Source organism: Mya arenaria, chromosome 17 (assembly GCF_026914265.1).
Source record: "Mya arenaria isolate MELC-2E11 chromosome 17, ASM2691426v1".
Classification (NCBI taxonomy): Eukaryota; Metazoa; Mollusca; class Bivalvia; order Myida; family Myidae; genus Mya; species Mya arenaria.
The window spans coordinates 17,532,639-17,593,586 of record NC_069138.1 but is presented as its reverse complement, the minus strand read 5'-3'; the positions used below and the strand labels follow the sequence as shown (position 1 = coordinate 17,593,586).

At 34.9% G+C, this 60,948-nt stretch overlaps 3 protein-coding genes across 7 annotated transcripts; 2 read left to right on the top strand and 1 right to left on the bottom strand.

Annotated features, from left to right (window-relative positions):
- Positions 1 to 383: 383 nt before the first annotated feature.
- LOC128224388 (divergent protein kinase domain 1A-like) lies at positions 384 to 15,800 on the bottom strand. 3 transcript variants are annotated; one of them, XM_052934211.1, is made up of 7 exons: positions 15,647 to 15,800; positions 9,996 to 10,097; positions 6,526 to 6,657; positions 5,761 to 5,868; positions 4,877 to 5,086; positions 3,008 to 3,207; positions 384 to 2,478 (listed from the first exon to the last, which is right to left on the bottom strand). In XM_052934211.1, exons 2-7 carry the CDS (start codon positions 10,095 to 10,097, stop codon positions 1,902 to 1,904), a joined length of 1,329 nt encoding a protein of 442 aa, XP_052790171.1. In that variant the 5' UTR covers positions 15,647 to 15,800; the 3' UTR covers positions 384 to 1,901. The 3 variants fall into 3 exon arrangements, with proteins under 3 accessions (XP_052790171.1, XP_052790169.1, XP_052790170.1); XM_052934209.1 differs by lacking the exon at positions 15,647 to 15,800 and adding an exon at positions 15,125 to 15,188; XM_052934210.1 differs by lacking the exon at positions 15,647 to 15,800 and adding an exon at positions 13,639 to 13,782.
- Positions 15,801 to 18,153: 2,353 nt separating this feature from the next.
- Positions 18,154 to 30,014, top strand: LOC128222731 (RAB6-interacting golgin-like). 2 transcript variants are annotated; one of them, XM_052931830.1, is made up of 8 exons: positions 18,154 to 18,203; positions 18,512 to 18,603; positions 19,336 to 19,437; positions 19,644 to 19,720; positions 21,355 to 21,456; positions 23,150 to 23,290; positions 24,970 to 25,192; positions 25,920 to 30,014. In XM_052931830.1, the coding sequence occupies exons 2-8, from the start codon at positions 18,595 to 18,597 to the stop codon at positions 26,556 to 26,558; spliced, it is 1,293 nt and encodes a 430-aa protein (XP_052787790.1). In that variant the 5' UTR covers positions 18,154 to 18,203; positions 18,512 to 18,594; the 3' UTR covers positions 26,559 to 30,014. The 2 variants fall into 2 exon arrangements, with proteins under 2 accessions (XP_052787790.1, XP_052787789.1); XM_052931829.1 differs by having other exon boundaries at positions 18,171 to 18,255.
- A 1,554-nt stretch (positions 30,015 to 31,568) lies between these two features.
- Positions 31,569 to 41,887, top strand: LOC128222714 (acyl-CoA-binding domain-containing protein 6-like). 2 transcript variants are annotated; one of them, XM_052931807.1, is made up of 7 exons: positions 31,569 to 31,699; positions 35,194 to 35,258; positions 35,784 to 35,880; positions 37,148 to 37,357; positions 38,038 to 38,127; positions 39,108 to 39,138; positions 40,159 to 41,887. In XM_052931807.1, exons 1-7 carry the CDS (start codon positions 31,583 to 31,585, stop codon positions 40,311 to 40,313), a joined length of 765 nt encoding a protein of 254 aa, XP_052787767.1. In that variant the 5' UTR covers positions 31,569 to 31,582; the 3' UTR covers positions 40,314 to 41,887. The 2 variants fall into 2 exon arrangements, with proteins under 2 accessions (XP_052787767.1, XP_052787768.1); XM_052931808.1 differs by having other exon boundaries at positions 39,108 to 39,142; positions 40,159 to 40,315.
- The last annotated feature ends 19,061 nt before the right edge of the window (positions 41,888 to 60,948 follow it).

Here is a 60,948-nt window from a genome sequence, read left to right as displayed (position 1 = left end):
TTGTAGAGTTAAATATAATGTGAAAACAGCAGATTGTCTGTCAACTTGCAATGCAATAGATTTATTGTAATTATTATTTACAAGCCAGTTTTGACCAAGAGCATTTTTTTAAATAAAATATTAAAAACAATGGAATGATAAATCTACTATCAAATCTGAACCCTTATATGGCTATGGAAATTGCTTTAAAATCTCAAAGACCATTGCATTAGAATCATTTTAACAACTGGAAAGAAATAATCTATAAAACATGTAACAGTTTAATAGGATAAACAATTATAAAGTATTAAAACATGTTAACAAGTGGGAAACAAATTTAAATGCCCCCCCTCTGCCCTTCTAACCCTCACTAACCCCCTTCACCCTCCCCCTCCCCCCTCTAACACTAAAAAAAAAATCCTCTCATCCTTCAAAGCTTTGTAAAGGAAGAAATTCTGACCAGCATTGTGACCATGTATTTAACAAAGAGTAGCACAAGTGAACGTTAACACCAATGAGTTATCGGTTGTTTCACTCAACTAAAGTAGAATTACGTAAGACAGATCTTTTCCCAGGTGATTACATAACATTACATAATATTTGATGTAACAGTCATTCACCATGACCTTGACCTTTAATCTATTGACTCCATAATTGATAGGTCATCTTTGACAATGACCAGTGAGCATACCAAGTTCAAAGAATCTTCTAGTTGTTTAAAAGTTTTTGATCGGATAAGATAGTGTGATACTGACGGACACAGTGATCTTTGCTTTGCAGACAAAACAAAGAGGGGCGTAACTCAATAGTTGAAGCTAGAAAAAAGATAATTAAAAATTTCTATCAAGCCTTGATAATATAATAATATATGACACAAAACAATTATTTAAAATGACTCCTAGAAAATAGTAAAATTGCATTTCATCTAATATTGCAAGTCAACAATATTGCATCAAAATTTGTAGTAAATATTAGTGTATATATATATACATGGCAAGTATTTTCATTAATGTAAATTTTGGAATTTCTTTACATCCGTTTCTTAAATTTAACAACTAATAGTTAACTACTTGATGAAAATATGCTATCAAATGTTTAAAAGAAGCCATAAGCAAAATAACAAAAAGTGAAAAACACATTAGGATAATATTTTGAAGATAATTGCACACAAAAAAAATAAGTACCGTATATTTGCAAACACCTGCAAATTCAAAAGCATTCTGGCCAGACCAATTTTTCCCTCCAAAAATGGAAACTTATAATGCTGCTCAAGAAGGCATTATTTTACATGTTTATGTACAGCAAGCCCTTGTCATTAAGATTCCTATAAGCAATTGCATACCTTTGTGATAGTCCAACAGTGCGCAGTGTTTTTTTCAACTTTTAATGGTGGCCCTTTGATAGTGGGAAAATAGTGTTGTTTTGGCAAAAAGGGGGAAAATACTAACATGATTCTTAAAATGTTCAATTTGTTGACAGACCTTTTAATCAACAAACATATGAACAGCTTCATGAATGGCACTAAATTGCTACATCTGCTACATGTTTAGAGGTCAAGGCTCCTAAAAATTTGAAAAATAAAAAATATACATATTTTTTTTTACCTGGGTAGGGGATTTTTTTATAGCAGGAAATGGGGCTGAAAAAAACAATTGTTTGGTACTACTGTTGACAATAAACCGTAGCTACGCGACTGTTTCTAGGATTCTTAATGAAACCGCCCCAAGAATTTGACCAACACGGGCTAGGGTGACTGCGTTTCAATGTGAAGACAATTACATGCCACTTTGTAAAAAAAATAAATGAAGAGGTAAAATACTGGTATTTGGAAAATATTCCTCTTAAAAAAAACATGGTTTCCCCTAATCTAGGGACTTGTCTGACACAATCGTTGCTAGTTTCACCTAATCTAAGGACTTGTCTCACACAATCAGTGCTGGTTTTTTCGTTGTCTTGTCCATCCATTTATTTTCTGAGAATTTTAATTCATCCCACAAAACCTGATTAAGACGGTCTAGAGCCATATTTTCCTCAACCGCAGTACGATATGGATTCATTGCCACAGCTTTCTTGCCAATGCGTATACAGTCCGCTACAAGATGACTTAAAACATACTTAATCTTGGTGGGCATATTGAAGAGTAAATAGTCTTGTAGAATGTTACAAACTTTTACAATATCTGGAATGTAATTCTCAGGCAAGCTTCGACACTTTTGCGTCAGCTTATCACAAGACGTCCGACAAACCGTGCCGTACACGCAATCGATATCACTATCACAATATTTGCTTTCAAATGTTTTATTTAACATCGCTTCAGAAATCAACCCCCCAACATTTGAGACTTTCATTTCGTAAAATCTTGAGTAACCAAAGTTACTCGGACTAAAGTCACACATGTAGAAACGGGCATTATCTTGTTCCCGTATGGAAAATGTATACTCCAGAATACCAAGTCCAATATACGCTCGTTGAAGAAAAGCTGGAGCACCCCAACGGTACCTGTAGAAATAAACACAAACCATTTCCATTAAATAAGTTATCATTGAAATACATTTGCTTGCAACCATAATATATTTTCTACAGTAAATATGATAAATGAAGTATTTATACTGAAATATCATTAATTAGATGTGTGGCCTATTGGGAGCAACCATAATTGTTCTAGTAAAGGTCATAATGACCATGACCTTTGACCTATTAAACTTAAAATCATTAAGATAATCTACTAATTATGACCAATGTGCATTTCAAGTCAGAAGACTCTAACCCCAGTTGTTCAGAAGAAATTGATCAGAAATGTATGCACCAAAAAAATGATTTTAGGAAAGTTCAACATGACCTTCATCTTTGACCTCAAATCAATCAAGGGGTTAGGGGTCAACCTACCATAAATAATATGCATACAAAGTTTGAAGATTACTTAGTACTGTTTCAAAACAAACTTCGCAGAAATATTTGGCCCAGGCCTATAATGAAACTATTTCTAACTATTTCTCATTATTTCTTTGATCTCATAACAATAGCTGACCTGTTAGGAAAGATTTTATCCACATATGATGACTTATTTCTTCGATACAAGTAATGGTGGAATGTATCCTCCACGAAATACAGGGAACCGCAGGTCCCATTTATTGAAGGAAAGACTGGATTATCACGAAATATGAAGAGTGTCTGGAATTCTTGGATCTGTAATAGGTGCCACATTGATCGTATTTCTCCAAAATTGACCTGAAATTAGTAAAATTAAGGTTATAAAATAAAGAGGATCTTTTTTTATTTAAACTTTCACCAAAACTTTAAATGTTAATGATCTTAAAAGATGGGGGGTGGGGGGGTGTAAAAACTCCCCGGAATTCTGCTCATCAAAAAGGTCAAAATCCCCTGGAATGGTCTCCAGAAATATGGCTTATATCACATACACACCCCAACTTTAAAATTTAATTTAGAATATATGACATATTAATTTGAAGTGTTATTTTAAGTACCTGGTACACACACTACAGTGTACATGACGGTGAATAAAAGTCTGCTTAAAGATGTTAAAATTATTTATGACATATGTAAATCTCAATAAGTGCTTGTAATTGCAAGTTGAAAGCAACACTTAAACCTAGAAGATTTATTACTTAATGAATCCAGCATGTCTTCATTAAACATAGCCTGATTATATTATACAGCTTGGAATCTTAACAAGGCTCTATATCAATGTCTTAACAACACAATTCATCTTTAAGACTGTGTGTGATACAGTAATTAACGTTTGTATTACTTTAAATTGCTATAAAAAAATGACAAGTTAAATTACTTTATACATTAAAATGTTATAACTGTTGTCATTTTCAACTTTAGAACTGAGACTGTTTTGATAAACTTCTTTTTTATCTGTTGTGGTTTAGAGAAAAAAACATTATTTATGTAACATTATAATTGACATTAAAATGCAATAACACAGAAAAGCCTTGTTTAATAAGTTTAATGACATTTAAATTTGGTACAGAAACATGCAAATACAGACAAAGAAAGTTTTTCTTATATGATTTACACATGAGTGTCTTGACTTCATTTTATAGAAATGCACCAAACATGCAAATCATAGATACTCCAACCTCTATAACACTTTCCCTATGACTCTTAACTTCAATATACTTTTTTTCTTCTCTCCATGAATTATAATACCCGTAGTATATATATCTAGCCAGAGTTATGGGACTTGCTCCACCACAATCAAGTGTGTATTGTTACAGTGAAAATATGTATTGTTTTTGAAATCAGGATAGGCTTAAAGGGAATGGACACCAGATGGTCCAAAAATCGGCGGTATTTCCTCAAAACAAGTCTAGAATTGCCAGTGCGAGCTAATAGGACGCCGAAGAAGAAACGTATGTAAAATAGAATGAGTACTGTGTATTATGCAAAATACTATCTTGAAAAATAGACCTATCAATATTTTCTTTGAGCAATCAGCAATTTTGATGCATATATGAGAATTTGCATGCATAATCTAGAGCACCATTCTCTGAGCCCAGAACTTGTTGATCAAACAGTTTAATATTTCAAAGAGTTAAAACAAAGGGATTAACCCATGTAGGGTGTTAACCGGGGCTGTGCATATTATGTTCCAAATACATATGATGAACAGTTTTTGAGTATTACTCATTGTAGAATTAAATACCGTATATTATACCCTTTCAATGTTATAATTTACAAAGAAATTCACAATTTTGCCAAAAAAATGCAAAAATTCCCAAAGCTTTGGGTAAAGGTCATATCCCAAAATATTAAAAAACAGCACCTGAATTGGTGAACAAATACTGTTCCATTTTAGGTTGACAAAAAACATGAGATTACCTCTGATTTTTCTATAACAAACAGACCACTATAAAAACATTCCACCTACTTGTTTATCCTTATTAAAGTCAGCGTAATCCACTACATCCTCGATAAGCCTGGAGTGATCTCCCCTGCCTAGTATGTTACCAAAGAATGAATCAAGTACTGCCTCAAGGTCAGCCATGGTCATTCCCTCCCAGATGTACTGGTCAAGGTCATTGACCACCTTGTGGTCACCTCTCCGAGCCTTTAGTAGCAAGTCGTCCCATCGGAATATCTGAAGTAATGAAATTAACATGTTGGAGATATAAATCTTAAACTTTTAACAACAGGAAATTTGCATTAGGGCCCTTTAACCAGTTATTGGCAAGACACCCTTGCTCTTTTTGTGGGAAAAAAGTGCTTTTAGTTTTGAAGAAAAATTCTCATAGTACTTTTTCAAACATTATGGGAACATATTGTGTAAAATATCAATAAAGCAGTAAATAAATCACTCAAAAACATCTCTTAATGGATCATGAGATTTTCATAATAAAAACAACAACATTCTTTTATTTGGAAAATGAGAAATTTCAGAGACTAATTTAAGGAAAAAAAGGTCTGGCCCTTGGGAAAGAAGCCTGGTAAAGAAGGATAAAATGGACCTGTGCATGTATTGAAAGAAATTGACAATGACCAATGCCTACAATACGAAAATACACATTTTCCCCAATGATCGTTTATATAAACCCACTTATAGACAGAAGTATTTTGCACAGCCCCATGATGAAGATGATCACAAGGCTATTACAATACCTAGACAACATTTTTTTTCCCAAAACATGCAAACTTAAATTGAATGAAACAATTTCTCCCACATTTACTGTAATTTCTTCATACATACAAATAAATGTTGAAATACGAGGAACTGATAAGCCCCAAGCTTGTTTAATTTCGTGATAAATATCTTACTGAAAGATCATCATGTTGTTCCACACAGTGTGAGAGGTAGCCAACTTGTTCTACACAAATGTCAAAACACAACGCTCCTGCTATCAAACCATTGTGGTAATCTTCACACTGAAAGGTAAATAATATAATCTTATTAAGTATACCATCATTTAGAAGTGAAGTGTCGTTCTGTATATTAAAGTTCGTTCATTAAGTTTCCACACTGTGAGAGGTGATTTAAAATAAAGCTGATTTGTCCCAAACAGATGTAAATATACAGTGCTCCAGCATATAAACCATTACAATAATGCAATCTTCTGAAATCTGTAATTGTCATCCTGCTACAGAAATTTCTGTTGGTCCGGTCTGGCCAGTCTTTTATACCCATACATGACATTCATTGAGTTTCTTTATTCTAAAAACTTCAAAATTGTGAAAAATTGTCACCTATTTTTTTTATTTTGTTCATATTATCTTGAAAATTATTTTTAATTTTGTGTCCCATGTTGAAATAGCGATAACTTTTTTCCAAAGGAATTGTTACCCTTTTTACTTTAGGAATACAACTCAGTTTAAAAATTATGTTTAGAAATAATGAATATTCTCCAAATAGTTAATATGACAGTAACTGTTGTTAAACATAGTGTATACAAACGCAGAATAAATTTCTTAGTCTAAAGGCTAGTAAACAATAATGTATTGAATATTAATATACTTAATTCAATACATTACAATATATTAAAGATACCCAAAATATAGTGTAACCATCTGAGAGTAAACTCTTACCATCTGTGTGCGTATCTCCCACTGGAAGCAGGGATCCCGGTAGATGAGCCATCCTACCAACAACACCATCAGTGTGCAGAAAGCTGCGATCACAAGATACACACGCGTCCATTCTGACTCCCATGCTTGGCTCTGTAAAAAATAACAAAGCTCTGATCACAAGATACCCACGCGTCCATTCTGACTCCCATGCTTGGCTCTGTAAAAAAATAACAAAGCTCTGATCACAAGATACCCATGCGTCCATTCTGACTCCCATGCTTGGCTCTGTAAAAAATAACAAAGCTCTGATCACAAGATACCCCCGCGTCCATTCTGACTCCCATGCTTGGCTCTGTAAAAAATAACAAAGCTCTGATCACAAGATACCCACGCGTCCATTCTGACCCACATGCCTAGCTCCATAAACAGTAAAAGAAAGCTCTGATATTTTGCTTGTCTTTGTTAAAAAAGATTTTGACAGAAATCATTGTAATGAAATCTTAATTATAATAAATTGTTTTCCGAGAATGTAGGACAAAAAAAAAACTAGAAATGTGTCCATAGGACACGGATGCCCCCACTTCGATTTTTTGTCACAGAAAATAAGCCATAATGATTATTCAGGATAATCTGAGGGCCCTAACTCCTAAATGATTAAAGCGATTTCCATGGCTATCGAACTTGATCAAGATATTATGGTCACAAACATGTGTTAAAAGTTTGGTGAGGATTGGACAAACAGTTTTCAAGAATTAGATCGGAAACAATCTTCGGGACGTATTTTTCAAGTCTTTTTTTGCAAATAAAGGGCCGTAACTCCTAAATGACAAAAGCGATTTCCATGGCTATCGAACTTGATCAAGATATTATGGTCACAATCATGTATGTAAAGTTTGGTGAGGATTGGACACATACTTTTCAAGAATTAGATTGGAAACATATATTTTTGAAGTATTTTTGGCAAAAAAGGGCCGTAACTCCTAAATGACTAAAGCGATTTCCATGACTATCGAACTTGATCAAGATATTATGGTCACAAACATGTGTTTAAAGTTTGGTGAGGATTGGACAAACGGTTTTCAAGAATTAGATCGGAAACAATCTTCGTGAATTTTTGGCAAAAAAGGGCCGTAACTCCTAAATGACTAAAGCGATTTCCATGACTATCGAACTTGATCAAGATATTATGGTCACAAACATGTGTTTAAAGTTTGGTGAGGATTGGACAAACGGTTTTCAAGAATTAGATCGGAAACAATCTTCGGGACGTACGTACGTACGTACGTACGTACGTACGTAGGGACAAGGGCAACCCTATATGCCGCCACTTTGTGGGGGCATAAACACGGAAAAAAACAACATCCCATGCATTTTTTGCTAGGTGGACAAAACATCCCACATCATTTTGACATGGTGGACAAAACATCCCACATCATTTTGACATGGTGGACAAAACATCCCACTTCATTTTGACATGGTGGACAAAACATCCCACATCATTTTGACATGGTGGACAAAACATCCCACATCATTTTGACATGGTGGACAAAACATACCACATCATTTTGACATGGTGGACAAAACATACCACATTATTTTGACATGGTGGACAAAACATCCCACATAATTTTGACATAGTGGAAAAAACATCCCACATCATTTTGACATTGTGGACAAAACACCTAACATCATTTTAACATGGTGGACAAAACATACCACATCATTTTGACAAGGTGGTCAAAACACCCACATCATTTTGACATGGTGGACAGAACACCCACATCATTTTGACACAGTAGACAAAACACCCCACATCATTTTGACAGGGTGGACGAAACATCCCATACAAGTTTACCACCCTGCTGTGAAACCTTTTTTCTTTCGATGTAATTTTTGTGGATGCAATTTGTTTCATCACTTCTTACTTATAAACACAGTTACACATTCCTTAAAAGGTTCATAGAATCGATAATGTTAACCTTTAAATGTAAATGGCAAAAGTAATCCTTGATAAGAATCATAAGTCTATAAACTTTGAAGTAATGTTTCAATGACTCCTTTTTTATGTTTGATTCAAGAGTATTATACTCTTTAATCATATAAGGCACAACTTGTAAAAATCTGAACTCTAGGCTGAATTTACGGGAAACTCTAAACTGATAAAAACTTAATTAATGGGAAACTCTAAATTATATAAATTGAAACTCCAAACTGAAATAATGGGAAAAACTAAACATGATTTATTGGAAACTCTAATCTTTATAAATGGGAAACTCTAAATTGAATTAATTGGAAACTCTAAACTGAATAGATGGGAAACACTAAATGAATAAATGGGAAATTCTTAACTTAATTAACAGGAAACTCTAAACTGAATTAACTGGAAACTCAAAATGAATAAATGGGAAACACTTAATTGAATGTATGGGACACACTTAACTTAATTGATGGGAAACTCTAAACTGAATTAATGGGAAACACTAATCTGAATTAATGGGAAACTCTAAACTGAATTAATGGGAAACACTTAACTGAATTGAAGGGAAACACTAAACTTAATTAATGGGAAACACTTAGCTGCCAATATGGAAAACTCTAAACTAAACTTTATGGAAAACTCTAGACTGAATTATTTGGAAAATCAAAACTGAAATTAATAGAAACTCGAAACTGAGTTTATGTGAAACTCTAAACTGAAATCAGATGTATGGTCTTAACTTGATCTGCCTTTTCTACTGGATCAAAGGTGAAGTCAACGATTTTGCAACATTAAGCTTTCAATAGGAATCATACACTGGAATGCTTTCAGGAGTAAGAGAAAACATGAAACATGATATTTGCCAATAGTTATAATTTGTGCCAGAGGAAAAGAGTTACATGTAATAGCAGATATATTCTATTTTGTTTATAACTAAACTTATTTCCAAATAATTAACTGTTTTCAACAGCAGATTTTTTAATGTAAAGTTGTTCTTGATCTCAATGGCAAACATTTAATCATTACTGGTAATCTATCATTGGCAAAAAATCATTAACCAAAACTGAAATGCTACAAAATGTATTGTTCATGTTTCTCATCATCGTCAGATACACCCCATACACTACTACACTATGCTTCTTATGTACCGAGGAACTTTTTGACGAAGAAAATAGTTTCATTGGTTCCACAAGGTAACAGAACCTTCCCTGTAGAAACATATTCTGGCAAAAGCTGGAACTAAACTGGAACCACCTTTGCAGTACAAATTTTTTAGACAGCAGTTAAGAACACTCGGCCATCGAGGCAACTGACAGTAATTAGAGGATACTAAATTGTAACACACAAATTCATTGGAAGGAGAATCGTCTCCCCTGCCTCATGCATATTCATTAAAATAATATTGTGTCAGTCAATTGTCTGAATAAACAGAATTACAGTATTTATGAGCTATAATTGAATCAAGTACCATGGTTGCTGACGATGGTATAACATTATAAATTGAACTAACCAAGCACCTAATACACAGCTTGCACGCCTGTCTCGGGGTGTTAAGTAGCTTCATTCGCACAACACGTATACACCATGACACTGAACGACAGGCTGAGCTCATCTGAAAACATATTGAATATAATGTTATTACATTAAGCCAGAAATGCTTTTTTTTACATTTTTTTTTACCTTTTTATTTCCAGGTCACAAGCTCATTTATATGGTTTGATATGTTACATGTATGTATGTTTGTTATTCATGTTGGGAAAAAATGCATATAATGAAGTTTTAGTTGTTTCACTATGTTGCGGGTGCTGTCAACATTTACTACTGTTTGCAAATGAAATAAACATTTGCAAATGAAATAAGCATTTGCAGGTTTTGAAGTATTACCGTAAATAGTTGTGATTTTTATTTGCCTTTGTCTGCAAAACCCCTCAATTTTGGAAGCTTTTTTGCCAAAATAATTTACATGTAAGACTGTTTACTTCTTAAAAAGAGACATATTTCCTAACACAGTGAAAAATGGCATTTGGAATAAGGCTAAATATTGATCCATTACTGGTCAAAATGTATTTAACATTGGGAACATAATTTTTACAAATCGCAATATTATCCCAAATTATCAATGGTTATTTATTACGCCTAATGTAAGTCCCATCAACTACAATAGAAACAAACACCTCTGAGAGTTTAACCTTTTTATACATGTATTGAAATGTGTCGGCTGCAGATCAAACGGTACACTGTGTGACATCAAAGCACAAGGGGTGTACGTAGAGATTAAAAGTGTGCGGTAACATATTGCAATGCGCTAAATAAAGTAACACGTAATAGATGTGTGGTTTGTCCGATGAAAATTTAATTTGCAAAAAACTTAAATCAATAATTGATTGGCATAAGGCATAAAGAGAGTCATTAATTTGATATCAAAAAGCTGCTAAAACAACAACCTGTTCTTGAAAACTATGTCATACCAATGTCTGGCTAATTGGTGAAGAAAATGCAAGCGTCCTGGGCATCTGTTCATTATGCACCAGTCAATTGTAACCATGCTGCCCCCCAGGTCCAGGGGTATACCGGGGATAGCCTGGGAAATGGGCCATGTTTTTACCTTTCAGGTGGCCCCGCAGTGCCAGGTGAATGTGGTGCTTTTGTTTTCGTGCAAAATATAGCCGGGAACGGGCCTTTCCCAGAGTCCTTGGGCTGCGGGGCATTTGGCGGGGATTTTATGATCCGTTCGTCTCGGTAGGACAGGGATTTTACCTGGGGTTCGCTGGACCGAAAGTCAAAGTCCCCGCTATTCTCCAGACCTGTGTGTGTGTGTGTGGGGGGGGGCTTTGGTAACAATTGACTGGTGCATTAACAGACCTATTTTTCGTTATCGGAAAATTTCATATACGAAAATGCAAGCACTAGCAGTAAGATTTTCAAGGGCCCCGGAGATACTGATTTTTGATACAGACGTCTTCGTCCCAGGGCATTAAAATGGCCTGCTGAAGGCCCTTGTTGCCCTGTGGCTACCATAGAACCTTAGTCTAAAATAAGAGACGTGTTATACGGGATTCTTTCAATCCCTAACGTCTAAACAGGTTTGTGCAAAAACTGGGTGGGTTTGAAAAATATTTAAATTGTATTTAGTGAAGTATTTTATGTTTGAAATGGATAATAAAGGTTTATATTCATATTTTACCATGTAAGTACAAAGCTATTTTGCATAAAACAAGCATGAAATGCATTAAAACACATGATCTACCTTTCCACTTTTTTGTGTGTGTGTGGTTTTTTTTTTTTTGGGGGGGGGGGGGGGGGTCTCCCCCTAGAATTGGTTTTGTTTACATACTCAATTTAAATCATTTTCCATGATTTTCAGACTTATACAAAATGGTGTTGTTTTTTTCTCTAAAATTAGAAGGGTTTGTTTTAATATCAAAATTAAAATGTCTTTTTGTCTGTGGTAGTATGATTGTACTTGTTTGGTATCTTCTTTAGTGCAATGTCACATATTTCTCCTAAAAATTATGTAAAATGAAGAAAAAAACAAACACAGTTAAACATTTGAAGCAATCAAATAAATAGATACACAAAAAAAAAAAATATGTAGGGGACGAATCTTAGTTTGGTACTATTGGGATTGGGTACGAATGTTACATTCAGCCTGGCTGTTATTTAATTGTCTTTGGTAAAATAATGTTTAAAATATGCTGATGTTTGTGAATAAAATGACAATAAAAATCACTTCCCTGGTTTAAAAAATCACTTCTAAAACATAGAGCATTGATAAAATAACTCCGAAAATCGTTCTGACAAAATGGCGGTTTCGGCGAATTTTGACAAGATCGTGGACATGATAGATAAATGCTACATAAAACATCAACATATTTTTGTGGGTAACAAAGAAATTTTCATCACGAATATTTTACAAATAAACTTTCAAAACTTTTATTGAAAAGGTGATGTATTTGATTGTGTCAGCGCCACCTTTCTTATGTTTACAAATCGGCAGTGACCGTCTGCTTCAAATCAACAATTTTTAATTAAAATGGCGAGTATCGTCAGTACAATACAATTAACAATTATTTTTTTGTGCTTGACAACTTTTTTCACCATCACTTCACATTTTCTATCGCATTTTACGAACTTTCATGATTGAATGAACAAGTTCTCAATGTATATTCTGATTGGCTGACATTCAATAGCCCCGCCTCCTGCCGATGTTTCCGTATTTGGCTCTTCCTAATTATTGGATTAGAAGATGACCGATTATGAATACACAGGTCGTCTGCTCACTACACAAATACACACTTAGCTGTCATATGACTTGGACAAGGCACATGGGAAGATGAAAGGGCAGTACGGCATATTTTTAGCAGACAATGGGGGCATGGTAACACCTAGCGGGAACACTAGTATTACGTAATTTGTCTAAATTATGACAGCGGATTAAGGGCTGCTGCTCTTTCATGATGATTTCAATAGTAAAAAGGGTACCAACGGAATAATTGGCCCTAATAGAGTATTTGTGAAAAGGGCACTACTCAAAAAGGGGGCAGGTCGGTAAGAAAAGGGGCACGGGCGCTGCGCCATTGAAAAACGGGCTAGCTGGAGCACTGACCTCCGACAAGCTTCGTGATAGACCTCGTTAATACAATCTTAACAATGATTGTTGTAAAACTGTGAACTGCAGCCTTGCGTTATGTTTTGACAGAATAAAAATGAAGAAAACCCCATTAAACTCATAATTATTCGTTAGATATTTATTTTTAGTGTACGGAACTAATATGAAATAACATTATCTAGTAATATTTTTTGTTTTTATGATATTTTATGGACGCAATATGCTTTAACTCGGAATCCCGATCGGAACAATTACCCACTTTTCGTACAATACACTTTGTACATGAAGGATTTGCCATATCAATAATCGTAAAAAAATTCTGTCAACGTACAATTATTTGGACTACATTATAGATCCTCTGCGGCCGCCACACAATTCACTACATTTTATAATAACATGTTTCCTTTCCATTCACTGAACTTTGTAAACGTTATCAAAATATAAAACCAGTTGACTTAATTGTAATTGTGTCCTTCAAGTACTATACATTGTATTTGAAATTTGAAATAGACAATAGATCAATGGAAATTTAGATAAAACTTACCTATGCATACATTTACATAATTCGCGTGGTTTGATTAAATTGATTGGTAAATTAAACATCATTCATTTGTATGAATGCATTCGTAATATATCAAGAATTAAATGGAAATGTGTCTTTCTGACAAGCTTATCCCATTTGTCGATTATTGACGTTTACAGCTAATTTTACAATAAGGGGCGTAACTCTGCTTATTTTTAAAGGTTACAGAACACTAATTTGACATAAAATCCCGACCGCAGGTGCCATGGGGATTTAGACATCCTGAACAGTTTCTTTCTTAACTCAAACCCTTTTACATTTATTCAAAGGTAAATCACAATAAAAAGCGTTCAAAATCATCATAAATAATATACAACTATAAACTATATTGCACAGCCTACATACCGGTTGTTTCTCCCATGGTTACGCCAAATTTAATTCTCGACTGTCGGAAATCATCCCCTATTGTCCACCATTTTCCCTCGCCGAGGTATGATGCAGTTAATTGCTCGTATTAACGTTATTATTATTATTATTATTATTATTATTATTATTATTATTATTATTATTATTATTATTATTATCATTATTATCATTATCATTATTATTATTATCATTATTATTATTACTATTATTATTATCATTATTATTATTATTATTATTATTATTATTATTATTATTATCAATATTATTATCATGAAGAGGGGGTCCAGGAATTGACGAGAGAGGGGGGCACTTAAGTCGGTCCGTATCATGCCCTAACCCACCCTTTACCGCAGGAACCGAAAACAAATTGTTTCAAAAGTTTAGAATACTCCCCTCCCCACAACATTTTGCTTATATGAGTCTTAAGTTTTTCATACTGTTGTAATTTATGATCAATAGTTCACCCTTTTGGAATGAAAGGTTCACTTTGGCAAATTTAACTCTCGACTGGTCCTCATAGGTGACGTCAAAATTCCAACGGGCGGTAACCGTATCTTTCAATACTACTTTATTGCATGCAAACAAGCATCACAATGACACAATGAATGAATACTTTCACACAAGTGGGGTTAGGGCGTACGGCCCTTTCTGCAGAAACCGACTTCGTTTTTGTTTCAAACGAATTAAGGAGTTTCATTGGGACATCTCATCACTAGATTTTGTTTCCCTGGGGGAGCATGGCAACTAATTCCTTTCCGTCCAACTACCGCTATTTAAAGATTACACAAGAAAAACAATATTTATAGAATAATTAGCCATAGCCATCGAAGTTTAACTTACGGGTACTTACATGGACAAATATCATGCAAAATATCGACTGTGCACGTTTAATAGAACATGTGGATTCAAGTTTTCGTCTGCGCATAGGCTGCTGTAGTGCTTTTCTCAGAAAAGAAAAAAGGCCAGTAACATTACATTGGTATTTGATATAAACACACCGATTGTTATAACAATATAGGTATTAATATAAGATGGATAGATGTGTTATGTTGATTAAAACCATTCTTATAAAATATCTCACCTTCCTTTGCGTATTCGTCCTCATAATTAATTATACACGTACGAACGCTAACGGTACACTAAACATGTATAATAGTTCCCATTCAATATGTCCCGTTTATTGAAGTCATAGATTCAAGTACATACTATATTTTAAAATGTCCTCGTTTGGTCATGAGAGAGGACCACTCAAGCAGATTGGCTTTATTTATTATTCATGGCACACTGTCTCATTAGGCCATACCAAACTGTTTCAATTCATATAGCGCCAGGCTCCAATTTCAAGGCAGAATAAATACAATAAAAATCGTTTTATATTCGTTTTAAAAGATATGGCATTGATAGCCGATTTAACAAGGATGTAACCAGTATTGTTTATCAAATACATTTGTGAACTCCATGCGATTTGAAAAATAAACAGTTCACAGTTTAAAATTGCTCATTGTTATTTTATTAATCATAATGAAGATCTAGGAAATTATATTTCTATGCTAAATATAGATTTTAGTGAGGAGAAAGATTATTTTGAAAGCTGAAAACCTACCCGACACAGAATCAAGTTGGCATTGCCTTGGGCCGAACCGATGCTATTGTATTTGTAAATCAATGTGGGGATCTAGCACAAGCAGGAAACAAAATACACAAAAAGATCCTTGTACAAATTCAAAATCAAATGTTTATATAAATTCCGGATACAAATGAAACAGTACGATCACTTCAACTCAATGTAGTGAATTCAACATCACATATGTTTATATAATGGTTGGGTTAAAATGAAACAATACGCTCTCTTCAGCTCAACGCAGTGAATTCAACATCAAATGTTTAAATATTTAATACAACAGTACGCGCTCTTGCACATATCTGTATAGTGAGTTCATGAAAAAATGCCTTCAAATAGCAATTTATTATATACTAGCATTCTGCAATTCCGTAACATCTCGTATAACACCTTGAATTACGTGTACAAAAAAACGCCATCGATTTTAAGATAAAAAAAAAAACATTAATGAAGTTTTCCCTTTAAAACTAAGTGTTCTGTTTATTAGTAATTAAGGAACATTTATAGCCTTGATAACGCTCTCAATACAGTACTTGAAATTGATATTTTATGGGAGACAGTCGGATAAAGCTAGATGCATTTTTTTGCGATTAGATGTTGAAAAAAAAACACACTATTAAAATGAAAATTTGATGAAAGCTCATCATTATATGCTCAAATGTTTACTAGAGGAGAGGAGAGAGGTATAAATATTAGCTCCTCAATCCATAATTATCATATATGTATTAGCTTAATGTACTTATAAAGAATAAATATTGTTTAAACCAAATGTTTACTAATGCAACGTTCATAACGAGTATGACATGAATACCCAATCGTAACAACTCGGCCATCTCCGGCAAGCTTCGAGATATCTTGATACTAGCCGAGGAGTTCCGATTGATGAATACCTTAAGAATGAGTAAAGCTTTTTTTAAACTTTCATTAATCCCAAAGGCAACGTATGAAACCTAGACTAGGTAGGCAAGAGCCCCAAATTTCGCAAAATACGTTCGTCCTATTTTTTGGTGATAAATTAGTCAAATTTAGAAAGCAGACACTGTAAATACAGTTTTTGGTAATTCAAGAGTCATAACTCTGGAGTGACTGAGGCGACATGGCTGGTTATCGAACCTGATCGAGATATTCTGCATACACATTTTGGCCAAATTTGGTGACAACTAGAGCAAGACTTCTTAAGTTAAAGAAAGGACAAGACCGAAGTCTAAAAATAAACGGCGACAAGTCTCGAGTGACTCGAGCGATATATGGCCGGTTATATCGAACTTGTCCGAGATATAGTATGCACATACACATTCTGAACAGATTTGGTTCTGGAATTATTGATCGGGCAAAATACTGGACGCTACCCTCCCACCCATTCGCCGCAGGTGAAACTAAAATAATATACCGTTCTATGAACAGGCGTACGAAAAGGATAAGATACTTCGGAGCACGAGTACAGGCCACTTCCCTTGAATTCTATTGTTGTTTTACATATTATGCGTTTACTTCAGCTGTTAACTTGTTTTGTGTGGATGCATTTTTTTATGTGAATTTGGATTGTGTTTGTATAAATAATAACAGATTATATTTAGTATTGTAATTTATAAATGAGGAAGTTAAATAATGTTTACATATATTTAATATGATTTGTTAAGGTTTGCTCGGGAAGGCAACGTAAAGGTACACTTCAGGTGTGGACTGTGAATGTTCATCAACATATTACTAGTACCATTTTCATCATCCTTGTAATATCTGCTCCCAGTGGTGGCTCCGAGTTTTGGCGTAAGAGGGGAGTAGTTTTTGACCGCATCTAAGAAAGTACGCCCCCTTTCCAAACATTACAAAGGAATCACGATTTAATGAGTTAAATATGGCTTGAGGTTGTTCCCAATGAAAGATTTAGTCATTTAAGTCTGAAATGGTGCATTTAAGAGTGCAGGATTTCATATTGTTTCTCGGGTATTGACATAAAAAGTATACTTGAACAATGCTAAAGTAGTGGCTCTGTGGGTATTTTTTCAGGTTCGATTGGATTAGTGTCGTGCTAAAATGTCCAGAGTCACATAGGTCTTGCCACACAATAATACATAGTAAGCATTTTGTCTTTAACGTTCCTGGGTCCAGCCGTGTACTGAATTGTAAGTAGCTAGGGCGTTGGAAAATGGATGGAACCAAACTAACACATATAGCAATACGTTCATGCTGCATATGTAAAAGTGAGTATTTATTCGGGTGTGTTAGTGGTCTATGGGTAAGATGCACACCTCTCACTGAGGAAACAAACCCATCGTGTCCTGCCGTTGTTACATTATTAAGGCTGCTAAAACTGTGACGAACAAATGTACTTGATTTTACCTTGGAATCTAAATGGAAAATTATTTATAGCAGCTTTACCTGGATTGCGAAGATAAATGTAAGTAAATATAACATGTATACATATATATGACAACGTTGTTTTTTTCCATTGCGTGCTTTAAATGTATAATTCCGTTACGTTTTTTTGTTACCCAAACGTGTCAAAATGGCCGACTGGGCTGGGTTTTCGGAAGACGAAGTAAGAAAAATGAAGCGTTTGGCATCCAGAAGTACAAATGCACAAAACACTGGTCTGAATACTACTACAAATTTGTGCTTATATGTTATTATATTGTTTATATAGAATGTTTCGTCTTTACAGCTAAATATCAGACTGTGTTTACATGATTTTTTAAATTTCGGATAAAGATATTTCGGACATTTTATTAAGTATATATACAATATGCTTTATTGATCGTATATTTTGGTTTCAAAGGACTATATTTTATAAATAATACCACCCTTCCCTCTGTGTGGTTAATTGAATGTTACATTTTTACTTTTTAGGTAGAGCTATCAAGGAATTACCAAACAGAGAAAACGTATCTTCACAAAACAATTCCAGAAAACTTGTTAATGCTGATAGACAAATGGCAAAGGTATGTTGAATTTGATTGCATGTGAAATGAGACTAATAATTGCAAGGGTGATTTGCAATGATATTGGTGGCATATAAAAGACTGGCTGGACCGTAATAATGGATTCCGGATCAACTCAATAAGAAAGTATAAAAGACAGGCTGATCTGGAATAAAAATATGAAAATATGTATTGTTTTGTGAAGTGCATTTATAATTTCAATAGTATTTGTAAACTTCACACTTCGGACTAGATCGTTGCTAAGTTACCAGCATGGTACAAAAGACCACTAATCAGCATTTTTTTAATTGGCATCCTACTAATCAGCATTTTTGTAAATATCAAAGCCATTGTAAGCCTGTCAATATATTAAAGAAAACAACATTTACAAGGTGTTATTAATTATCTTCAGTGTAGGAAATTTGGCGGGAAAATCTTTCCAGACTGCTACAGAAATTTCTGTTGGTCCGGTCTGGCCAGTCTTTGATACCCAATCATGACATTCATTTAGTTTCTTGATTCTATAAACTTCAAAATTGTTAAAAATAATCTATTTTATTTTATTTTGTTCATATTATCTTGACAGATATATTTAATTTTGTGTCCCATGAAATAACTTTTTTTGTTAGAAAACTATGTTCCCAAGGAATTGTTACCCTTTTTTCCCTAGGAATGCTAGTCAGTTTAAAAGTTATGATCAGAAATAATGAATATTCTCCAAATAGTTAATATGACAGTTATAACATATTTCAGGATGACCAGAGACATCTTAGTGAAGAAACACTGGCTACACCAAAAGCAAATCTACAGCAGCCTCAGACTGCCAGCATCTCTGATTCAAAACAAAACCTTCAGGTATAAATATTTGTCTTAAACTCTTAATATTGGCATGGATGAAATTGGTGCATTGTTTATTATGAATCTGAATCAAAATAGGGAGGCATTGCATAGAATCCATTGTAAAGCGCTCGATTATGAACCATAAAGCAACTCACCCCTATTTTTCTTAGTTTATGCTTTGAAGTCATTTTTAACCAAAAAAAAATCTATATATTTTTTAGGATAAAGAGAAGGAAGGGAAAGAAAATGTGGAAACTGCGGATGAGGTCATAGATCTTGATGACCAGGAAGCATTTAGGTTAGTGGTGATCGATAGACTATATAACTTATTATCAGCAAAAAGTTCAATTAAAATTTGCTTTTCAATGATTTATTAATCACGTCAATTATTTTAAGCTTTGCAAAATTTGTGAAACCAAAACCTTCATGATAGAAACATGTCGCAAAATATATAGGATATGTCACGACATAACATAATTTCTGGATGAGTGGAATAAAATTGTATATTGTGTGATGACTAGTGTCAGATTATTTTTATCACATGCCTTTTCCAAAACAAAATAGCTAAAACGACCTTCCTGTGTCACCTTCTCTAGTCATGAGCCAATGCCATTTCTTGCTCTACATGTAGTAGAAGTGTAGTCCCTGTCACCTGCTGTAGTCATTAGCCAATGCCATTTCTTGCTCTACATGTAGTGGAAGTGTAGTCCCTGTCACCTGCTCTAGTCATGAGCCAATGCCATTTCTCGCTTTACATGTAGTGGAAGTGTAGTCCCTGTCACCTGCTCTAGTCATGAGCCAATGCCATTTCTTGCTCTACATGTAGTGGAAGTGTAGTCCCTGTCACCTTCTCTAGTCATGAGCCAATGCCATTTCTTGCTCTACATGTAGTGGAAGTGTAGTCCCTGTCACCTGCTCTAGTCATGAGCCAATGCCATTTCTCGCTTTACATGTAGTGGAAGTGTAGTCCCTGTCACCTGCTCTAGTCATGAGCCAATGCCATTTCTCGCTTTACATGTAGTGGAAGTGTAGTCCCTGTCACCTGCTCTAGTCATGAGCCAATGCCATTTCTTGCTCTACATGTAGTGGAAGTGTAGTCCCTGTCACCTGCTCTAGTCATGAGCCAATGCCATTTCTTGCTCTACATGTAGTGGAAGTGTAGTCCCTGTCACCTTCTCTAGTCATGAGCCATTGCCATTTCTTGCTCTACATGTAGTGGAAGTGTAGTCCCTGTCACCTTCTCTAGTCATGAGCCAATGCCATTTCTTGCTCTACATGTAGTGGAAGTGTAGTCCCTGTCACCTTCTCTAGTCATGAGCCAATGCCATTTCTCGCTCTACATGTAGTGGAAGTGTAGTCCCTGTCACCTGCTCTAGTCATGAGCCAATGCCATTTCTTGCTCTACATGTAGTGGAAGTGTAGTCCCTGTCACCTGCTCTAGTCATGAGCCAATGCCATTTCTTGCTCTACATGTAGTGGAAGTGTAATCCCTTGACTAATTTAAAACATCAGATTCTTTTGATTGTTTTATGTCTGTCTTTAATTAAAATGCATACTTAGACGACATCCAGTAAGAATTACAACAAAAACACTATACCTTTAATAAAATTGATGAAGATTCAACCACAGCTTTCCACACTATCAAGCCATATTATCAACAAGCATACAACAACCTTTTGTAAGATAAAATTATTCTGACAGTAAAAAAGCTAGTGTCAAGTACCAAATTAGTTAAAATTTTAATTCCTATTTAAAATACTTAGTGTGAGATATCATGTAGAACAATTTATTTCAAAACATATCTTAAATACAAATATAATTTGAATGAAAAGTATGAACAAAATAGAATTGTTGATAAGGGCCCCCCCCCCCCCCCCAAAAAAAAAAGTGGAAGTTTTGCATTTTGTCATGTAACATATCTTCAATTCACAGTCGAGGTCTAGTCTCCCTAGAAAAGTTCCGTGATCAACAAAAGCGGATAGAAGAGGCAAATAAACAGAAGAAAGCATTGCTTGCTAAGACTATAACGGAGAGGTAGGTACAAATTGTGAATTATATCATATTAGCTTAAATATTTTATATATTTTTATTCAAAATTAGTCCACTACCAGTTTCACAATCTTTGTAAAAAAAAATTAGTTTAAATTAAATTTAAATTTTATTTTAACATTATTTTTTTAAACAATTTAAAAGAAAGTTATTTTACTTAATATTATCGCTCTCGTTAGCACAATGTTACGCAACTACAGGTTAACCCTCGGTCTTGCTGTCCATCAGAAGATGAAATGAAACTGGGTATGTGCATAAAGGGCCATTAGGAGATTATGCATATCATTTAATTATTTTTTTTTGGATATAATTGGAATGGCAGCAAAAATAATTTAGATACAACTCTTTGACCGAATCTTAGCATAACTGGTATAAAAGCTACATTCATTTAAGTTAGCATGTGGATAAAGGTACATTTGTGGATTATGCACATAATTTTACGTTAGCATTGGTCCAAATTAGCACAAGGCCACAAGCCCTGCACTGGTAAAATGTCTTCCGGGCTTGCTCAAATTCTGAATTTTATATAGCAGGGCTTGTTAAAAAAATTGATGCTAAGCAATAATATAAGAATTCAGGCTTGTTCATCCAAAAGTGTAATTTCGATGACTGCGTTAGTATTTAAAGTATACAGTATTTCACCCCAAAATAAGAATTATGTTTATTGCCTGGGTACTATAGATCATATCAACATAAAAACATCGAACATTGTACAAGTAACATCAGTTTTATGGGCCATATCAAACAACTTCAGGGCTACCCTGGTAGAAACAGATGAAAACAACAATTGATTGTTGGAAATAATCAAAGAGGCTTTTGTCATAAATCATTAAATTTTTTAATAAAAAAACTAATTCTTGTAAGAATGGAAGAAATGTTACCAAAGTTTTTTAAATGTTTTATAAAAATGACATTTTGAATCATTCGGCACACTAGGACAACACTTCTAGCCCATTGTTTGCATGATGTTTTTGCTTAGTAAATTCATAAAATTTCCATTTAGAATGTCATTATGTATATAGAGATTTTCATGAAAAAAAATATTTTGCAATTATTAGCTAAATAAATTTCATGAATTAAAATTGATTTTTGCTGACTTTAGTCACAAACTGTCTACTTGAAAAAACACTTGATTATCATTTAATCTTTGAACCCTAGTGTGTAGATACAGGAAAAACATATTTCTACATTTGACAGTTCCATTAAAAAATAACATTACAATTGCTAAATTAAGATGTTAAAACCACAAACTAAACATTGAACTTGGAAAAGCTTTAAATACTCTACGATATGAGATACTATTTTTGCCTGAATCAAAACAACACTACGGTTATTCATTGCCAATATCATGTATTTCTTCAAATTAGTGATTTTGATATTATTGCAGACAATATCTTTCCAGTTGGTTCACATTTGGATTTCGGCTTTGATCTGTTCTGACAATGATTTTGGTAATGTAACACTTGCCAAGTCCATACTTAGTACCAGAAAGGAATAGTTTATAGGTGTAGTTAAACAAACTTTTTTTAAGATAAAGTAAATACTTGCTGTTATCGTAAATTCATGCAGTTTGTCAACTTAAATATCAATCTTTCAGGCATAGGTCTGCACCAAATGAGCTATAATTTAATGAGGCCTTTATCTCAGTCAGTTTGTGAAAGTTAAATTTATTTTTCAGGCAAAAGGCTGCCAAAAAAGAAACTCACAAGTTAGAGCATATTCAACGAGAGTTGTCGAAATTGGACCACTTGTTGACTGCCGATGTCCAGGTCATACGAGGACGTATAGAGGATGCTAGTCGCGTCTTCATGGATGCACAGTAAGTACAATAAAGGCAATAATAATCGTCCATCATTGATAATGAAAATAAAATGACCTATTCTGACATATAGAGAAACTAGTCAATACTTGAATGAACAGTACAACTTTTGATAATAAACCTGAATAAAAAACAATTGTCAATTTGTTATATAGTTATTAGTTGTTAAAATCACAATTTTTAAAAAGCAGTGATTAGCTTGTGGTCAAAATACTTCAGTAAGGAACAATTTAATTTTCATCACATCACTGTGTATTTTTATTTCAGTTTCTTGTTTTATGACTCTTTTAGCATACTGGTATTTTTTTATTGGAGAACAGGCTTGCTGTGGTATTGTCAAAGCCTTGGTGTTATCTGTGGTAGCAAACACACTGTCGTTGTCATTTAGCAACAACTATTATGTTGGCCAACTTTTAAACCACGGAAACTTTGGTACACATTTCAACACTAACAATAAATATAGAATTTATGCTATATGTATCACTTAATCAGACTTTATGTTGTTTAAAGCCTCCTGCAAAATGGGGGAAGTGACTAGCCTAATCAAAGGCTTAGGTGTTCTTTTTTGTCCTTTTTTGTTTTTTATATAATTTTTTTTTAGGAACATTCTATGATTTGCTTTATATTATCGAATCCTTTATCCATGTGAGAGTGGTATAGGTGTCACAGGCGCGTAGGAAAAAATTGACATTGGGGCCGCGGAAAGGGTGGGTTGGGGAGGGGTGTCCCCTCATGTCAAGATTTTTTTTTAATTTTAAGCATTGAAAGACTCGATTTTCAGTGAGTTCAGGTTTTATTTTCATGTTTTTATCTTAACTTTTTTCTGGTTAAAATAATATTATGAGCAACAGCGACATGTTAATTATTGTGCAATCATAAATTATTATAAACACCAGTATTTATTTACTTTTAAGTATTCATATTTGACCAGTCTCACAATGTATGTTAAATAAGAAATTAGCACAGTTTACCTCTTCATAGTGACTTTGGAACCATTGCGAGTTTAATGCCCCGTGTTAAGTTTTTTAGTGCCAAAAGATCTCTTTTAGAATTTAAAACTTTTGGACAAATTTGGAACTTCCACTTTAAAGTCAAACTTTAATGTGACGAGTTTGAAATAATACATATTGCTGGCTATTTAATAACAATTCTATTTTAATGAGTAATTGCAATTAGCATTATCATCTACAGTTTTTAAAACGATACAAAATGTTATTGTCTTATTGCCTCTTCTTCCACTTACCCGTCTAATAATCCGCCAACTGTTTTCATGCCATTCCTATGCCAATTAGCTGAGTCACAGGTTTCATTATGACATGGTGACCTGTTTATTCGATATTGTGTCAAACTGGTATTGATCTTTATGCCTGTAGCTTTATTTAAAATACGATTATAAAGAAAATCGGTATCAAATATTCGAGGCCCCATTGCCATTACTAGCCAGAATATTGGGGCCGCGGGCACGGCCCCCGCAGCCCCAGCTCCTATGCGCCTGTGTCAAAGGTTGTGGGTTAGTTCCCCACTAGGGTAATTGCCACTCAAAAAGTATAGTATACATTACTGGTTTGTTCCTGGGAAACATACTTGAGTTTGATTTATATCAGCTAACTGTTGTCTTTTCAATTGAGCTAAAGTAAATAAGTATAAACTAATGAAATCTTGTGACTGAATTCTTTCAGGAAAAGATTTGAGAAAGCAGAGGCTGAATATGTTACTGCCAAGATGGAATTACATAATACACTGGAATTGAAGGAGCAACTTACCGAACATCTGTACACCATTATCCACCAGAATGAAGTTCGCAAGGCGCGGAAACTTGCTGAGCTCATGAAAAACCTGGAAATGGAGGCTGAAGAGCAGGAGGTTTCACTTCCTGAATTACCTCCCTTTACATCATTTCAGGTTATACTGATTTTTAGGTTGTCTGTTTTCAAATTTAAAAGAATGTTGAGGTTTTGTCATAAACTTGAATGTGGTATTCAAAGATTTTTTTGTTTTATTGTTAAATATTTCATTTTCAGGCAATATGCTCTCACCATGCTGCGTAGAATACTTTTTTTGCCTTATTCTAAATTTTCTTGTCTTGATGTTGTCATAGTTAGTTGCCTTTAGTCATAGAAAAACTACAGAAATCATTTAAAATATTTGTAAATGAACAAGTAACTTTTTACAGATTTTGACAATGACAAAAGCATATGTATAGTAAATGCCATAAATCTGACTTGTACTATGTTTGTGAATGCTGTTTCTGTCTATTCATTAAACCCCATATCGGAACAGCAACACGAAGGTTGAATTTAAATTTAAATTCATTTACTAGCATGCAGATAAAATTCAACGCTATATACTTATACTGCACGCCAGTTATTTAATGTTGTCCTTGGCAAAGTGATACAAAACGGTTATGTCACCAACTTCCCTTGGGATTGAAATTATCCGGTTGTTGCCAAAGCACTCATGAATAATTTCAATTACTAAGTTCATGGCTGCAGTGACCAAATGCTTTTTTTTTTATTTAAGCCAATTTTTTAGCAAACAAAATGGAAAAGCATTGACTGTCACTCTTGCGTAAAAAATAATAATTCAGATTTTTAAATTATAGTTTCAAATTGTAGTTTATACATTTCAGCCAACAGACATACTTCTCTCCCCATCGACCAGTAAGCAGCATTTAACACTTAAGGAAAGACCAAGAATTTCTAGTCAATCTGGAGATGGTGGAAGTGGAAATCCCCCTGAACATTTGTTAAGCAATAAGGAAGGAGATGCATCGAATGAAGCCAGTGCAAGTTCAGGAAAATGTGAGACAAGAAACAATCAGGGTGCAGAGGTTAACACTGGAATCAAATCAGAAGCGGAAGATATTTCATTGGTCAATCAATCTGAGATAGGAGATAAACAGAGCTCATCTCTGAAAAACAAACTTACTGAAAATGCAAACACTGAGTTAAATTCTGGTACTAGTGGTTCAGAAAGTACATGTAAATCTACCAAAAGCATGGAATCTCATACTGTGACAGCTGGTTCTATGAACACAGCAGTCTCAAATGTAAAATCCACTGGAAAGGTGATAGCTGAACCTCCGGAGTCGGGGAAAACAGAAAATAAGTTACCGGTAGATGATGTCAAAACTATTGGTGATAATGCATCAAGCCAAAATGATAGTGGTATATGTCTGCAGTCACATAACAGTACACTACAAGTGGACAGTACTCCGACTGCTGTACATACAAAAACTGCTTGGGACTTTACTGGGGATCTAAGATAATACATGCATGAGTAGTCTATGTAATATGACTTACAACATAATATTAAATGATAATATATTTGTGGGTTGTTTATCTATATAGATACATGGTTTGAATATGAGCAATTCAATACATTTTGCTTTTGACATATGTATTACACTGTGTACTTAATATAATATTCAATGAAATTAATGTACATTATTCTTGGATTTTTTTTTGTACGTTAGAAAATACATTTTTGTTATTATGCTTTTTATGTCACCTATGTAGCATTGCAGACATCCAGGGATCATGTTGTCTGGATTGTCTGCGTTCTCATGTGGTCAAACTGTGTCTGAGCCATCACACTTTCATTTACCCTCTTTAGATTTCGAAATTCTGAAATTCAACCTTTACCAAACCTAGTCACTCTGTTTATTACTGAGCTCACTCATCAGCAAGATTACCCTTTAATTTATAAATTCTAACCAAATTCACTGTGTCAACTCCCTTAACTTTTCTTATGAGAGTTTCTTATCAAATCTTTACCAAACTAGGCTACAATGTTAATGTAAGATCATATCTCAACTGATACTGATATATATATCTCAGATGTTAAGACCCTTTATTTGTCGAATGTTTATACCAATTTCACATTATCCACTCTCTTTCTTAAGCATGACTTATCCAATCTTCACCAATTTGGGTTGCAATGTTTATGGGCACAATATCTTGATGGAGTTTGTTCAAGCCAGTTTGCAACATCAACTGTGGAGTTATGGCCCATGAATCGTCAAAATTTGACCAAATTCACTTGGACTGTCCTCTCATACTGGAACATTTCTTATCCAATTTTATCCAAAATGACATTTGAAATGGGGCTTATATATTGCTTTTATAAACAAGAAGGTCATCTCATTATTTTTTCTAGGGTTACATCCAATGATATTGGCAAAACCTCACCAAATTAACTTTGTTACACCATGCCATCAGAACCCTGATTTGACTGTATCCCTTGACCAAGCAATGTTGGTTTGACTTAGCAAATAATAATAACTATGATTTTTTTAATGTTTTACTTTCATCCTTTTATGAGAAATATGGTCCCAATGACTCAAAAGATCTGAAGTCTCTTATTAAAGGATTAAGCTAACCTCACTATTTTTGTTCTTGTATAATTTGTGTAATATTTATTTTTGTACGAGGTTTATAACTTAGATAGGAATTATCTATATGATAGTTAAAATAAACCATTTTTCATTTATCAAAATCTTATTTAAGTATGTATTTTGGCTAATTGGAATGAGCTACTTGTTAAGCTTAAGAAGTTTTTAGACATTCGGGCAAATCTGCATTGCCTATGGCACTCAAAAAATCTGTTGCTTCAATAATGGTTGGCACTCCCGAGGTGACATAACCAATTTATGTAAATTCTACTTTAAAATGTGATCAAATATTGAAAGTTGTTTAAGGTGACTCATGTACAATAATTGATCTTCACTGTATTTAAAACATATAATGATATCCAAATCTGCATACATGTACATGTTTGTTGTTTTGTCTATGCATTGCTAGAAATTGCAGTATGATCCGTCCTGATGTTTTCATTTAAACTTGATTTATTTGTCATTGATTGCATAGAATTTTATATTAACTTTTGCTATGTCACTTGTGTTGGTATGCTGTTGCGTGAGAATGTGCTCTTGTGTTGTGGGTGAAACCAGAATGTCCGAAGAAAACCCATTTGTGCGGCTTAGTCACCACAAACCAGACTGATGTACACTGGACAATCTGTTGTTTTAAGGAATACTGTTCCCAGAATTATGTAAATTCATGTTTTGTGTTAATAAACAACATTTACATATAAATGTAGAAATATTTTTAAATATTGTCATAATTACTATGCATAAAAGAAGCTTATTCCATCAATCTGTGATTTAATAATTCAACTATGCAAGTTCCTAAATGGACATAATTATGCACTGGTTAATGACTTTTTAGATCAGGAGCATAACTTTTCAATGTGAAATTTCATTTGAAAATATTCAGTATTTCTCGAGATACTAGTATTCAAGAAATACCTCCATTTCCATGGAAAAAGGGGTCCCTTTAATACCAGTATGTATTTAATACAAATTTAATTATAACAATTTATGTAATTATGTCTATTTTTGAAGACTAAAAAGAGTTTAAATATTCAGTTGATAACATTGTTTTTTTATTTCACTGGAAATGCAGGTTATTACATGATTCTGAACTCTTAGAGATTTACCATACTATTCCTGTATATACATCATGTGCTGTTTAGGACATAATTTATATTTATTCGAACCTTTATATTTTATGTAAATAAGTAATCATAAAAAGATTTGCTAAATGATTTAAATTTTTAGAATCAAATTTTGTAATTTATCTGCACAACATTAAATTAAACTTCTTTTTATTAAAGTGTTCGGTGATTTCAGAATTTAATTATGTTTAGGAAATGAAGCTTCTCATTCACCATCATGATGATACTATGCGTACCACAGACTTATCATTATCAAATCTCTGAAAAATGAGAATGGGAAATGTTTGAACACTCTGAGTTTAGAATGTTAAATATAAGTTATGGTTTGTCATTTAACAGTTATCACAAATAAGGTTCTTGGGAAATGTTTGAACACTCTGAGTTTAGAATGTTAAATAAGTTATGGTTTGTCATTTAACAGTTAACACAAATAAGGTTCTTGGGAAATGTTTGAACACTCTGAGTTTAGAATGTTAAATAAGTTATGGTTTGTCATTTAACAGTTAACACAAATAAGGTTCTTGGGAAATGTTTGAACACTCTGAGTTTAGAATGTTAAATAAGTTATGGTTTGTCATTTAACAGTTATCACAAATAAGGTTCTTGGGAAATGTTTGAACACTCTGAGTTTAGAATGTTAAATAAGTTATGGTTTGTCATTTAACAGTTATCACAAATAAGGTTCTTTTTCCTTTAAAAGTGGCATAATAGGTTATTTTACATTCAATTTCAATTCAAATAAACTTAAATACAAGTTACAATAACTGAATTTATATTTAGTGTTTTAGTAATTCATTTTTGAATATTTTTAATTTAATAGCACTTTTAAATGAAGATATATGTGACCACATTCCTGCACACCGAAGGTGGCACAAAAATCCTACAGATGAATATATTCATTAGGTTGAAGAAACAAGATGTGGCTGTAATGTTACTGTTAGATTTTGATAATACTGAAAAAAATGTTTCATACTGAAATTCTAATATTCTCTGATGAGTGATTGCAATATATACTGTTATCCTTATGTTTTCAACTTAAAAGTCCTAATGTCACAAATTCATGAAAAAATAGCATGAAAATTAGTGAGATCATGTAATTCTTGTGTATTCTTACATTATTTTTGTAATTCACAGTATTTTATATGTGCTATTAGTTTGTATACAGTTTGTATACAGCTGGGACTTAATAAAGTGTTGATAAAGGTTATATGTTTGTTTTTTACATGTGTTTTGTTGCCAAATGATGTACCCCTTGTTTGTACGTATTTCATTCAGACAGATTTTGCCATGTAAGATAATCTATTAAGGAACACTGTACTAATTTCCAAAGAGGTGCTTTGGTGTTGTTTTTGTTGATTTGGCTGATCAGAGTTTGGTTTTGATAAAAAAAGAGTGGAGTTCATTTGAACGCTTATTGATAGATATCTTTGTTCTTTAAACGGAAAAGACTTACATGTAGCACCTTTATTTCAATGTTTTAACACATTTATCTTCTCACTTCACTCTGGGTCCAATAACAAATCTTCCTTCCAGCTTCACGTTGCAATGGAAAGCAAGGTACATTGATATTGGTTAATGGTAGACAAGGAACTGGGGATACATTATCATAATATATCAAGGACAAGCAATGTTAAAACCCTATTATAGAGAGCAAATATATATTACCCAGGCCTGTATATCATAACATAAATGTACGATGTGATCCAACAATATTCACTGGCCTGCACAGTTTGTTTGTTTATTTGAACTTAACAAGGTCTTCCTGCGCCCATTAGCTTACTTATGGCTTGATGCCGCCGTGACGCCATCACAATTAAAATTGTTTGAATGCCATAAGTGACATGAGATCGAAGTGACAGCAATTCGCAGTCAAATCCAGACATTGGAAGACTTGAAGAAACAGAGTGAGATAAAAGAGATCCCAGTGCGATATGTTAGCTCTTTGTGGATATACATCTTGTTTCTTTAATATACTTGGTGTAAAGCACTGATACACAGGATACTACTTTTCTGGGTTTAACCAGTACTGAGTACACCATTTTCCCAGAACTACCCTTTAAATGCCGAGCGCTAGACAAGGGAGCTCCAAGTATCATTTTTAACATCTTTCGTTGCGATTTATGATGCGGCCGGGGTTTAAACCCTTTACCTTTCTCATTAAAAGTGCACACTCTACCACTGAACTGTCGAGGCAGTCACTGGCCAACACAAGAATGAGTTGCCATATTTAAACTCATTGGTCATGTGACCAGTTTTAGGGGTTCTTCATTGTCGCTGTAGGGAATCGCCATCATATTTTCAAGTAAAGTATCCAATACAATAATTACAACCAGTTTTAGGAAATTTAAATTAAGAGTGTTCTTTTTAAAAAAAAATCCTTTTTTATTTAAAGCTGTACACTCACAGATTGAACGTTTTGACAACTTTTTTTAGTTTTTGTCTTGAAACAAGCCAGTTTTTGCAAAAAAAATCATATCGCAGGATTTCATTTTTATGATAAAAATTGATGTTTTATGAATTTTTCTTAAAGCGTTGGGATTGCCTTTAAGCCATAAATGATGAATTTTTCTAACAAAATTATGGAAAACTGCGATAAGACCTTTTGTTAGCCGTCTTATATCAATGGTTTTCAGATATTTATGCAAAAATTGGCTCACTCCAAGACAAAAAAAAATGAAAAAAAGTTGTCAAAACGGTAAATCTGTGAGAGTGCAGCTTTAAGACCTTCATTTTTTTGCAAATTTCACAAGCTATGGTTATTTCACAACACAAACAATGGAATCTGTGGAAAAAAACGAAAACCATTTTGACTCTGCCACTGAGTTTGTTAGATCAAATTCAAATAAACTTGGCACAGAAACATTGCTTTACCTCTATGCTAGGTATAAGCAGGTATGAAACATATTTTCCTTGAACAGTAGATGAAATATCTTTAAATGCCATGTATTTTCGCGACCTGACAATTTCTAAACATTATTTAATAATAAATATAAAAACAATATACTCAAGAATCTTGCTTGTTTCATTTAAAACATGTGTTCATTTTATAAAACCTGTGTTCATTTATTAAATTTAATGGCACCAGAAACCATTTATTTTTATTATTCAAGCGTATTAGACTCTTTTATTCATATTAGTATAAAGTCCATAAAGTAAGTAAGAGACAGACAGGTCTTGATTTATAATATAATGAATGAAGAACTACTGTATTCAAATAAATCTTCATCATTTATGCAAAATGATAAGTAATTGTTTGTCATGCTGAGATATTGGCAATTTAGCACAATTTTTGAAATTGTGTATCTTGTGTAATTGTAAATTCTTTTAGGCTGTCAGACTTTTCAATCCCTTTGTCATTTGTGAAATCAAAGACTTTTCAACCCCTTTGTCACTTCAGCCCCTAAAAGTGCTAAGACTTTTCAACCCCACCTAGAACAAAGACTTTTCAACCCCTAATCAACAAAGACTTTTCAACCCCTTAATTTATCACCTTTTTAAGAAAATAACTACAACAGTAAACAATTTATTTCGAAATTTCATATAAAAAATCAAGAATATATCAAGACTAAAAATATAACAGACAGAAAAAATGTAATACATACAAAATATACATACTTGAAACACATGATAATACAATAATTCATTAAATATTTACATTGAAATAAAAAAAAATGCTCGCCTGTCCATTTAGCTATTTAGTCACTTAGCCATAAATCTTCCTTATCTCCCTGAAGAAATCCTCACACAATATATCATGTGCATGGTACTGCTCCCTAAATTAATTAAAACAGCATTTGTTTTTCTTTTAGTTTTTTTTGACACTTTTTTAAAGCATTCTGTCATCAATAAAAACAACAATAAAATGAGTTGAACTTAAAATAAAATTCTTTATAATATCTAGATTTAGCAGACGATGTTTAAGAAATACAAAATTACCGGTGTAGTTAATTTGGTTAAATTATTGTCACATACATTAGTGGATAAATAAATAAATGGAGAGTCAATAAAATATTGTAGCAATTAGAAACAAAGTGGCTCAAATTCTGTATATGTCAACGGGTCACGGACACTACGGACCATGGACATTACGGACCAGACATTACGGACCAGATTTAGGGACATTACGGACCAGATTTAGGGACATTACGGACCATCTTCAAAAACTTACGGACCATGATTTATAATGTTTTTAAACATTTTTTTTTAATTTATTCACTCATTGGTCTTAAATTTGTTAATAAATACTTTAATATAATTGCTCAGTATGACAATTATCTTTAATGTTACTGAAAAATCCCATGAAATTCCAATGTTAAACATCAATTAATTTTTATAAAATATTATAATAATGTGAATAATAAGGAACGAAATATGTGTTTATCTTATAATTGTTAATGTGAATATTAATGTTTTCATATGTGATCGATTGCTTTCTGAAATAAACTTTCGATCGTCATATTTGTTTGTTTTCTGTTTCATCTGTTTTAATTGAAAGGTTCAGTGAAAGTGCACAGTCACAATGGGTTTTCACACATTTATGATTGCCAATTAAAGGTTGTCAGTATAATGTTTGTTTCTTTTGTAATATACCGCCGATAATTACGAGTACAATTATAACTAATAAACACTAATTAAGACAACAGAAATTGCCAGTTTTAAACATCAGTTTGCAAGAATTGCAACAAACACTGATATGTTCTTATATGTGCTCGATTTATTTTGGGAAATAAACTGTTTTGGAAAATATTTCTGCTCGATTTATTTTGGGAAATAAACTGTTTTTGAAAATATTTATTCTGTTGCTTTTAACTGATTTTACTGCCAATCTTTCAAATTTTGTTCATTATTTTTCAAATAATTGTTATAAATACATAGGTCTTTTACACCTTTTGGAATTTCACAAGATTTTATATTGAACCATTGATCTATTCGAACTTCACAGGATTTTTCACAGTTATATGGAAGATATAACGTCATACTGAGCACTCATATTCAAGTATTTATTAACAAATTAAAAACTAATGAGTGAATAATTTAAACAAAAAAGTTTAAATCATGGTCCTTAAGATTCCGAACATGGTCCGTAATGTCCCTAAATCTGGTCCGTAGTGTCCCTAAATCTGGTCCGTAATGTCCATGGTCCGTAGTGTCCGTAATTCATGTCAACAGGCATGTCTTACAACTATTATGAATTAATTGCTTTAACAAACAGTATTAGGTTAAACATCTGTATTTTATTCCGGATATTTATAAGTTTCTTTAGTTTGAAAGTATTCAGGTGTCTGTTAAAGTAAGGTTTTAAATATATTTTTTCGTTCTTCATCAAAAATATAACCTTTGAAAAGATAATGAAATTCATCGCCAAATTTATTGCAACTTGTACACAGTCTTTCATTTAGAACCGAGTGGTATATCAATATATGTAAAAATAATGCTATAAGCATTGTATTGTCTTTTCATATATGCAATTAAAGAAGGGAATGAAGGTCACACATTCATTAATGGGCAACATGTGTGACATGGTCATAAATTCCTAAGGGATTAAGGGGCTTCATAACAGATACTATAATTGAGGTTATAGTAACTTGAAAGTGACAGTTAATTAAGGTTTTAATACCCTGATGGCCATCATTCCAAACTATGAGCAGATTGATTTATTTTGTGTATGATTTTCCGAATTTAAAACCAAACAAAAATATATATTTAGTTTATTTATACCCCCAAACTCAGGATTTTTAGATAATACGTTATCAAGAACTAAAATCAAACTGTACTGAAATAGCAATATGGTACAAAAGATGTTTCCACTGTTGACCTTTTTTAAAAGCAATGAAAGTTTTATAAATGTTCAAGTTGAGGTTTTTGTTGGCATTCTACAGGCAAAAAAGGAGAATGTTCCGTAAAACCTTCTTTGCATTCATTTTCTTTTGCAATTATTTAAATTTGTTATTTAAAGAACAAAAGTATGGCCATAACTTTGTACATAATATATGTGAATTCGCTGAAATATGTAATATCCTTCAGAATAATACAACAATTGTTCGGGTATTATTATCATAATACCGTATAACCAGGCATCAAAATGTACTGTACCATTGTTAATATTTGGAATATTATATTGATAAAAAAAGTGCTTAGTAAATCAAGACAAAACCTTTGTAAATTTCATCCAATACTTTGGAGAAAAGTGTAACAAATAAGACAAACAAGCCTTTAATTGTTTTTCAATAACAATTGGTTAAGTTTCTTGCAAAAAAACTATGAAATAGATCAGCACCTGGCTGACAAAAATAATAGGGGTTGAAAAGTCTTTGATATAGGGGTTGAAAAGTCTTCAATATGGCTATCACAATATTTCAACTGTTTTATGTTTTAATACATTCTAGGTGAAGGAAGGTACATGTAACGTGCCAAAGCCAGGATTTCTTGATTTTCAAGGAAAGCAGAAATGGTATTTGTCTGATAAACTGTTAGTGATGCTTGTTTGCAGATACTTGTCAACAATTTAAGAGACTGTCACTTTATACCCTTCGTCAGGCAGTTTTGTCTCCTGGAAGTGTTTTTTTCATCTTTCGTGCAAGCTCAAAATAAAGCTATGATTTAATTAGCTGGCTGAAGTAAAATCAATGCAAACTGTACATGTAAGGATGATTTTGGGGGTAATGAGTCCGGCTTTTCAGTAGTTAGTTCCATGTGATATGTAAAACAATAAGCCAAATCGCTGACATGGATGGAAAGTTTTCTTTCATGTGCGAAATGTTGATTGTGTTGTGGTTGTCATTGTGCAACAACTTTCACCTTAGCCATATTAAAAATATGCACATGTTTTCCAAGGTGCCTAAATCTTGTTTTAAAGATAATTTAGTTATGCCCCTTTTTAGGTTGAAAAATAAGCACCCAAACAAGAAGTCGGTGTTAGGTCTGCAGTGCTTTAGTTATATTAATGGCAACAAATCTTATGTTACATATATTTCAGGGAAGCATGGAAGAAACTTGGCAATATGACGAAAGAGAAAGCAATGAAGGAATATGTTAAAGCTTTAACAAAAGATATTCCGGATTGGAGCTCGAAGGTAAAATGGGATGAGTTTAAACACAGGATTTGTTTTTATAATCTGTTTTTCTATGCCCATCATAAGATGGTTTTATTGATACATCTGTGGTGGGCAGAAAGGCGGAGTCCACTGAGTTGTCCATTTTCTAACTCAAGAAGTTTGATTCTGATCATCACCGCACTTGGACAATGTGTGTATGGGCAGAACATTTCAGCCAAGTTTGATTAACAAACATGTCACCCAAGTTACTTAGAGCTATAGCTCTTGAATTGCTTATTTAACACTCAATTAATGCTATCTGCACGCTAACACAAGGAAGTTTTGAATTTCCAGTATATATATGGGCAGAATATCTCATAATTTTGCTGAAATAACACAAACTTATTTATTTTTTTAAATAATTTCGACAGCTCTTGTTAAAAAAAAATAGTGGATGGATAGGCAGATTTTACTTTGTCAAATAAAAACAACAACATACATATTAGTTCAATAAAACAATGGACAGTGCAGGGACACAAGACCATCAGCCAAACATTTATTGTGGCCTAACAGATACTGAACATGAGCCACACAACATAAAGAACATGACAGACCAACCATACATGTATATGCATAGAAATATCTTCATGAATGAATGTTTGCCTTAGAACCTTGGACTCAATGGTCAATGTAAGGAATCAACGGTAAAGGTGTTAACAGAGTAGATATTCCAGTTTGCTTCGAATTTGAAGTCAGGAGAGCCCTCCACAGAGCTTTTAGAAAGCCATTTTTTTCTATGGCAGTGGGCTTTTGACCCCAAGAGGGCCCCAAAAACCTATGGCTGAAATGGTTTCAGCCCTCCAGCTGCCAGGTCAATCGCATCCCTGGGCTTGTCCTAGCTTTTTTTATCAACAAAGTGTTATATACAAGTATGGCAGCCATGAAGGAAAAACAAACTTACAGACAGCAACCATGTTATACAAAAGAACTTAATTTTTTTTTTATGATTTTGTATAAATATTGATATATCAAGCCATTTTTCCGAAAAATTTGATATATTTCTCTGTCATACTAAAATCCAATCTACAGAATAGGTCTTTTATTTTGTTTTGATTTATATTGCAATGTTTGAATTATTAATCAATTATTCTCTTGCCTAATAATATTAATTGTGTGTCGAGGACTCTCTTTTTTGACAGTAGAGCAAGTTGAGTGACCCCTGCCAAGCATGAATGCAAAATAATTCCTATATTTCAGCAGCTGTTTAATAAGTGAAAAACGGGTGAATTATTGTTCTCTTTATCAGCTTCAAAACTGCGGGGAGAGTGGAGACTCTGATAAGCCCCGTTCATCCGGAAACGGTCTCGGTGTATCTGTCAGTACCATGCAGAATGATGAGGAGGACTTGGATGATGAGCTGAAGACAGTGTTTGACTGGTGTAAAGAGGGAGACGTAACTAAAGTTGCTAATATCCTCAAGAAAAACCAGTCTTGTGTGAATTTGAAAGATGATGAGGTATGCTCTTTTCAGTGGTGAAAATAATATATAAATCATGTGTCACACCAGGAAATTTATGGCCCTTTTATTTTGATTTTTTTGCGAAAAATTAATTATTGATATAATCATTATTATAGATCTATCAGTTTATTTGAAGTGCAACAGCATTTATTTTATTTTTTTAACACTAGGGCTGGGTGCATGTATGTGCATTGTAATCGTGTTAGCTTAATTACGGTCTTTGGTATGTAGCGTTGGGTTAAAATTTCTAATAATGGGGGCTAGTATGCATAAAGCATCATAAGTCATTTCCTAACTTAAGTCATTTACCTGAGTCCAAGTTTCTCAATGGTCGTATGATATAATAACTGAATAAAATCTAAAATACTTTTTTATTAATCTTAAAAAATATATATTCTTCTTATGTTCAAAAACTTTTCTTTGAATTTGACCATGATTATGATTGTAAGTCAACTTACATTGAGAACATACTTAAGATGTTTTAAGCCCACTTGCCCAGTTGTGGGAATGGTCACATGAAACATATAACAGTACCCGTCTCCTCTTATTGTACTACAAACTGAGAATAAAAGAACTTTCTTACAGAAAAACACTCCAATGAGATAACGGGATTCTGAGTTATATTGTTTCATTCTTAATCGAACCAACTTTAAATTAGTATCATCTAACCTTATTAGGGAATGGTGCTGCTTCACTGGGCTGCAGATCGAGGCGACGCAGACATGGTTCATATGCTGCTCAGCAAAGGGGCTAGTGTTGATAAACAGGTAAATTTTTCACTTAATTATAATCATCAAAGAAAATGGATTTGTCATAGCGGTTGCCAATGGTATCAAGTTTGGAGATTTTCATACGAGCTATGGCTTTAATGAAATTATTATTTCGAGATAATCACATATTAACAATGATATGGACATAAATTAAGTGTTCAACACGTCATTTGGTTAAATTTTTTTAGTTATTTGTCAACTGAGGAAAAGTGACAGGCATTTGCACTGCTCTTGTTTGAAGATAAAGCCCCAGATTAAATATGTTGAGTTGTAGGGTTTTGGACTTTGCTAAAAAAGAAAAATGGACAAGTCTTTGCATCTGATTGTTTTCATCTTGTTTAGTTAATACTTAAATATTTCAGCTTGATTTTAAAGACAGCTGCTATTACTAAAATTAACTGGATTACACATAAGTCTTCTTCTTACATGGAAGAAGACGTGGAGCGTTATCAAATATTCTAGGATCAATTTCATACCTAGAAGAGATTTTCAGCTACTACTCAACATTGTATAAGGACCATTAGATAAAACAGAGACTTTCTTTATTTCTTATTACAATTTTGATGTCTTGTCATAATATTTTGTGAGAATGGAAACATTGTTTTATCTCTTTTTATCTCTATGTTTTATCTCTTTTTAATGTTTTTATCTCTAAAATACCCTTTCTCAGCTTTCTCAGAATATCATAAAGGGGTGAACGTCTGAAAGTTTTGATTTTCTTTTTGTGATTTTATTCATACATGATATCTGCAGTTGTGGGCAATTAATTAATCAATTTAATTTAAAACCTAAAAAAAATGACAAAGATATTGAAGTTTAAAATGTGTTCACTACGGTACTTGAAACCTGGCACATAACAACATGAAACATTTCACGAGTGACTACACCGTCTTTCGAGAATGAAAACAATTTGTACTTAATCCAAAATATATTGCGATCTTACACTGAAATGTTTATAATTCTCGGCTTTGTTGCAGGATGATACGGGCCAGACCGCTTTACATTATGGTAGGTAAGGCTTTTTTCACATGGACAGAAAGTAGTTCGATCAATGCCAATATTTTAACTGGAAGTTCTCATCAAATATGTTCCAAAACCTTAAAGAAGTTGCCATGGTTGTCTAAATTTGAATTTATATGAAGTAACAAATTGGAATAGCGGTAATTTAAAGTGTTGTCCTAGAGTGATAAGTTTGCCGCCAAAATGGAACATTCATGTGATAGGATATACTTTAACCTCTCGCTATACACTGGCTGAGTGCAGGGTGGTTAACGAATCTTGCTTTTAGTCATAACATATTTCTAGTCTTGCCGATGCATACTTAACCAAAACAAACAACTTGAATATTTGAACTAGTTTAAGTCCCTTTACGACTCAAGGTTCGGTAATGTTAATGGGGTGATGAAGTTCTTTTTTTGTGACAGACATTGGATATGGGGGCATATGTGTCCTATGGACTGTCTTGTCATCTGCAGTTGAAGCTAATCTAACAATGAATGATTGTTCAGAAATTCGTTAAAGTTAACAAACATAACTAATGACATCATTGTTAACTTTTAAACATGAACTATCTAATGATGCATATATATATGCTTAAAGAACTGAAAGAGTTGTCTCAAAAATCTTGTTACAGCAGATTACAAGTGTTAGAATTTAAAGTTATAAACAATGAAGCTACCGTAACAACATTGTTAACTTGAACCAGTTTCTAAAAGATCAGCCCTTTATTGTCGAAAACTAGTTGAAAATAATCTAACAATGAATGATTGGTTAGAACTTTGTTAAAGTTAACAAACGTAATTAGTGACATCATTGTTAACTTTTAAGCGTGAAATATTTGATGATACATATATTGTTTATATGCATTAACAACTGAAAGAGTTGTACTAAACATCTTGTTAGAAATACAACAGATGACAAGACTAGTGTTAAATTTCCAGAGCAGTTACAATTTGAAAGAAAACAACAATGATGATCAGCCCTTTATTGTCAAGACCTGTATATAATCATAATAGATTTTTTTTCCAGCTATCAGTTGTGACCATAAAGATGTTATGAAGGCTCTCCTAGAGGCTAAAGCTTCCTTAGATATACTTGACAAAGAGGGAGAAACAGCTAGAGACATGCTTAGCGATGCTAGTAAAGAAATACAAGACATCGTAAAAAACTTTCTTGCAAGATGAAAGAACTCGATCCCTTAAGTGCAATTCATTGTTTTAATTGTGATACTAGAGTGTATATCTATATATTTGTATATGTTGCTGTTTGCTTCAAATATGAAGGGGCTCACTCACAGATGTTTTTACAACATTTTGTTTTAAACCTTGTTGAAATTGAGTTATTTTTTTCAACCTTTATGAAACAAACACCAAATGGCAACTGGCAGATAAATCAATTGCGTTACTAACACTTTTTGACAAAATTATACATTCTTTGTCACAATTCTAAATAAGTATTTACTGTAGATCATTTTGTTTACAGTTCACACAAAATTATATTTTCCGATGGCAGATGTAATAAAACATCAAAAGTGTCCCGAGAAGGTTGGCTTATTTATTATTGAATCAGAAATAATTTAAAGGTTTATTTCACTTCTAAATATTGGTTTATGAAAACAACTTTTCAGTTTATTTTGCTTCAACCTCAACGTTGTTTAAATTCTATTAAAAAGTTGACCCAACATGTTGAATGGCAAGGGGTTACATAACTAACCAATTTATATGAAATAATGATAATATGATTCAAAAAATATATTATATGTGTGCATATTTTATGGCTTTAAGAAATAAAGTTTGATGAAAACTGATTTAAGTCCAAATCAATTAATGCCATAATGATGCACCCATTGACAGTTATTTGATTTTTTTAATCATTGCACCTTATAAATTCTGCCTTAGAGGTATGTTATTGCAAAAGACCTGCATAATGCAAATACCAAATTGTTCATTTCATCGATAAACTGTCTGAAATGGTTTAAAATGCCAAGAAATCTGCAGAAAAATCTGTTTAATGATTAGATTGCTATCAGTAATGGAAATATACTTACAAAATGGAAGCATAGGAATTATTTTAAAAATATTTCTATTTATCTTGGAGGTGTGGCAATGTTTGTTAGGTTGTCCGTTTTTTTGCAGAGAAAAATTTTAGGTACTGTCTTCGCCATTGATTCAACATTGTCATAGGCAGTATGAAAATACTTCAACCATGGCCATAACTGAAAATCTATTATTGATATTCAAATGAATTTAGTATACATGTTGCCGGAGACAATACACAGATGTACACCAAGGCCCAGAACTCTGGATTTAATATTTGTGGAGTGATGCCCCTTTATTGACTGAACAGTAACGGACCAGTTTTGTTGTTTGTTCCGAAATAACTGTAATGTACCTTTAACGAGAGTTTAAATAGTGTAAACTACCAAAAATGGTCAACATTTCTATATTGCTCAATTGTGAAGGACGGAATTTATCTATTTTAAGCTGCACTCTTACAGATTGAATGTTTTGACAACTTTTTTATTTTTTGTCTAGGAATGAGCCAATTTGTTTGTTATTGTTTTGTTTTAGGCCTGAACTAGGCCTTAAAAGGAATAATATTTGGCCCTTTGTTCACCTCAATTATTGAAATGTTACCCGGTAATTGAAACAAAATTGGGAATTCAATCTGTTATGATCTCTGCATCATTTATTTTATTCCACAAGTTAACCTGTATTGTTTTACAATGCTTACAAGAAGTAAAACGAATTAATAATTATATATTAATTGTTTTCAAACAATCCCATTTCACTTAGTACAACTGGCTGTTTAATGTCTCCCTACTGCCCCTAATCGTATTAAACTCTATACTGCCCCCTATTGGTTATGTACCCTATACTGCCCCCTATTGGTTATGTACCCTATACTGCCCCCTATTGGTTATGTACCCTATACTGCCCCCTATTGGTTATGTACTCTATACTGCCACCTATTGGTATTGTACCCTATACTGCCCCCTATTGGTTATGTACCCTATACTGCCCCCTATTGGTTATGTACCCTATACTGCCCCCTATTGGTTATGTACCCTATACTGCCCCCTATTGGTATTGTACTCTGTACTGCCCCCTATTGGTTATGTACCCTATACTGCCCCCTATTGGTTATGTACCCTATACTGCCCCCTATTGGTTATGTACCCTACACTGCCCCCTATTGGTTATGTACCCTATACTGCCCCCTATTGGTTATGTACTCTGTACTGCCCCCTATTGGTTATGTACCCTGTACTGCCAGCTAGTGGTATTGTACTCTGTACTGCCACCTATTGGTTATGTACCCTATACTGCCAGCTAGTGGTTTTGTACTCTGTACTGCCCCCTATTGGTTATGTACCCTATACTGCCCCCTATTGGTATTGTACTCTGTACTGCCACCTATTGGTTATGTACCCTATACTGCCACCTAGTGGTTTTGTACTCTGTACTACCCCCTATTGGTTATGTACCCTATACTGCCCCCTATTGGTATTGTACTCTGTACTGCCCCCTATTGGTTATGTACCCTATACTGCCACCTAGTGGTTTTGTACTCTGTACTGCCCCCTATTGGTTATGTACCCTATACTGCCACCTAGTGGTTTTGTACTCTGTACTGCCCCCTATTGGTTATGTACCCTATACTGCCCCCTATTGATATTGTACTCTGTACTGCCCCCTATTGGTTATGTACCCTATACTGCCCCCTATTGGTATTGTACTCTGTACTGCCCCCTATTGGTTATGTACCCTATACTGCCCCTATTGGTATTGTACTCTGTACTGCCCCCTATTGGTTATGTACCCTATACTGCCACCTGTTGGTATTGTACCCTATACTGCCCCCTATTGGTTATGTACCCTATACTGCCCCCTATTGGTTATGTACCCTATACTGCCCCCTATTGGTTATGTACCCTATACTGCCCCCTATTGGTTATGTACTCTGTACTGCCCCCTATTGGTTATGTACCCTGTACTGCCAGCTAGTGGTATTGTACTCTGTACTGCCACCTATTGGTTATGTACCCTATACTGCCACCTAGTGGTTTTGTACTCTGTACTGCCCCCTATTGGTTATGTACCCTATACTGCCCCCTATTGGTATTGTACTCTGTACTGCCCCCTATTGGTTATGTACCCTATACTGCCCCCTATTGGTATTGTACTCTGTACTGCCCCCTATTGGTTATGTACCCCATACTGCCCCCTATTGGTATTGTACTCTGTACTGCCCCCTATTGGTTATGTACCCTATACTGCCACCTAGTGGTTTTGTACTCTGTACTGCCCCCTATTGGTTATGTACCCTATACTGCCCCCTATTGGTATTGTACTCTGTACTGCCCCCTATTGGTTATGTACCCTATACTGCCCCCTATTGGTATTGTACTCTGTACTGCCCCCTATTGGTTATGTACCCTATACTGCCACCTGTTGGTATTGTACTCTGTACTGCCCCCTATTGGTTATGTACCCTACACTGCCACCTATTGGTATTGTACTCTGTACTGCCCCCTATTGGTTATGTACCCTATACTGCCCCCTATTGGTATTGTACTCTGTACTGCCCCCTATTGATTATGTACCCTATACTGCCACCTATTGGTATTGTACTCTGTACTTCCCCCTATTGGTTATGTACCCTATACTGCCACCTATTGATATTGTACTCTGTACTTCCCCCTATTGGTATTGTACCCTGTACTGCCACCTATTGGTATTGTACTCTGTACTGCCACCTATTGGTATTGTACCCTGTACTGCCACTTATTGGTATTGTACTCTGTACTGCCAACTATTGGTATTGTACCCTGTACTGCCACCCATTGGTATTGTACTCTGTACTGCCACCTATTGGTATTGTACTCTGTACTGCCACCCATTGGTATTGTACTCTGTACTGCCACTTATTGGTATTGTACTCTGTACTGCCACCTATTGGTATTGTACTATGTACTGCCACCTATTGGTATTGTACTCTGTACTGCCACCTATTGGTATTGTACTCTGTACTGCCACCTATTGGTATTGTACTATGTACTGCCACCTATTGGTATTGTACCCTATACTGCCACTTATTGGTATTGTACTCTGTACTGCCACCTATTGGTATTGTACTATGTACTGCCACCTATTGGTATTGTACTCTGTACTGCCACCTATTGGTATTGTACTCTGTACTGCCACCTATTGGTATTGTACTCTGTACTGCCACCTATTGGTATTGTACTCTGTACTGCCACCTATTGGTATTGTACTATGTACTGCCACCTATTGGTATTGTACCCTATACTGCCACTTATTGGTATTGTACCCTATACTGCCACTTATTGGTATTGTACTCTGTACTGCCACCTATTGGTATTGTACTCTGTACTGCCACCTATTGGTATTGTACCCCATACTGCCACTTATTGGTATTGTACTCTGTACTGCCACCTATTGGTATTGTACTCTGTACTGCCACCTATTGGTATTGTACTCTGTACTGCCACCTATTGGTATTGTACTCTGTACTGCCACCTAGTGGTATTGTACTCTGTACTGCCACTTATTGGTTTTGTACTCAATACTGCCCCCTATTGGTTATGTACCCTATACTGCCACCTATTGGTATTGTACCCTATACTGCCATCTATTGGTATTGTACCCTATACTGCCCCCTATTGTGATTGTACCCTATACTGCCAACTATTGGTATTGCACCCTATACTGCCCCCATTGGTATTTAACTCTATATTGCCACCTATTGGTTTTGTACCCTGTATTGCCAACTTTGCCAACTATTGGTATTATACCCTATACTGTCACCTATTGGCGTTGTACCCGATAGTGCCAACTATTGGTATTGTACCCTATACTGCCAACTATTGGCATTGTACTCTATACTGCCCCATATTGGCATTGTACCCTATACTGCCACATATTGGTATTGTACCCTATACTGCCCCCTATTGTGATTGTACCCTATACTGCCAACTATTGGCATTGCACCCTATACTGCCCCCATTGGTATTTAACTCTATATTGCCACCTATTGGTTTTGTACCCTGTATTGCCAACTTTGCCAACTATTGGTATTATACCCTATACTGTCACCTATTGGCGTTGTACCCGATAGTGCCAACTATTGGTATTGTACCCTATACTGCCAACTATTGGCATTGTACTCTATACTGCCCCATATTGGCATTGTACCCTATACTGCCACATATTGGTATTGTATCAGATACTGCCATCTATTGGCATTGTACTCTAAACTGCCACCTATTGGTGTTGTACTTGATACTGCCACCTATAAGCATTGTAGCCGATACTGCCCCCTATTGGTATTGAACTCTATACTGCCACCTATTGGTATTGTACAAATACTGTCACCCAAAAAATATTGTTCCCCATCCTGCCACCTGCTGGTATTGTACTTAAAAATGCCACCTATAGATATTGAAACCGATACAGCCCCATATCGATATTGTACCGGCTACTGCCCCCTATTGGTATTTTATTCGATACTGCCTACTATTGGTATTGTACTCGGTAATCCACCAATAAGTTTTGTAGGCGATACTGCCTTTTTTTGTTTTTGTACTCGATAATGCCACATATAAGTATTGTAGGCGATACGGTCCCCTACTGATATTGTACCCAATACTGCCACCTACTAATATTTTCCTCGATAATGCCACCTATAAGAATTGTAGCTGATACTGCCCCATATCTGTATTGTACCAGCTACTGCCCCCTTTTGGTATTGCACTCAATAACGCCACTTTTAAGTATTGTAGACGATACTGCCACCTATTGGTATTGTACTCGATAATTCCACCTTTTGGTATTGTAGGCAATTCTGCCACTTATAGGTATTTTAGCTGATACTGCCCACAACTGGTATTGTAGGCGATACTGTCCGTATTGATATTGTACTCGATACTGCCTTCTATTGGTATTGTTTACGATATTGCAACCTATTGTTTTTGTACTCGCTAATGCCCCCCTCCCATGGTACTGTAGGTGATACTGCCCCCTATTGGAATTGTAGCCGATACTGCCCTCTATTGGAATTGCAGCCGATACTGCCCCATATTTGAATTGTACTCGATACTGCCATCTATTGGTATTGTACGCGATACTGCCACATATTGGTATTGCACTCGATCATGCCACCTATTGGTATTATACCCCATGCTGGCCTCTTTGGTTCTGTTCCCTAAACTGCCACCTATTGGTGTTGTGGCCGATATTGCCACCAATTGGTATTGTACCTCATACTGTCCCCTATTGGTATTGTACCCGGTACTGCCACCTATTGGTATTGTACGCGATAATGCTTCTATTGGAATTGCAGCCGATACTGCCCCATATTTGAATTGTACTTGATACCGCCACCTATTGGTATTGTACTCGAGACTGCCACATATTGGTATTGCACTCGATCATGCCACCTATTGGTATTATACCCCATGCTGGCCTCTTTGGTTCTGTTCCCTAAACTGCCACCTATTGGTGTTGTGGCCGATATTGCCACCAATTGGTATTGTACCTCATACTTTCCCCTATTGGTATTGTACCCGGTACTGCCACCTATTGATATTGTACGCGATAATGCTTCTATTGGAATTGCAGCCGATACTGCCCCATATTTGAATTGTACTTGATACCGCCACCTATTGGTATTGTACTCGAGACTGCCACATATTGGTATTGCACTCGATCATGCCACCTATTGGTATTGTACCCCATGCTGGCCTCTTTGGTATTGTTCCCTAAACTGCCACCTATTGGTGTTGTGATCGATATTGCCACCAATTTGTATTGTACCTCATACTGCTCCTATTGGTATTGTACCCGATACTGCCACCTATTGGTAATGCACGCGATAATGCCTCCTATTAATACTATTACCGAATATGAGACCTATTGGTAATGTACCCGATACTGCCACCTATAAGTAGTGTAGGCGATACTGCCTTTCTATTGGTATTGTACGCAATAATGCCACCTATAAGTAATGTAGGCGAAACTGCCCCCTATCGGTATTGCACCGGTTACTGCCCCCTATTGGTATTATACTCGATAATGCCACCTATAAGTATGGGAGGCGACACTGTTACTTATTGGTATTGAAGCCGATACTCCCACCTATTGGCATTTTACTCGATAATGCCACCTTTTTGTATTGTAGGCGATACTGCCACTTATTGGTATTGTAACCGATACTGCCCACTATTGATATTGTAGGCAATACTACCCCCTGTTGAAATTGTAGCCGATACTGTCCCATATTGGTATTGTACTCGATACTGCCACCTATTGGTATTGTTTTCGTTATTGCCACCTATTGGTATTGTACCCGATACTGCCCCCTGGGCTCTTTGGTATTGTTCCCTAAACTGCCACCTATTGGCGTTGTACCCGGTAATTCCACCAGTTGGTATTGTACTCGATAATGCCCCCTATTGGTATTGTATCAGATACAGCCATCTATTGGTATTGTACGCGATACTGCCCCCTATTTGTAATGTAACAGAATATGATACCTAGGTATTGTACCGATACTGCCACCTATTGGTAATGCACCCGATACTGCCACCTATTGTTATATACCAGATACTGCCACCTATTGATGTTGTACCCGATATTGCCACCTATTGGTTATGTACCGGATACTGCCACCTATTAATATGGTACACGATACTGCCCCCTATTGGTATTGTACCTGAGACTGACATCTATTGGTATTGTACCTGAGACTGCAACCTATTGGTATTGTACTCGATACTGCCCCCTATTGGTATTGTACTCGATACTGCCCCCTATTGGTATTGTACTCTGTACTGCCCCCTATTGGTATTGTACTCGATACTGCCCCCTATTGGTATTGTACTTGATACTGCCATCTATTGGTATTGTCCCCTATACTGCAATCTATTGGTATTGTACTCGATACTGCCATCTATTGGTTTTGTACCATATAGTGCCATATATTGGTATTGTACTCTATACTGCCACCTATTGGTATTGTACTCGATACTGCCATCTATTGGTATTGTACCTGATACTGCCATCTATTGGTATTGTATTCTATACTGCCCCTTATTGATATTGTACTCGATACTGCCCCCTATTGGTATTGTACCAGATACTGCGATCTATTGGTATTGTACCTGATACTGCCCCCTATTGATATTGTACTCTATACTGCCCCCTATTGGTATTGTACTCAATACTGCCCCTATTGGCATTGCACTCTATTCTGCCTCCTATTGGTATTGTACTCGATACTGCCCCTATTGGCATAGTACTTGATACTGCCATCTATTGGTATTGCACCCTATACTGCCATCTATTGGTATTGTACTCTATACTGCCCCCTATTGGTATTGTACTCGATACTGCTCCTATTGGCATTGTACTTGATACTGCCATCTATTGGTATTGTACCTGATACTGCCCCCTATTGATATTGTACTCTATACTGCCCCCTATTGGTATTGTACTCGATACTGCCCCTATTGGCATTGTACTTGATACTGCCATATATTTGTATTGTACTCGATACTGCCATCTATTGATATTGTACCCTATACTTCCATCTTTTGGTATTGTACTCGATACTGACATCTATTGGTATTGTGCCAGATACTGCCATCTATTGCTTTTGTGCTCGATACTGTCATCTATTGGTACTGTACATTATACTGCCATCTATTGCTTTTGTGCTCGATACTGCCATCTATTGGTATTGTACACTATACTGCCATCTATTTGTATTGTACTCGATACTGCCATATACTGGTATTGTTTCCTATACTGCCATCTGTTGGTATTTTACTCGATACTGCCATCTATTGGTATTGTACCCTATACTACCATCTGTTGGTATTGTACTCGATACTGCCATCTATTGGTATTATGCCTGATACTGCCATATATTGGTATTGTTTCCTATACTGCCATCTGTTGGTATTTTACTCGATACTGCCATCTATTGGTATTGTACCCTATACTACCATCTGTTGGTATTGTACTCGATACTGACATCTATTGGTATTATGCCTGATACTGCCATCTATTGCTTTTATACTCGATACTGTCATCTATTGGTACTGTACACTATACTGCCATTTATTGGTATTGTACCTGATATTGTCACCTTTTGGTATTGTACCTGATACTGCCACCTATTGGTATTGTACCGGATACTGCCACCTATTGGTATTGTACATGAGACTGTCCCCCATTGGTATTGTACTCGATACTGCCACCTATGGGCATTGTAGTCTATACTGCCAATTATGGATACTATTCTGCCACCTATGGGCAATGCTCTGCCACATATTGGTTAAGTACCTATACTGCCGACAATAGCTATTGAGAACCGATCCTGCATCCTATTAGTTAAAACTGATACTGACAGCATTGGGCTTTTACTAAAACTACTGCCTATAGGTATCGCTGCGCTGCGCTCCATCTTGATTTAATATCTTCGAACTATTTATTTTTACTATATTTTGAGAAAGCAAAATGTACAAGTCAGAACGCAAGATTTAATACTTGCTTAAATGCCGTTCCATTGTTACGATTGATTTTTTGGCTGCAATAATGTATTTATGAACGCACAAGAATGATGGAATGTCCATGTGATCAATTATTTGTATATTCTAGTACATGTCTCCTCGCCTGCACGTTATCCTCGTGGACATTCAGGCTAATATTACCAAATATACATGGTTCATCGCCTGCACGTTATCCTCGCGGACACTTAGGCTAATATTACGTTTTCTTGATACATCTTTTACGAAGACTATTTCAGCACAAAAAAAGCGTTTAGTTAATATTTTTTACGCCTTTAAGATCGACTCTTGGTGAATAGCTTTGCTCCGAAACCTGTCAGTGACTAATAACTTTAATAATGAACTTGTCAATATCAGTCTTATCTTACTTGCCAGTGTTAAAATAAAACACCAGCACATTAAATTATTTAGCCTTCCTTGCTAGATTCCATACATGTCGCATCTCTCTCTCCCTCTACCTCCCCCCCTCTTCCCCCCTCCCTCTCTATCCCTCCCCCTCTCTCTCCCTCTCCCTCCCTATCTCTCTCCCTCTCCTCTCTCGCCCCTCTTCCTCCCTCTCTCCCTCCCTCCCTCTCTCTCTCTTACAAAGGGTCAATTTCAATTATCTTAAATCTGTTTAAACGTCACATTTGCCAACATATTTCTTTCAATTGCTTTTAAAAATGTGTTCATTTCACCTTAATATTTGTTGCAAATATCCAAAATAGGACACCGAGATAGTAAGGATTACTGCTCTCCGTAACCTGTTTTATCGCTGCATCATCTACTTGTCACAGGTCATTTATAAGTTGTGCGTGACCTATAGATGCATAACATACCGAAAGAACATTCGGAACTCCTCGGCCATTTTTTCGATAAAATGGCCGAGGAGCTCCGAATGACCGAAAGAAATAATAACGTCACTTCCTTTCCTTTTTGAAATTCTCCAAAAGGCTAACACATTTTTCTCACCTTCGAAAATCGATTTCGATCACAATTTACGACTAAATTTGTTTTATTGAAACGGCCCCCAGGAGCTTGTTTACTGGACAAAAGCATCCTCGCCAGGCTACTTTTCTTGTATTGATGTATTGTCAAATCTGTGTATGTGTGATTCCATCCTTTAAGAAAACGATTGTTGTTGCACCATTAATAAAATTAAGTTTCACAACATTCCGAATACAATACGGCATTCCCTCAATACGAAACGTCATTCCCTCTGGGAATAATTCGATTGTATGCACGTGGCAAGTACGGGTGAAGCCATGAAGTTATACACAGAGGAAGTCGTCCACATTCGAAGAGTCATACATGTTTTCGTACTTCTCTTACGAATGTCTCTTACAAAATTTGTCAAAAACTGTCTCCATGCTTTCATCATATTTATAGCCCCAAAACTGATATCCATAATACATAATTGGCTACGACATGCTTTCAAAAAGTAAAGAGAATTATTTGTTATGAATACTCCAAAATGTTCATAAATCTATGTATAAAAAAGCCTTTTGTTCGCGTGCAGATAATTCATCATGTACTGATCTCACATGATCATTGGGGAATAACCAGTAATCCCATGTATTTATATAAACAAGCAATAATTATTATTTTGTCATTAAAAACATTTTTCGTGGTTTCTGAGCGGTCCGCCATTTTTGATACGATTTTTTTCGGTTTTGTCTAAATTAATTTCAATTCTAGTATTCGCAAAACAAATGTTCAATAACATTTAATCGTTGATGTTCTGTATTCGTCGTTTCAGCACAACTAGCTACATCATCGGAAAACATAAGACATATACTATCATTTACTTCGTTTGTAATAAATATTCCGGATCCACTTCGTTCTCGCAGCATCGTCGATAAACAAATCAACAAAAACAAAACATACAAATTCATTATGGATCAAAACAGTCGTAACAGAAAAATCTTTTATTTCGGTAATTGTAATATAATTTGTACATAAAGTTTTAAATAACTGATACTAAATCAAGCCCATGCTACCAGGTATTTTACGCTTTAGTGTTGCCGTTTATGTCACAGCCGAGATGATTACCAGACTGGTTCTGATTTAATTATTTAAAATAGTTCTGACGTAAACAATAACCGAGGTAACAGTCATTAATAGTTTGTTTAGTGGATTATTCCCCGGATCGCGCAATTATACAAAATTTAGTACACACACTACTGAACAATTAAATCGGAAGCAGAGCTGCGCCAGGCTAATGCCGATTTAATGGTTTAAGAAAGCAAAAATAAACAATTACTATAATCTAGAAAACGAAGTTTGCTTATCATTTAAAATATATGCACTAAATTCAATAAATATTATTACATATAAATATACCTTTAACAAACATGCAGTAATTGGAACTACATGTATTGCATAGTTACTTCGTGAATGTATACATCAAAGTAAAATGTTATGCTGAACGTTATGCCATTCTTGTGTTAAAAATGTTTCCGTTAATTGAAACCAGTTTCATCATTCCAGCGTTTGCCTATTTACAAATTATTTGATAGATGTTTTTACATCTGTTATTTGAAATATGCAACTGTGTTTGTAACAGGTTAGCAAATGCCAACAGATTAGGATGTTGCTGATAACCAAACAAAGGAGGTGTCAGTCGCAGCCATATTGACTAAAGCGTATGTTAAGATAGAGAACTATTTGAAATCAGAAGTAATTAGTTTGAGCTGAATTGTCAGTTTTTTTTAAGTATTTTCTGTTTTTCTATTGGTTAATTTTATGTAATGCATGACCGGGCCGCACAATATAAGCTAGGTAATAGATTTTTAAAAGTTGGGAGGAGAAGTTGTAAATAGAATACGGACACTTGAAATTTGTCTGAGCTCGAAGGTGGTTCTACAACAGTCCAGCAAACTTTAGCGTTGTCGCTATTATACAATATATTTGGTGTTTATTTTTGGACTACACATACTGTGTTATTGCATCAAATATTGGTTAAGGAAAGAACATCAGAATAAAATCGTGAAAAGAACTTGGTTTCGTGAAAAGAACTTGGTTTCGTGAAAAGAACTTGGTTTCGTGAAAAGGACTTGGTTTAGACTTTATAGCTAATTCCCCATGGTGCCAAAATAACGGGTTTATAGATTAAAAACCCAATGCACAATAAAAACAATTTAAACAAATATTCGAAGTCAAAAATGGAAAACCATTAAGATTTAATACAATCAAGATTCATTATTCATTAAGACTTGGAATGAAATATAAACTTGAATGCGAAAACTGCGTCGGATATGTCGACACTCACTCGACAGTGTTTGTAAAAGTCCTCATTTTCAAAGAGTGGCCGACCTAATAAAATGTTACATGAGGGACTATATCTCCGATATATACACTTGGCATTTTCTGTACGACACCAATACGAATCCACGAATGAAAATACATGTGGGCTGTATATGTGTAGTTTCCATGAGGCCTGAGCAAACCTGCATTAAAAACGTCGTCACATTTGATGCCAAATATTGATGAATTGAGCCCATTTACACAAAAGTGCTCAAAATAATTATTCCCGTTTAGGACAGCCGTAGCATTCTGTAAAATTGTCCTTCCTTTCTGTTCCAAACCTCTGGCAATTATTTCATTGCATCCCATTGCAATATGTTTATCTTTATCCTTTTTAACACACATGTTCCTGTGCTTTGGTTTTCCGAATTCTTTTTGGTCAAGCCGATCACTGAAGTAAACTGTGCTAGCTATATGAATGTCACTTTCAGTCTCGTTTGAAGCATTCTGGCTGAGGAAAGTAACTCCATGATTTTCTGGAACAACGTCATGCATACTGCTTTGCATGTAAGGAAAAAATGCATCATTGAGAAAACCAGGTCCCGTTGCTTTCACTGCACCCTTATGTGCCATTTTGCCGATATGTAATGTTTCAATCAAATGCTTGAAGAATGGATGACCCGGTCTGCATAACATTATTCCATTGTTCAACATAAAAGGCATTTTTTGTAGAAATAATGTGTGTTCAAATGGTTCTGGTGGAATTATGCAAGAATATTTACCAGTGACTCTGTCTAAGGATCTATGAACCACAATATCAAGGTCCATATAAACACCACCAAATTCGTAAAGCACAAAATACCTCAAGACATCTCCTCGTTTTATTCCTACATTATACGAGTCCCACATTGTTAAAAAGCTTGGATGCTTGTCTTTAATGAGCTTTCGTGCAATTTCATCCGTCCAAAAATAGTACTTCCAGTTAGGAGTATTCTTGACAACGCTTTTAACGTATTCCATCTCCTCTCTAGGAATATTAGCCTCCCAATGTGTTTGGTGGACTATGTGCGGAATCTTTTGTGTTTTTCGATTTCCCCATGGAAAATCTTTAATGGGAGGGGAGGAGTCCTGTAAAACGGCGAGGATATAATTCGGTAAGTCTTTAATTTCTTGAACAGTTTGATACTTGACGGATGTAATTCTGTCAGACATTTCAATCTTTGAATACTGAAAGAAGCATCCTTTCTGAACCCCTGGAATATAAACAAATACGTGTATAAATCCTTCAAAAAAGCATCAAGGAACAAACATGATTCATAAGCACCAATTACATTAAAAGGGTGTAGAACAAGAGCTGTCGTAAGACAGCGCGCTCGACTACGCCGCTTTCACTTAGAAGTGAATACAATAACGATGTAATATGTGCCTGTCAAAAGCAATAAAACAATCAAATTGAAAAGTGAACAAGAATCGCAATGTGACAAAACCAGGTTTTAAATGATTGGCAAAAGAGATTCAGTTTCAACTGTTTCTTCTATTTTTGTAACAGTGACCTTGATTCTAAGGGCCCCAAACATAATCCCATGAAAGTCCTCCATAAACTCTTCCTACATATCAAGTTTGGTGAGTTATTCAGTACTAACCATATTTCTATTTTGACCTTGACCTAGACCATAACTCTCGGGGCCAAAAACACAATCTCAGGAAAGGTCTCTATAAACTCTTCCTATATACTATATAAATTTGGTACCAATATGAAGACCGTTACTTAAGTTATTCAATACCAACCCTTTTTATATTAATAGTAACCTTGACCTTGATCCTAGGGGCCTCAAACACAATCCCATAAAAGGTTTCCATAAACCTTTTGTATATACCAAATTTGGTCTCTTTATGTCAAACCTAGCTAAAATTATTCGATACATAAGGCGACTTTGAGGCTGCCCTAACACCAGCCCACCCGAACAATGACGCAAGTCATTCAAATAACTTGTTTTCCCTTTATGAAAATGTGGTTAGGAATATAAAAATGTGCCTTTCAAAAGAAATTAAAAGAAAAGTTAAAAAAAAAAAATCCAAAAAAAAATCAAGGGCAATAATTTGTATTAGGGCAAACATGGAGTTATGTTCCTTGTTGTAAGATGGTCGTCAATAATTCTGCGAAGTATTAAGTGCATTGAATGAAGGGTATAGAAGTGTTTTTTATTAAAATCCCAACTTGCCCTAAAACTTTAACCTGCCCTAAAACTTTAATCAGGGGCCATAACTTGTATTAAAAATAATATGGAGTTATGTAACCTCATTGTGTGATGGTCCTAAACAATTGTGTGAAGTATTAAGTCAATCTAAAACTTTAACCTGCCCTAAAACTTTAACCTTAGTCAATCAGGGTCCATAACTTGTATTAAGGATAATATGGAGTTATCTAACCTCATTTTGTGATGGCCCTGAACAACTGTGTGAAGTGTTCAGTCAATTGAATGGAGGGTAATGGACTTATAAGTGAAAATCCCAACTTGCCCTAAAACTTTAATCGGACGCCGACGCCGACGCCGGGGCGAGTAGTATAGCCCTCCTTATTCTTAGAATAGTCGAGCTAAAAAGAACTGTCTCGGTTTGACTGAGTGTGAGGTATCGCACACAAACTAGTTTAACCCCCGGTAAATTAACATTTTACTGACCGTTCCAAGGTGGAACGTAACATACTTGATACACACACCCTAGTTTTATATTTTATATATGTAGGTTGTTTTTTGAGGTTTGTGAGTGGTTACTTTTCATTTATGTGTCATTGGCGATGACCCTATGCCATTAAATGTGGTATATGTTTGAATATTCGATTACCGGACTTGTTTCTTCAGTATTTCATACAATGGCCGATTCTTTATTTACACCAATGCCCGGTGCAACTTTGTAGTTTTATCCAAATAAAGCTGTGTCACAGCACGCTTCCGGGCCAATGGCGTCAAAATAATATTGAAGCATAACGGATTGTGTGATCCTCAATGGCTCAAATGTAGACGGAGGTGTCATCTCATCTAGGCATAAAGGCTTGTGTATTTCTTAATGGCGTCAAAATGATTTTAAGCATAACATATTGTGTATTTCTCAATGGCTCAAATGTAGACTGAGGTACCGTCTTTTCAAAGCATTACGAATTGTGTAATTCTAAATAGCTCAATGTGCGCACGACCACATATCGTAAAACAAGAATTTGTTATTGAATTAAAAGTTTTATTTAAAACAAACCTTGACATGACCATGAAAACAACTCGTTTAAATAATGACATTCCTTCTAGGCGTTTCCAATTTGAAAAGGTTCCGATCACAAAAAAGTTAAGTGGGGAGGGCTATATGAATGATATAACATAAGAATGGGAGAGGGGATTTAATGTGAGATATAACAAAAAATGTGGCAGTGGCGTTTTGTAAGATTTTCATTACAAGAAACGCCGCAATGCGACAAAACCAGGTTTTGGATGATTCACAGAAGAACTTCAACCTTCAGTTAGATTCAGGCTTATCTTATCCTTGAGCTCAGGGGCCCCAATCCCATAAAAGATATCCATAAAATTTTCCATTTTATGAAGTTTGGTCAAGATATAACAATCCCTACTTAAGTTATTATTTTCAACCGTATCTTTTGTTTCAGTGACCTTGACCTTAACCACAGGGGCCCTTAACACAATCCCATGGATGGTCTCAATAAACTCTTCCTGTATGCCAAGTTTAGTAAAGATATTTCAATCCTTCTAAAGTTATTCAGTTTAAACCGTGTTTCGTTTTTAGCAACTGTGACATTGAACATTGACCTTGACGCCATGGGCTCCAAACACAGTCCCATGTGAAATCTACATACACTCTTACTAAGTACCAAGTTTAGTCAAGATATATCAACCCAAATTAAAGTTAATCAGTTTCAACAGATTTTAGTGACCTTGACCCAAGGGGTCCAAAACGCGATCCCATGAAAGGTAACCTTATTCTCTTCCTATATACGAAGTTTGGTCAAGATATGTTAACCCTTGCTTATGTTATTCAGTTTCATAGGCGAGTTTGACGCCAATCATTTTTCTATGTATAATATCAGTGACCTTTACCTTAATCCTAGGGGCCCCAATCGCAAACCAATGAAAGATATCCATGCACTTCCCATATATACTAATTTGGTCACTATTTGTCTAACCTAACTTAAATTATCGATACCATAGGTGAGTTTAACACCGCCCTACAGCCCGAACAACAATGCCGCACGTCATTCTAATAACCAGGCTTCACTTTGTGAAACCCTGGTTAAACATATATAAATGTGCTTGTCAAGGGCAATACAACAAAATTCAAAAATGCCACCAAGGGCCATAATTTGTATTCAGGGGTAATATGAAGTTATGTTACCTAATTGTACGATGATTGATGGTAATTGTGTGAGGTATAAAGTCAAATGAATGAAGAGTATACAAGTTATTAATAAAAGTCTTGCTCTTAAACTTTAACCTGACACAAAGTTCCCTAAAACTTTAACCTATGTCAATTAGGGCCAATTATTTGTATTTAGGATAAAATGAAGTTATATCCTAAATAGGTGTGGATCTGAAAAACTATGTGAAGTATTAAGTGAATTAAATGGAGGGTATTTGAGTTACAAGTGAATATGCCAACTTACTCTAAAACTTTAACCGGACGCCGACACCGACTCCGGGGCGAGTAGTATCTTCTTATTCTACAAATAGTTAAGCTAGAAATGGGGGGGGGGAGGGAGGCTATGTAAGATATAACATAACAATGATGGGGGAGCTGTTTGTTTAAGTCATAGTATGCCCATCATTTTTTATGTGAATAAATGTATCTTGAACGGTTATTTAGTTGTGCCTAGGGTTTGTAAATACATGTTTCCTGAACGGTAATATGGTTATTGAAGTATGTCTAGGTTATGTGAATTTATGAATCATGAGTTGCAATCTGGCAATTATGTTATATCTAGATATGTGAATTGTTGCATTTTGAACGGCAGACTGGTCGTAATTTATATCAAGGTATGTAAATACATGTATCTAAAACGACATTTCCCTTACCGAGTCAGGTCTAGGGTATGTGAATACATGTACATGTATCTTGAACGACAATCCGGTTATTGATTCAGGTCTACTGTGAATACGTGTATATTGAACGGCAATCTGGTTATTGATTCAGGTCTAGGGTATGTGAATACATGTATCATGAACGGCAATCCGGTTATTGATTCAGGTCTACTGTGAATACGTGTATATTGAACGACAATCCGGTTATTGATTCAGGTCTACTGTGAATACGTGTATAGTGAACGGCAATCCGGTTATTGATTCAGGTCTAGGGTGAATACGTGTATATTGAACGGCAATCCGGTTATTGATTCAGGTCTACTGTGAATACGTGTATATTGAACGACAATCCGGTTATTGATTCAGGTCTAGGGTGAATACGTGTATCTTGAACGGCAATCCGGTTATTGATTCAGGTCTACTGTGAATACATGTATATTGAACGGCAATCCGGTTATTGATTCAGGTCTACTGTGAATACGTGTATATTGAACGACAATCCGGTTATTGATTCAGGTCTAGGGTGAATACGTGTATCTTGAACGGCAATCCGGTTAATGATTCAGGTCTAGGGTGAATACATGTATCATGAACGGCAATCTGGATATTGAGTAAGGCCTAGGGTGTGTGAATACATGTATCTTGAACCGCAATCAGATTATTGAGTAAGGTGTAGGGCATGTGAATACATGTATCCTGAACGGCAATCTGATCATTGAGTTAGGTGTAGGGTATGTGGATACATGTAGCTTGAACGGCAATCTGGATATTGAATTATGTCAAGGGTATGTAAATACATGAATCTTTAGTGGCAATTTGGATTTTGAGTTATGTTCATGTATTTAAACATATGTATCTGGAACGGCAATCAGGTTATTGAGTGTATCTGCTGTTCCATTTTGTTTGTGATTTTTTGTTTTTGTGTTCTATGTCTTTTGCGTTTACCCTGTGCCCCTGCTACTGAGCTTGTTTCTGTAGTTTTTCACATAAATATTATGTCTTGATATAAAACATTCTTAAATGGTGAACTTGTAATTGAGCTATGTCAAAGGTATGTCAATACATCAATCTTAAGTCAATACATCAATCTTGAACGGCAATTTTGTTATAGAGTTATATTATTTAATGAGAACACATGTATCTTTACTTGTTATATGGTTATTTAGTTATGTCTAGGAATGTGAATACATGTATCTTGACTGGTTAACTTGTTATTGTGTTATGTCTAGGTATGTGAATACATGTATTTTGACTGGTTAACTTGTTATTGTGTTATGTCTAGGTATGTGAATACATGTATTTTGACTGGTTAACTTGTTATTGTGTTATGTCTAGGTATGTGAATACATGTATTTTGACTGGTTAACTTGTTATTGTGTTATGTCTAGGTATGTGAATACATGTATCTTGACTGGTTAACTTGTTATTGTGTTATGTTTAGGAATGTGAATACATGTATCTTGACTGGTTAACATGTTATTGTGTTATGTCTAGGTATGTGAATACATGTATTTTGACTGGTTAACTTGTTATTGTGTTATGTCTAGGAATGTAAATACATGTATTTTGACTGGTTAACTTGTTATTGTGTTATGTCTAGGTATGTGAATACATGTATCTTGACTGGTTAACTTGTTATTGTGTTATGTTTAGGTATGTGAATACATTTATTTTGACTGGTTAACTTGTTATTGTGTTATGTATATGTATGTCAATACATGTATCTTGACTGGTTATCTGGTTATTGTGTTATGTCAAGGTATGTGATTAAAAGTATTTTGACTGGTTATCTGTTATTGAGCTATGTCCAGGTTTCTTAATTCAAGTACTTTGACTGGTTATCTGGTTATTGTATTATGTCTAGGTATGTGAATTCAATTATATTTTGACTGGTTAACTGGTTATTGTGTTATATGTAGGTATGTAAATTAAAGTATTTTGACTGGTTATCTTGTTATTGTGGTTTGTCTAGGTATGTGAATTGAAGTTTTTTTACCTGTTAACTGGTATAGAGTGATGTCTAGGTGTGTGTATTCAAGTATTTTGACTGGGTGTCTTGTTATTCAGTTATCTCTTGCAAGTTTCGTGAATTCAAGTATTTTGACTGGTTTTCTGGTTATTAAGTTGTGCCTGTGGTACGTGAAAACAAATTTATCTTGAATGAAAATATGGTTATTGAATTATGTCTAGGTCCAGAGACGCCAAAAGATGCCGGACGACTACGAGACACCCCCCCCCCCCCAATGTTTTAACAAAACACCTGTTGTATCACCGAGATAACGAGACCACCACTGTTTAGACAAAATCCTGATATAACACAGAGATAACGAGACCACCAAAGCTATGACAGAAACCCGACATCCCAGAGATAACGAGACCAACAGTGTTATGACAAAAACCCGATATATCACAGAGATAATGAGACTACCAAAGCTATGACAGACACCTGATATCACAGAGATAACGAGACCACCACTATTATGACAAAACCCTGATATATCACAGAGATATGGAGACCACCACTGTTATGACAAAACCCCGATATATCACGGAGATAACGAGACCACCAAATCTATGACAAAAAAACTGATATTACAGACATAACGAGACCAGCCCTGTTATAACAAAAAAAAGATATTACAGACATAACGAGACCACCACTGTAATAACAAAACACTGATATATAACAAGAGATAACGCGACCAGCCCTGTTATGAGAAAAACCTGATATATCACAAAGATAACGAAACAAGAGCTGTCGTAAGGCAGCACGTTCGACTATGCCGCTTTGTCTGAGAAGTGAATACAATAATGATCTAATATAGGTCTGTCAAAAGCAATAAAACAAGAGCTGGCACAGAGACGGCGCGCTCGACTATTCCGCCGCTTTTCAGTGAAAGAATTGAAAGTTATGGCGAAACA

Bases quoted from the DNA above. Each gene is read 5' to 3' on its own strand.
- LOC128224388 (XM_052934209.1), bottom strand. From the start codon at position 15,148: ATGAGGACGAATACGCAAAGGAAG. The intron at 6,658-9,995 runs GTTAGTTCAATT...TATTTTTTACAG, and splicing joins AGCTGTGTATTAGGTGCTTG to AGCCAAGCATGGGAGTCAGA. The intron at 5,087-5,760 runs GTAAGATATTTA...TCATTACTTCAG, and splicing joins AACAACATGATGATCTTTCA to ATATTCCGATGGGACGACTT.
- LOC128222731 (XM_052931829.1), top strand. From the start codon at position 18,171: ATGGCCGACTGGGCTGGGTTTTCGGAAGACGAAGTAAGAAAAATGAAG. The intron at 18,256-18,511 runs GTCTGAATACTA...TTTACTTTTTAG, and splicing joins TACAAATGCACAAAACACTG to GTAGAGCTATCAAGGAATTA. The intron at 25,193-25,919 runs GTTATACTGATT...TATACATTTCAG, and splicing joins CTCCCTTTACATCATTTCAG to CCAACAGACATACTTCTCTC.
- LOC128222714 (XM_052931807.1), top strand. From the start codon at position 31,583: ATGGAATCTGTGGAAAAAAACGAAAACCATTTTGACTCTGCCACTGAG. The intron at 35,259-35,783 runs GTATTTGTCTGA...CATATATTTCAG, and splicing joins TTTCAAGGAAAGCAGAAATG to GGAAGCATGGAAGAAACTTG. The intron at 38,128-39,107 runs GTAAATTTTTCA...GCTTTGTTGCAG, and splicing joins GGGCTAGTGTTGATAAACAG to GATGATACGGGCCAGACCGC.